This window comes from Ictidomys tridecemlineatus, chromosome 7 (assembly GCF_052094955.1).
Source record: "Ictidomys tridecemlineatus isolate mIctTri1 chromosome 7, mIctTri1.hap1, whole genome shotgun sequence".
Classification (NCBI taxonomy): Eukaryota; Metazoa; Chordata; class Mammalia; order Rodentia; family Sciuridae; genus Ictidomys; species Ictidomys tridecemlineatus.
In genome coordinates this window covers 59639068-59711156 of record NC_135483.1, presented here as the reverse complement: position 1 = coordinate 59711156, position 72089 = coordinate 59639068, and the positions used below count along the sequence as shown (strand labels likewise).

The 72089-nt window shown below is 37.9% G+C and overlaps 1 protein-coding gene and 1 pseudogene across 2 annotated transcripts; one reads left to right on the top strand and one right to left on the bottom strand.

The window, feature by feature from the left end:
- Positions 1 to 37170: 37170 nt before the first annotated feature.
- On the bottom strand, positions 37171 to 70004 carry Tram1 (translocation associated membrane protein 1). 2 transcript variants are annotated; one of them, XM_078017040.1, is made up of 11 exons: positions 69704 to 70004; positions 60502 to 60565; positions 59090 to 59208; positions 58851 to 58967; positions 57261 to 57319; positions 55559 to 55643; positions 48187 to 48257; positions 47982 to 48086; positions 47135 to 47278; positions 46417 to 46577; positions 37171 to 38748 (listed from the first exon to the last, which is right to left on the bottom strand). In XM_078017040.1, exons 1-11 carry the CDS (start codon positions 69824 to 69826, stop codon positions 38675 to 38677), a joined length of 1122 nt encoding a protein of 373 aa, XP_077873166.1. In that variant the 5' UTR covers positions 69827 to 70004; the 3' UTR covers positions 37171 to 38674. The 2 variants fall into 2 exon arrangements, with proteins under 2 accessions (XP_077873166.1, XP_077873164.1); XM_078017038.1 differs by having other exon boundaries at positions 59090 to 59211; positions 69704 to 70003.
- Positions 42735 to 42838, top strand: LOC120883851 (small nucleolar RNA U3; annotated as a pseudogene).
- Positions 70005 to 72089: the final 2085 nt, after the last annotated feature.

The following is a 72089-nucleotide window of genomic DNA, read 5'->3' as shown; positions in this document are numbered from 1 at the left end:
CCTTCTATGATCCTTTCTTCCCAAGTCTCATCCTATAGCATATTTATCAATTAATCAAGTATAGGTCTAATAACTGAGTATGTTTAATCATACATGGAAGAAATAGACATGGAGAATGAAGGAAGAAAAGAACTAGAGTGAGATATCTTCTAAGAGTCTAGAAGAGTAACAACCTCCAAATTGATTCGTGTTCCTTCTGTTTCTCTTCACTCCAGACAGAGGGGGTCTTTCTAAAACATAGTGCTGAGGGCTGGGGTTGTGGCTCAGAGGTAGAGCACTTGCCTTGCATGTGTGGGGCACTGGGTTAGATTGTCAGCACCACAGAAAAATAAATAAAGATATTGTATCCATCTACAACTAAAAAATTTTAAAACAAGCAAAAAAACCCACATAGCACTGATTTAAAAAATTTAATGGTTTTTATTATGCTTGTAGAGTTATGCAATCATCACCGCAATCAATTTTAGAACATTTTCCCATCCCCAAAAGAAACCCATACCCTTTAACTATTACCTCCCAATCTTCCCATCCACCTACCCAGCTCTAAGCAACCACCAAATGTTTTCTGTTTCTACAGAAAACCCTATTCTGAACATTTCATATAAAGGGAATCATATACTCTGTGGTCTTCCATGACTGGCTTCTTTCCAATTAGCATAGTGTTTTCAAAGGTCATACAGCTGTAGTACTCATTCCTTTTTATGGCTAAATAATATTCCACTGTACAATTATACCACATTTACCCATTCTTCAGTCAATGGACGTGTGTTTTTCCCCCTTACCTTTTGGCTAGTATGAATATTGCTGATATAACCATTAATTTATAATTTTATATGCCTTTTTCCCATTTCTCTTTGGTATATATCTAGAAGTGAAATTGCTAGGGCATGTAGTAACTCTATTTAAATTTCTGAGAAATTGCCACACTCTTTTCCAAAATGGCTGCACCACATATTTTTCCACCAGCTGTGTATGAGGATTTTTTAAAATTCTTTTTTAGTTGTAGATGGATACAATATCTTTATTTTATTTGTTTATTTTTTTATGTGGTGCTGAGAATTGAACCCAGTGCCTCATACATGCTAGGTGAGCACTCTACCACTGAGTCACAACCCCAGTCCCTGAGGATTCTAATTTTACATATTCATGTCAACACTTGTTATTATCTGTCTTTTTTTATTATAGTCAAACTAATGGGTATGAAGTGCTATTATGCTTCTGGTTTGCATTTCCCATGTGCCTAATGATGTTGAACATCTTTTCTTTTGCTTATTGGTCATATGTATGCCTTCTTTGGAGATATATCTATCTATTCAGATCCTTGGTCCACTTTTAATTTTTTTTTTTTTTTGCTAATGACTAGAATATTCCATATTCTTTTTTTTCTTGTTATTCTCTTAGATATACATGACAGTAGAATGTATTATACATACATGAAGCGTAACTTATTCTAATTAGGATCCCATTACCGTGGTTGGATGTGAAGTTTCATTGGTGTGTATTCAATACGAACATAGGAAAGTTATGTAGAATATTACATATTCTTGATGCAAGTCCCTTATCAGATATATGATTTGCAAATATTTTTTCCCATCTGTTTTGTCTTTTCACTGTTTTGATGGTAGCCTTTGAAGCACAACATTCTCTAATTCTGAAGAGGTTTAATTTGTCTATGATTTTTTCTTTCTTTGCTTGTGCTTCTGCTGTCGCATCTAAGAAACCATTGCCAAATCCAAGACCAGGAAGATGTGTTTTTATACTTTCAAGACCAGGAAGATGTGTTTTTATAGTTTCAGCTCTTACATTTAAATCTTTGATTCATTTCATGTTAGTTTTTTTCTATGGTATAAGTTAAAGTCCAACTTCATTCTTTTCATGTGGATATCCAATTGCCTCAGCAACATTTGTTTATTTTATTTTTTTTTTAATTTTATTTTTTTTATTTTTTATTTTTTTTATTGGTTGTTCACAACATTACAAAGCTCTTGACATATCATATTTCATACATTAGATTGAAGTGGGTTATGAACTCCCAATTTTACCCCAAATGCAGATTGCAGAATCACGTCGGTTACACATCCACAATTTTACATAATGCCCAATTAGTAATTGTTGTATTCTGCTACCTTTCCTATCCCCTACTATCCCCCCTCCCCTCCCCTCCCATCTTCTCTCTCTACCCTATCTACTGTAATTCATTTCTCTCCTTGTCTATTTTCCCACTCCCCTCAACAACATTTGTTTAAAATATTATTTACTCTATTGAATTGTTTTGGTGCCCTTGTCAAAAAGCAACTAAACATAAATTTGAGGGCTTATTTCTAGATTCTTAATTTTATTTCATTGATCTGTGTGCCAGCACCAAACCATCCCAACTGCTTATGGCTTTGCAGTACAATTTAAAATTGGAAAAGGCGAATCTTCCAGTATTGTTCAAGATTGTTTGGCTATTCTGTGTCTTTTGACTTTTCGTATGAATTTTTGAGTCAGCTTTTCATTTCTATAAAGAATTAAGTTGGAATCCTATTAAGGAATCTGTTGGTTAATTTGGGGAATATTATCATCTTCTTTTTTTTTTTTTTTTGCTACCGTGCAACAAAACTTTATTAACATTTTGGACAGGTTCAGCTATTACTGAAACTGGTAATTTCTAAACTTATATTGGAGCAAATGGCTATGTGCAGCATATGACGATCACTGTGCACCACGAATGCAGACAGAAGAATTAACAGCCACCCCTCAGACGTAGAACCTGGTGCAGGGTGGACTCTTTCTGGATGTTGTAGTCAGAAAGAGTATGGCCATCTTCCAGCTGCTCGCCTGCAAAGAGGAGCCTCTGCAGGTCAGGGGGGATGCCTTCTTTATCCTGGATCCTGGCCTTCACATTCTCAATGGTGTCACTGGGCTCCACCTCCAGGGTGATGGTCTTGCCAGTCAGGGTCTTCACAAAGCTCTGCATTTTGTCCAGGTCCAAAACTCTTCAGGCCAGTACCTGTGATCAAACGTGAAGAGGCTGCCAACCACCAGTCACCGGGATCCAGCTGTAAAGCAACACACCATCACTCCACAAAGCCACTTGGTACTGAACTTTATCATCTTAACAATATTAAGTTTTTCTGTGAACATGCGATGTCTTTCCATTTCCTAGATCTTTTTCAACTTTTTTTTAGAAAATTGTAATTTTCAGAGTAAAAGTTTTTCACTTCCCTTGTTAAATGTATTCCTAAATATTTAATTCTTTTTAATGCTGTTGCAAGTGGAACTTCTTACTTAATGTCATATTTAGATTATTCATTGAAAGCATACAGAACTACAGTTGTTTTTGCATATTAACTTTTTATCCTTTAACCTTGTTAAACTCACTTATTAGTTCCAATAGTTGTGTAGAAGGTATTCCTTTGAATTTTTGGTATAAAAGATTATGTCATCTGCAAACAATGATAGTTTTACTTCTTCCTTTACAATTGGAATGCCTTCTATTTATTTTTCTTGCCTAATTGCCCTGGCTAGAACCTCCACACAATGTGGAATAGAATCAGTGAAAACTGACTTCTTCCTCTTTTTTTATGATCTTAGGAAGATCATCTTTTACCATTAAGTCTAATATTAGCCATGGATTTCTCTACATGGACTTTATCATGTTCAGCAAGTTCTCATTCTTCCTAGTTTGGTGGGGGTTTTTTATCATGAAATTTTCAAAAGATTTTTCTTCACCTTTTTGAGATCATTTTTTTTTAATATTTATTTTTTGTTTGTATGTGGTGCTGAGGACCGAACCTGGGCCACAAGCATGCCAGGCGAGCGTGCTACCGCTTGAGCCACATCCCCAGCCCCTCTTTTTGAGATCATTATGTGGTTATATTTTTATTCATTCATATGGTAACATTACTTGATTTTAAAATGTTAAGCCAAACTTGCATTCCTAGAATAAATCTCACTTGATCATGAAATATAATTCTTTAGTTCTTTTATATGATGCTAGATTTGGTTTGCTAATTCTCCATTGAAGATTTTGTACCTGTTGATAAAGAGGTATTATTCTTTGCCTGCGATGTCTTTGTCTTGCTTTGGTATCTGGGTAATACTGGCCTCACATGATATTTGAAGCGCTCCCTTGCCTTTTGATTTTGGGAAGCATTCATGAAAAATTGGTATTAACAATTCTGAAATATTTGGTAGAATTTGCTCAGTGAAGCCTGCCCTGACTTTTTCACATGCCTGTTCAGAATTCTTCAGGGATTTCTGCGTTAGTCAGCTTTACATTGCTATGACCAAAATACCTGACAAGAACAACTTCTAGGAGGAAAAGTTGATTTGGGGCTCACAGTTTCAAAGGTTCAGTCCATGACTGGCCAACTCCATTGCTCTGGGCCCAAGGTGAAGTGGAACATCATGGCGGAAGGGATGGCAGAGGAAAGATGTCCAGCTTGTGACAGCTGGGCAGCACCAGAAAGAGACAGGAAGAGAGAGGAAGAGGCCGTAAACAGAGTGTAGGCCATGCCCCTAGTCACCTACTTCCTCCAGTCATACTCCAGCTACCTACAGTTACCTCTCAGTAGTCCCATCAAATTATCCATCAAATGGATCAATCCAATGATGAGGTCCTGGCTCCCAAAATCTAATCACTCTGCCTCTGAACATTCCTGCACTGCCAAACGCAAGAGCTCTTCAGGGGACATTAAAGACCTAAACCATAACAATTACCAATTACCTAATGAATTAGATACAACATCCCATACTGTGCATTTATAATAGTATCTCCTACTGTCCCCAAGTTACAACCACTAACCCGTCTGCCACTACTGATAGGCAACTTGTCCACAGGCTATATCCTGTACTTTTCCTCGGGATATGCTTCTCCTGTCTTTGTGTATGAGACTGCTCTCTCTCCCTTAAAACATCTCAAGTCTACCTATATCTCAAAACCCTTTCTTGATACTTCTGTTGAATTAGTTTAGGTTTCCTTTCAGTATTCTTAGCAATTTCATTTAATAGTCATTTTTTTTTAAAAAAAAAAAAACTTTCTATTGTCCTCCATAGCATAGGATTTATCGAAAATCCTTCATAATTGGCTTCTGTAATTAACTGATTTTGAAAAGCACCTTAATGGGAAAAGCCACATTCCAGTTAAATTGGAACCAGTTAGTTACTTTAGCCATGACACATAAGTATCAAATGCTATATGGAATCCACTGTGAATAGAATTTCTCTGTGAGCTCTTTTTCCAATGTCAGAATAATTAAAAAGGATTTTGCTTGAGGACCTCATTATGAATGACTTCTCTGTGTTTCTCCATATTTCTGAGGGAAATTTGTCTTCAAAAAAATTGATTCAGTACTGGGAGAGGTTCTGCATGTCTTTTTGCTGACTTTCCAAGTCTCAAAATAATGATCTTCACAGTGGGGAATAACAACAGAGCTAATAGCAGGGCTACAATGGCAATAGTTTTCTAAACTCAATTTCTTCTTCTAATATTTAAAATAAAGTTTTTTGGCATTTTAAAGATGATACATAATTTTCTAAGAAACCATACTAAGCAAGCAAACTTTGTAAACATAACATCTTAAATGTGTATAACACGGATTTTCAAATGTATGTGAAGATTACATTTTCTTAATATAGCTTTGAAATGTTTATGAGGAAATGAGAATTATATGGAACACGCTCAAAACCTTTTTATGTTTTGCCATATTTTGAGGGGCTTATGACATGAGTGGGTTAGATTTTGCAACAAAGTATGCACTGCACTGACATAGCTCATGCAAATCTCATTCCTAAATTTCATTAAGACAAAACCTTTACTTTAGTGAATGATGAGTCGAGAAGGAAACCAAGATACAGTTATAACAGACACATGCCACCGATCTATACTATCATGTAAATATTGTGACTAGAGCCATAACTTTAGCTGACTTCAACAATATCGCCAGCTTTGCTCCAACATTAGCCATGTTGGTATTGATTCCACTATTACTATGATAGAAAAAATAACAACATCCACTTATTGACACTTACTGTGTACTTGAGACAACACTGGGCACTTATCACCTAGCTCACAACCAACCAGCAAGGACACTATTTATATTAGCAAGGTGTATCAGTTGGCTTGTTATGCTCTGACACCCCAATCCCTGCAAAAACAAAGAACAAACAACAACAACAACAACAAAAACCTGACATGAACAACGTAAGGGTGGAAAGATTTATCTTGGCTTATGGTTTCAGTTCATGGTTGGCTGACTCCATTGCTTTGGGGCTGAGGTGAGGCAATATTTTGGTGGAAGGGTGAAGTCGAAAGCTGCTCAGCCAGGAAGCAGCCAGGAAGCAGAGAGGGGTGGGGGAAGGGGCCAGAGACAAGAGAGAGTTCCCACGGTCATAGTCCCAAAGACCTACTCCTTCAACTAGACAGCACCTCCGCAACCCCACCACCTCCCAGTAGTCCATTCAGCCACCAATGGGTTAATCCACTGATGAGGTCAGAGCCCTCCTGTCCCAATCACTTCCCAGAAGCCCCTCAAGGGAACATTGCAATATTGGGGACCCAGTGTTCAGTGCATGAGTCTTTGGGGAGACATTTCATATCCAAACCACAAGACTAGAATTCAGTTCAATTGTGGGCCACAGAAGCCTAAAAAACCCTGACATCTTAACAAGAGAGAATTTTATTATCGTCCATAAAAGTCTGGAGGTAGGCATCCTAGGGCTAGTTCTCCTCCACAAAATCCTTAGGGACTCAAGCCTTTTCCCTTGTAATTTGGCCACTAGCTGCGGTGTCAAAAGAAAAGAAAGGAATAAGATAAAGAAAGTCTTAGCTCTAGCTGTTTAAGAGGCTGAGGTAGGAGGATCGCTTAAGCCCAGGGAGTTCAAGTCCAGCTCGTCTCTTAAATAAATGTTGTTTTTTTTTTTTTTTTTAAAGAAAGCAAAGGAGATGTATTCATTTTTTTTTAAAGGAAGTTTTCTACTGTATGATAGTTCACTTAGACTTTATGGGAAAGAACTTAGTCCCATAAACACATTTAGGTGGCTGGCCATGTACCTAACTAAAAAATTGGAGCTCTAAAACATGGAGCAAGGATGACAATAAAACACTGGGATAATTAGATTTCTTCTCTACCACAATATTATCAACTCTGTTTTATAAATAAGGAATCTGAGCCTTAGAACTATTAACTTCCCTAAAGTTACCTGGTTGATAAATGAGAAGAGGATTTAAAACCACATCTGTCTATCTGAAATGACAATGTTCTGGGGTAGGAGCAAAGAGGGTGGGAGTAATCACAATTTCTTTTAAAAATGTGTCCTTAAAAATTGCCTCAGTTAGTTTATTGCCATGTAACAAACCATGCCCAACTTGAACAATAATTTATTTAGCCCATCAGATCCTTCATGCATGGCTGATCTTTGCCTGGAGATACACCAGAGGCTGACTGACCTATGACCTCGACTGGGACAATTTGATATTGCTACATATGACCTCTTATCCTCCATCAGACTACCCTTGGGTGTTCTTGTGTCATAGCACAGGTCCAAGAAAGAGAAGAAAAACATAGATGCCTTCTGGAGGCATAGTTTTATAGTTGGCTCGATGTCTTGGTCAAAGTACATTAAAAGGCCAAACTAGACTCTGGGGTGAGGAAACAGACTTTATCTCTCTCTCTTTCTCTCTCTCAGTACTGGGGATCAGACACAGGAGTACTTAACCACTGAGCCACATCATTAGCCCTTCTTATTTTTTTATGTTGAGACAGAGTCTGACTAAATTGCTTAGGGTCTCTCTAAGTTGCTGAAGCTGGCTTTGAACTTGCAATTCTCCCGCCTCAGCCTCCCAAGTCACTGGGATTATAGGTGTGCACCACTGAACCTGGCCAGACTCCATTTCTTGATGAACTGCAAAGTCACCTTGCAAAGATTCATGGGTACAGAGAAACCACTAATTGAGGCATTGAGTACCATGAATCTACCACATTGCTAATAAAAGTTATGATTAGAATTGAAAATGGTAAAGATGAGCTTCAATAAAAGGCTTGAACATACTGTCGTTTTTTAGCCTGCAGTTATGTTCTTCATAGAGAAATCTGTGCTCTACAATAGTTCTGTTCAGCAGTCGTAGACACACGCGTAAATACAGAAAAAGGTCCTTGAGTCTTGCAATATTTTCTTCTGTTAGAAACCAGGATTAAGTCTAAGAAGGGATAGAAGGAGTCTTTGGATAAAGATTTTTCATTGTTCTTTGAAACTGTACTTGTCCTAGGTTGCACTTTTCTTTAAAATGTGTCGTTAAATCTTGACAAAAGGCTGGGGATATAGCTCAGTTGGTAGAGTGCTTACCTTGCATGCACAAGGCCCTGGGTTCAATTCCCAGCACCACTTAAATAAATAAATAAATAAATCTTGATTAAAAAGTGTGTATGTATCTTTGGGTTCTTGAGAAAGAGACTGAAAAAGGAATACAATTTTACATTCTTCATGATTGGTATAGTTTTTTCCTTCACTCACTTAACAAAATGTGCCACGATGCTCCGCCCTGAGACACAGTGAGGAACAAACCGGCTCCTTCTCTCAAGGAGTCTGCTGCTCTGGGTTAGGAACTGGCTTGTGGATTAAACAGTCATACGGATAAATGCATCATGACAAAAGTGGTATAAAAAATCGTGGGATAAGGTGCTCTGATGTTGTTCCTCTCTTAGAAAAAGATGTTCAAGTCAAAATCTGTAGGGCCAGTGGGACCTGAGAGAGGGCAGAGGAGAGAGAGCCTTCCAGGCAGAGAACCCGAAAGGTCCCAAAGTGGTGGGAAGCCCAGCAGTTATGAAGGGCTGAAAGAAAGCCACTGGAGCTGGACACAGAGGGTGAGAGGACGTGGGTTATGAGATGAGACCAAGGGGCTAAAAGCCATTAGATTACATGAGGGCCCTAGGCCTTGAGAGACTCAGTTTTATCCTCAGCACAAAGAGCAGCCATACGAAGTGACATCAGTAGATCTGAGTTTCGAGGGTCCCTTTGGGGTTAGGTCCAAGATGGGATAGGTAAAGGCCAAGGTAGGAGGCTATTTCAGCTCTGATAACTTGAACGCGGATGGTGACAAAGAGGGGGGAAAAGCTGAATTACTCAGGAGATTTTGGTGATTGATAGGCTTATGTACTGTGTTGCCCTGGGAAGTAAAGAAAAAAAATATGTTATATCTAACCTCCCACCCTTCCCAGCAGCCACACCAGCGTGGTCTCGCTCTTGGTACACTTTGGACTTGATGATGGGGCCTGTTTCAGCCAATAGCATAAACAATGATGTCAGCCTGCCATCCCAGGTCTAGGATTTAAGAGACTTTGTCTGTTTCTATTTTTGCTTTTGAGGTTCAGCCATTATCCTGAATGGAACACCCCCAGACTGGCCTGTTAATCTGAGAAGGATGAGAGACATATGGAGTAGATCTATCCTGCAGACATCCAACAAGAAGTAGAGCTAGCTAGGCTACTGGAACCTAAAACACATTTACCTAACTAAACCCAACCTGTATGAGTCAAAATTCAATTAACTTCTAGATACACGAGTGATAAGAAAATGAATATTGTTTTAAATATTGAAATCTGAAATGATTTGTTACACAGCAATAACTGATAGATACAAGAAGAGTTAAAAATTGCTCTTAGGGGCTGGGATGTGGCTCAGTGGTAGAGTGTCTGCCTGGCATGTACAATACCCTGCAAATTTGATTCCCAGCAAAACACACACACACACACACACACACACACACACACACACACACACACACACACACAATTGCTCTTGGCCTTTGAGCCTGCAAAATTGAGTGGATGGTGATATCACTCACTTCAGCTAATCCATTTCTGATCTCTAAATGCCTTTCTTTGCTGGGCATAATTTTCCCAGTCCTTTTCCTGCCACATCTATTATTACTGCCACTTAGTCCCTAGAGTCAAAGGTAAGTAGTCAGCAAAGTAGGAGGAAGGACACAAGGTGGGTGCTGTGGACTTCTGAACTGTGTCCTTTTAGAATTCATATGTTGAAATTCCAACCCCCCTGGGCTGGAGTTGTGGCTCAGTGGTAGAGTGCTTGCCTAGCACAGGTGAGGCACTGAGTTCGATCCTCAGCACCACATAAAAAGTAAATAATAAATTTAATAAATAAAGGTTAAGTTCTTTTAAAAAAGAAAAAGAAGAAAGAAAAAAAAATTCCATCCCTCACTGTGACTTAGAATGGGGCTCAGATCCGAATGGATTAGTGTCCCAATAAAAGGAGGAAGAAACACAACAGAGAGTCTCCCTTTCTCTCCTTGTGGGAGGTGCACAAAGGAGAGGTCAGGTGAGCACACAGTGTAGGTGGCTGCCTATAAGCCAATAAAAATGGCTTCAGAATGAAATCTACCTCACCTCGGTCTTGGGCTTTGCAGCCTCCAGAACTGTAAGAAATACATTTCTGTTGTAAAATGTTTACAGTTGGCTTAAAAGCCATCTGGTGGGGGATGACAAAAGACAGCTCTGTCAGGGAAAAGCCATAGGTTGGTAGCATGTGAGCGTCTTTTAGAATGACAACCTTCAGACAAGTCAGATGCTATTCTGCTCTCATTGGCCTAGTCAAAGTTCACAAAGTGAGGATCAACCTTTTCTAAAGAGTCTGTATTTTAGCATAATACACAATCTTGAAAAAAATTCAAGTTCATAGTAATGTGAGGGGAAAGCACAAACATCGACTACTGTTGAACCCACATATTTCACTGTTCCAATTATGAGGGAGACATTCCTGGGTCAGGACCTCCATCCTTATCCAAAGTCCAGCTTATTTTTTAAAAGAATGAAAAATGTTGAGGTCTCAGGATGCTTTTTCTTTTTCTTTTTCTTTTCTTTTTTTCCCCTGCCAACCCAACTCAGTTCCTTTTAAAAGCTGATTTGCAAAAAGATTCCCAAGATCTCATTATCTGGATTTTGTTTTCCTTCTTCATTGCTAAGGATATGCACTGGGATGGGTATAGAGATAATTCAAGTGAGAGAGAAGAATTTCTTCATCTCTTTTGTGTGTGTGTGTCCAAACGGAGGGCTTGCCTAAAACCATGAAACGGCACACATCAAATCTTACCTGCTGCCTTTTAAAATGAAACCTACTTTCATAACATGGCATAGAATGTTCTCCCCCTCCTTCCTCTCTCTCTCTTCTTTTATTTTTAAAAAAAAATTTTTAAATTTTTAGATGGCACAGCATATTCTTAACATTCTTGCTCCTTACCACCTAAGAATTTCATACCAGTAACTACTGGAAAGTTTGTGTCAAGCTTAAAGAAGGTCTTTGATGAAGTTCTGACTGATTAAATTCCATTTGCACTGTGTGTGTGTGTGTGTGTGTGTGTGTATGTGTGTGTGTACGTGTCACAGACAGAAGACACAGAAAAATACAGAAAGCAGTTGTAGTGACTTATTTCTAGGGCTGAACTGTTGACTGGTTTAATTTTCACTTAACAGTTCTTTGAGACATTTGGCTCCTTTGGCCCCTTAGAATGTGGTCTTTTATAACTTCCTCCCTTTTCCCTGAATGATTTCTGTCCATCATGGGGGAAGGCAGAATTATTCCTAATGGGTTTTTCGATTTGTTCTTCAGACTCCCGGTTTTTAGTAAGCACACAAAAAAACTATTCATGCACATGGCTACCTTACACTAAATGTTCTTTGTTAAGTTAAATTCTACGGGCCGGGCAGCATAAACATTCAAGAAAAAAAAAATCATTGTACAACTGTTCTAAGAATCTGGCGCCAAACATTTCGGTGAGGTTTGTTTAAATAAGAAATGCAGTCAAAGAGGGACGTTTATTCATGGCAATCATGGCCTTGGCCACAGAGGACACATATTTGAGTCTTGGTGGTGGCAGAAGTATGAAGGAGCCTGTCAATGGACCTTCCCTCCGGGGGACGCTCCTACGTGAAGTTTTCTTCACTTTGGAACTTCTTCATATTTTAGGTTTTTTTAAGGATAGTTTTAGCTTTTTCAGACTTTGCGCATGTCAGCACTTGAGCAGAAGGTTGGGAGAAAAGCAGCTGGAAGTGAAAATAATTTGCTTTCGGAACTCAGGCAATTTTCATGTTTTTATATATTAGTCAAAATAAATTTAATAAGAAGAATAATTTTTAAAAGAACTCAGGCAGAGCTTCTGTGAAATCATGCTCTTTGGTGATCTTCCATCGAGTGGATTCTTTTCTTTTTTCTTTAAATTTTCATATTATAGTGGCAAAATTTTTTCCATTCTCTTTTTTTAATTTAAATTTATTTTGATTGATTAATTAATTTTATAGCAGAATGCATTTTGACATATAGTACACAAAACTTCTCATTCCTCTGGCTGTACATGGTTCAGCATCATCAAATGGATTCTTCTTTTCTAGCCATGGCACTCTGTGGCTTTGTCCTCTGAAATGTCTGGATCTGAGGATCGTACTGCACAGAGTTGGGGGGGACAGTCTTTTTTTCTGGGCTGCACCCCCATGGTTTCTGTCCATCATCCTTTTCCTCAACCCAATTGCCCTTTCCCTGACTCTTTCTCCTGCTCAGACCTCTGTGACTCTAACCTTGCTACCAGTTAGGACCCAGGTATTCATTTCATCTTGGGATTTAATATTATGCTTCATATTCTTTACCAAAGCATTCATAGACTCAGAAGATGTTGAGAGCTGACTGAGTTATTTATTCATTCCTTTCTTCATTCATTCATGTGTTCTTCACCTATTTGTGTTTTGTCCTGAGGACCACAAGCAGCTGCCTTTCTAGCTGTGGGGACAGACATTCAGAGATGCAATTAAAACCACTGAAATAAATTCAACAATGGAAGTGCGAGCGGAGTACAGTTGAAGCATAGAGGAAGTCGTTTGTCGGTCTGGGGAGGAGATGCTGGCCATGGCGGGTCACATTGAGAAAGTAGGCATAGGAACAATGTTTCCATCCGAGGGAACACTTGCAAACAGTGGAAGAAGCTGAGGGGCAACTGGAGGCTGAGAATGGTCACAGGGTATACCGTGAGCAGGGAAGCCACTGCTGATGGCTGGAAACGCTGCGACAACATTGAAAAGAACCTTGATTGACACACAAGGAAATTTGGATTTTAAACTGGAGACAAAGGAAAATTATTGAAGATCTTTTTTTTTGTTAGCAAAAGGACTCTGGATCTAAGGGTTACAGATGGGGTGGGAGAAGCAATCGATGAGATTCAAATCAGGGAAAAGAGAGAGAGAGACTAACACGAGTCCAGGCAACAGATGAAGGCCTGAGCCGGGAGAGACTCTGGGCATAAAGGCAGAGATGTCCAGGACTCAGAGACTAAGTGGGGGGTGGGGGGGCGGAGGAGAGGCTTTAAACGCATGAATGGTGTGACTCTGCTTCATGTACAACCAGAGAAGTGCAAAATCCTGCTCCATTTGTGTACAATGACTCAAAAAACTTTCTACTGCCATGTATAACTGATTAGAATGAATAAAAAAAAAATATCAGGTTTCTCTGGCTTCCTTGATTTAGATTTCCTTGATTGGAAATTGGGTTATTAATAGAGTAGGTTAGGAGTGAATGCCATGATAAGTTTTGTGCTCCTCAGGTTTAAATCCATGATAGAGAAGTCTGAGAGGAGAAGGTCCAGGACAGAGTTGTGGGATACTCCGTATGGAAGGACGTCATTGGCAGTTATCTTGCTAGCTGTGACTCAGTCATTTAAAATTCTGTGTTACACCTAAGAGTGCAACTAGAACTGACAACCACAGATCAAGTCCCCACACTGCTCCACCACAGATGGCACCTGAGTTCCAACAGGGTGGAATGATTTTTCCAAGTTTACTGAGGAGGTGAGTGAGGCTCAGGCTCCCAAGACATTTCTTTCTTCTCTTGAACACTTACTTCTCCACCAGATTTGTCTTCGCTATATTTATTTGTTTGTTTGTTTATTTATTTATTTATGTGCTTGGGATTGAATCCAGGGCCTCATACATGCTAAGCACACACACTCCACCCCTGAGCTCCTCCCCTAATTCCATTTGCCTAGATTTTAAAGCCACCAACGGAGATCTTCACTTCCCCCTTGGGTTTGCAACAGGCCATCAGTTATTCTAGTAATTCTGGCTGAGTGGTGGCGTGATGGATTGAGAGAGACGTGTCTCGCAAGTTGTTGACCCTGGTTTCCCAACAGTTCTGTCTCATCAGTAGAGCGAAAATGTATTTTCCCTGGCTCGGCCTTTATCATCCTGCCTAGCAGCTTTTTTTTTTTTTTTTTTTTTTTTTTTTTGCAGAATCTAGTCTTTGGCCTAATGTCTTCATATAGAATCTGGACCATGGAATGGAAAAGTGCCCATATTTTTTTTATAAGAGATGCTGTGTGGGAGAAAAACAGATGCAGGTATCTTCAAGTCGACTTCAAGAATTTGGGGGTGATGCAGAAATGAAAGATAAGATCATTGTGTTTAGGAAAATTTGAACCTCACTGGTTGTGAGAGATCCTACCAGTGAATACCAAGATTCTCTCTCTTTCAAGCACACAGACCTCTTGGAATTAATCACTTTAATGACATTAGTGACTTGCTTTAACCAATGAAATGTTAGCATAGCAATGTGGAATAAATATGTGAAACCTCTCCAATCTTCATGCTTTCTTTCTCTGCCCCAGAAAACCTGAAGCCCTGTCTTGAGATGATGATGCTCATAGTAGAACTTCTGCCAGCCTGGGTCATGGAGCAAGCATGACTAGCAGAGCCCTTCTGCTGCCCAGGTGGACAGTGTAGTGTGAACACAACTCAGCATCAAACCCCTAAACTGTTGCTTTAAGCCACTGAGACTTGAGGATGATTCATTTACTGCAGCATAATTTAGCTTCATCTGAATAATGCACAGGTCAATAAGAAAAATGCACAGGAAGCTGGCAGCCAAGAACATAACCCGTGAGGTGTTGTGAAAGGGGATGGTCTTGGAGGCCTGGAGTCATAGAAGGCAATGCTGGTCCACTGGAATAACAGGACATAGACTCGGGAGAGTTCAGTAGAAAGTTTTAGTAGGAAAATTCATGGTCATGCACTTGGAGTTGAAAAGCGAACATGTTCAAAGGCATGGTGCCAAGCACTCAAAGGCAGTTGGCTGGAAAATTGAAAGTATAGCTTTAGTTGATAGCCAGTTGACCGGGAGGAATTGTCACAACCCTGCAGTTCCGTTGATTGAAAAAAATGCAAGCAGAGAACTGTGGCAAATGAAAAGCATGTCTGTATCATGAGGTAATTGTCACATTGCTCTCTGCACTGACCAGAGCAGCTCTGCAGCAGGGAGCTGGGGTTGCTCCAGGCTCCATAGTTCAATGAGAATTGAGAGAATGTGGAGCAAGTTCAGAGCGGAAAGCGAAATCGTCATTCAGTGATCAGCAAACAAGGGCTAAAGGAGCTGGGATTATAAATACGCTACAGCTTAGAGAGCAGACACTTAAGTCAGGATGACTTAAGAAACGTCAGCATTGGACTTAAACTTCAGAAGAGCCACTGTGTGGAGAATGATGGCTGTTTTTTCTCTGTTGCCAAGGACACAAAAAGAATGGGCTTATTAAAATTAAACAGATGGAAGAATTTCCTGCCCCCTAGGGTTGTTCGACACCAGATAGGATAGGATATTTCTCTCTGAAGTTTTACCAAAAAAAAAAAAAAAAGTGTTCTTTTGAATGTAATGGATTTCCCTGGTCCCTTCTGATGCTCAGGGATGGAAGGTCCTCGGTCTCTTCTGCTATGACCTGGGTAGATGGATAATGCCCAGTTTGGGACCCTCTCTGTGGGCCTGCTAACCTAATGTGCCCTGCACACCTTCTAGCAGGCTACCGGAAGCTACGTCCTTTCCTTCTTCCCAAGGAAGTACATCCTAAAACCAGTTAAGAGCCATGTGATGATAATCAGGAAAATCTCAACTCCTCTTAAAAAAAAGGGGGGGGAAAGAAAGGAAATAGTTTTGAAAATGTCAGTCTTTCAACTATAGTTTGTAAAAATAATGTGTGATATGATCATTCAACATGTAACAAATATTTATTAAGTGAGGCGTGTGTATGTGTGTGAGTGTGTGTTGATGTGTGTATCTACAGCTAGATCAGTGTGCATTTACAATTCCCCGTGATAAATGCTATTGTATGGGAAATGTGACATGCTATGAGGCCGTGGAGAAGGGCAGATTAGCTAGTACTTGGAAAGCATGTCCAAGCTGAGATGCATAGGATGAATACAAGAGAATCAGCCAATAGAAGAGGTGGGAGAACAAGGCAGGGGAGCTGTGTGCGTGCACGTGAAGGCTCGGGGCTGGAAGTACACAGAGGAATTGAGAAATGGAAAGATACCTGAATGTAGTACTGGGGCAGAATGGGAGCGGGTGATAGTAGGAAAGAACGCTGGCATGCAGGAGTCCAGAACTCTTGGGGTCACATCAGTCATGTTAATAAGCTCTTGGATTTCATCCCAGAATATACTGGGACCATGGAACTATTTTCTGGAGTGAAAGGATGTTATCAGGTTTATGTTTCAGAAAGAGGGAACTTGGCATTGAGGGACTTTGGCATTAATCTAGTCTGAATTTGAATCTATGGTCCAAATTAGTTTTAAGATTTTTTTTTTTGGTACTGGGGATTAAACCCAAGGGTGCTTAACCACTGAGCCACATCCCCAGCCCTTTTACATATTTTATTTAGAAGCAGGGTCTTGCTGAATTGCTTATGGTCTCACTAAATTGCTGAAGCTGGCTTTGAACTGGCGATCCTCCTGCCTCACTCTCCTGAGCTGCTGGGATTACAGGTATGTGCCAAAATGCCCGGCTAGTTTTAAGATCTGACAAATTAAGTAATCTTACTTTCTTTATGTGTAAGAGAGAGACAATTATGTCTGTATGGAAAGGTTGCTATGAGGATAGATTTATACATTGTATGGAAAGTGTCTGCAAAGTGTCTGATAGCCTGGAATAGGTGCTCAACAAACATCCGTTCCTTCTCTACAAATTCCTAGTAAATTAGCAAATGGTAAATGCAATTGACATGATACAGAATCAAATACATTTTTTTTCATTTTAGAGTGATTATTAAATGGTAGTTTCTACAATCCTCTTAAAACTATAGAGACCAGACTAGATTTTCCTACGGTCCTTTAATCATCTTTGTGGTTCTTTGCAAAACTCTCTCCAATTTTTCAAAATTCCACTTCAATTGTGGCGACCACAGCTAGATTAGTCACCGTAGAGAACTCATTATAATTAGATCAACACTGTGCAGTCACTTGGGCGGCTGGCTCAGCCATGTAAACCCAGTCAGCCGGTCCCCATCGACAAATAGGTTGTGTTCCAGGAGTTCATTAGTAAGTTGGTTGTTTGGAACACAGAAAGCCTTTCCCCATAGAAACAGAATTATAGATGGTGGCTTGTTTCCCAGGCCAGTGCACAAAAATCTATTTAATGCACATGCAGCTGAATCAGGGCCTGGCAATGATAGTTCCTCAAGCCCTTGACTTGCCCAGGCCCCAGTGGAATATCCAATCCCTCGGAACTCCTAGAATCTTCAAACCTCAGGCAGCCAGCCCTGGGCCCCTCAGGCAGCCAATCCTGGGGCCCCGGGAGGGAAGTGAGAACTAGACTGTCAGTTTTAGAGTGAGAAACATTTGCAGCAGGATTATGAAGGGCACTTGTTTGAAATGCGCTTGATCTGCAGTTGTGCTTGTTATTATATAAGCAAGTAATTAAGAACTATCTTAAGATAAACACATCCACTATTATTATGGGTACTTCACCTAAAACTACATAAATTGTCTTTGAGCCTCACAAAACTCCTTTTAGAAATATCTTCTTCCCAGTCCTCCCGTTTTTAAGGAAACTGAGCTTGGCGCAGGAGCAGGCAGGTAGAAGGTGGAGGACTGGTGTGGTAGTCTTGGTTTTCAGGCTTGCAAAGCTAAATCTTTTTTTTTTTTTTTTTTTTTTTTTTTTACTGCGCAACACCGCCCCCCAGTGGAATGTGCTTTACACATACCCTAGCATCACTAAACCAACCAAGTATATTCTCAGAGGAAAGTAACAAGTTCTTCATTCATCTGTCCAACAAAGAATCTTTGAGTGCTTCCAGTGAGTTAGGCCTGGGGAACACAGAATCAAATTAGACTCGGTGTTCTCCCAGAGTGGCTGGGAAATAGAACAAGTAAGTCAACGATTGAAATCAACAAGACAAGAAAATGATATAAAAAAGAGATTACACAGAAACCAAGAAGATACAGATTTGTGAGACTAGGGTGGTAGAAAACAAGGAAGTTTCCTGGGGGAGGTGAGCTAAGCTGATTTTTTTTTTTTTGGTGGTATTGGGGATCAAACCCAGGGGTTCTCTACAATTGAGCTATATCCCTGCCCCTTTATTTTGAGATGGAATCTTGCTAAGCTGCCCAAGCTGGGCTCAAACTTATGATCCTCCTGCCTCAACCTCCCAAGTCTGGGATTACAGGCATGTACCACTGTGCTCAGCCTGAGCTGAGTTTTGAAGGATGAGTTAGGGTTAGATGTAAAGCTACAATGACAACAGGTCAAAGAGCATCCTGTGCAGAAGGAACAGTAATATTTAAATGCATGGGAACATGAAACACCAAAAAAAAATATAAATAAATAAATAAAAAATGTCAAGCATTTCTTTAGCTCCTCTGCTTTGGTGATAAGTCAGCCTCATGCAAAACAGAGTTGCCAAGCTGACCTTGTGAGATGGGCAAGTGAAAATTATATTTCAGTATAGCTTTAATATGCCTTTCCTTGATAGTGACATTTTTTATATTCTTAATATATTTAAAGTATATATCCACTTTTTTCTTTTTTTGCACTGGTGGGGATTGAACCCAGCACCTTATGCTTGCTAAACACTGAACTCTACCAGTGACCTACATCCCTAGCTTATATCTTTTGATTTTTAAAAAAACATCTTCTAAAGACTTTCTCCAGAGGCTAGGGTTGTGGCTCAGTGGTAGAGTGTTTGCCTAACTCGTACAAGGTGCTGGGTTCAATCTTTAGCACCACATAATTAATAAATAAATAAATAAGTAAATAAATAAAGGTATTGTGTCCAACTACAACTAAAAAAAATAGTAAAAAGACTTTCCCAAGTTCTATGATTATTAAGAAAAAATGAGGTTCTAATTTACCTTTAAATCCTTGCTCCACCCAACATGTATTTCAGGCTACCGCATCCTAAGGAGGCATTTCTCAGCCTGTCTGCAGCATTTGCTCCTCATGGCTAGGAGAACAGGGAGACAGATTTGCTGGAACCCAGGCAGAGATGGGGTTTCTCAAACAGTGAAAGGAGTCTGAAATTGCTGAGGCCACTGCCTGGGCTCCAGCTAACAGCAAAAGGCCCATCGCACTGATCGGATGCAGCAGATAGCAAGGATAGAACCCAGGGGAATGCTCTGGTGTGACCTGTTTGTCCTCTCTGTGTTGAATGGAGACTAGGAGCCACCAGCAGACCTGGTGTTGAGCCAGAAGGTCTTGGGAGCCCTGATGCAGGTTACAGCACAACTTCCACAGGGGAGTGAGCTCAGGAAGAAATAACAAGGCAACACACACAATCCTTACAACAAGATGAAAGAAACACAAACAAAACAAAGCACAGGCTGCAAAGCGCATGAGGAAAACCAAAGGGGCGAGATGATTGAGCTGCTAATAAATCACCAACTCAACCACGGGCAGCCTCCGCACCCACGTCTATGGGGACTCATCACATTCACTACTCTGCAGAGCCCCCAGATGCCCGTTACCTCTTCTGTCCATCCTCCTTGTCCCAGATCTCACCACACTCCCCCATTCTCCTCCACCCCTGAAACCTTCATGTTCAGCCCTTGGACACTAGGAAAATTCCCTACGTCCTCTATCTCTTTCCTCGGTTCTCCAGGGCTTCTGGCTCCAAACAAACATGACGCAGCCTGCTCCCTTTCCCACCTCTCCATCCTGGTGCCACAGAACCTGAAAGCATCCTCTTTCCTCCTCGTTGATGTTTCCAGATCATTCCCCCTCCATCCTCCCTAAACTCACCAGCTTTCATCTCACATCCACCATCTACGATGACTTCTAGGTGCCACCATTGATGGCGCCAGGGTCACTCCCCTCTGGTCTCCACTGTTTTACCTCTCACTGTCAGTCTCTTTAACACCACTCTGGGATTTATTCCTGGTGATGTAGATGCAAACAGTGAAGATCACTTCGATACCCAAGCCTCACAGAGCCTTGAACTCCCCTTGCTACATCTCCTGGACCTCAGCCCTGGTCCTCAGGGGTCATTCTCTAGACCTTATCACTGCTGATCGCTGTAACCCCTCCACCCCGTCCAGAACAGGCACCCCATGCTCTCAGCAGGACCTCCTGTGTGTCAGATGCTCCCGGTTCCCTTTCTCACTTGTGACATTGGAAATCCATGCCTTCTCTCTTAAAAAAATCATCGTTACTAGGAATTTACCAATTATCTTATGTATTTTCACAGAACCAATTTTGGGCTTTTTTTCATCCTTTTACTTTACATGTTTCTGTCTCCTTCTGTTGTAAACACAGAAAGCTGAGGATGTGTATGTCGATGAATGAGTCCATCTAGCCAAACCTAATGACATGGCATCAGGTTGTGTAAAGAAAATACTCATATGTACAGTCTGACAATCTTTGTCTTTAATTATACCATTTCTGTCCACTTCTGTTTAATTAATTAGTGGTACTTAGGGGTTTAAATATACCTTCTTATTAAGTGCATTCTTTCTCCAGCCTGTTCTGTGTTCCTTTGTTTTCTTATTCTTTTTTAGATGGACAAAATTTTTCATTATTCCACCCCACACCATTAGCTTGGGAATTGTATACTTTCAATTATCCTTGTGTGTGTGTGTGTGTGTGGGGGGGGTATTCTAGATGCCTAGATAATTACCCTAATAAGAATAATGTGCCTTTTTGGATTCGCAAAGCTAAGGGCCTTAGAATATTTCTTCTTACTTTTTTTTTTTTTTTTTTAATACCAGAACTTGAACCCAGTGGTGCTTAGTCACTGAGCGAAGGTCAGCCTCCCAGTCCCTCAGCATCCCTATGGAGTGGGCAAATACAATCTTGGGCTCACATTTTGGATCTCTGTACTTCCCTAGATAATAGGCCAATATTGTCCCCCCCCCCACCACCACTACTGAAGAGCATCGTCACTCCTCTTTTTTTTTTTTTTTTTTTTAATTTTAAGACCAGGTTTTGCTGTTGCTCAGGCTGACCTTGAACTTGGGATCCTCCTGGCTCAGCCTCCCAAGTGGCTCGAATTACAGGTATGCAACACCTTGACTGGCCCTAGCCCAGTAATTCTTCATTCTCTAGTCAGCTTTTCTGTGCCTCAGAGTAGGTGAACCTTATATTTTGTTCAGTTCTTCTAGTTGCCCTCAGGGAGATTGTTGATCAAAGATATTTAGTTCTCATTAACTTCTCTTACCAGAAATAGAAGTCTCTGGCATGTTTAATTGCTCATAATCTTTTTCCTCATTATTCTTAATTTTATAATTTTCTTACATAGACTCAGTTCAGGACAAATGTTTAAATTACTTTGTTAATTTGATAATTTTAATTGGCAATGTGATTAGACTTGCATTAAACTTATAAATTAATGTGGTGAGAATTGATAATTTTAGTTTTATATTCAGAAACATCACGGGTCTTTGAATATGTTCACGTATTTTTTCCTCAACGATTGGTGTTATGATTTAAATATTAGGTGTCCCCCAAGAGCTCATGTGTGAGATAATTCAAGAAGGTTTAGAGGTGAAATGATTGGGTGATGAGAGTCTTCACCCAATCAGTGAATTAATCCCCTAATGGGGATTAACTGAGTGGTAACTAAAGGCAGGTGGGATATGACTGGAAGAGAGGGGTGCTGGGACGTGCCTTTGGAATCTGATGAGTGGAGTCTCTGCTTCTTGATCTTCATGTGAGCTACTTCCCTCCACCACACTCTTTCACCGTGATGTTCTGCCTCACCTGAAGCCATGAGGTGTCTATGGACTGAGACCTCTGAAACTGTGCTGTGAGCCCCAAATCAACTTTTCCTTCTCTATTTGTTCTTGTCAAGTTTTTTAGTCACAGCAACGAGAATACTGACTAAAACAGCTAGAGATTGAACCCAGGATCCTGCGCATGCTAAGCACCCACTCTCACTGAGCCCTACCCTCCGTTTAATGTTCACATTTTAAATGTTCTCCTGTATAGTTTTATAATTTTCTTTGTATAGTCCTTATACATTTCATATGTAAATGTTTCTACTTTTATGGTTTTACTATAGTTAGTGGGTTCTTTACTCCATTTCATTTTAAACAGTTTTATAATGTTTTAAAGGAAAGCTATTATTTTTAAGTTAATTTCCTAAGTAGTCATTTTAATTATTCAGTTTCTTTTTCTTTTTTTTTTGATGATAAAAGCATTTTTGGATCATAAAGGGCATGAGAACCCCTCTGAGTATAGTCTTATGGTACCTTTTAATTTTTTCTTTTAGAATTGTGGAGGTTTAAAATATTTTTCCAAACGTGTATTTTTATTAATGTGATTGCAAGTTAAATATATTTCATAAATTTTTAATTTTATTAATTTTAACCAGATAATGTGACCTTCTCAATTACTACTATTTTGATTTCTTTCTTTTAGTTTTGATTTGCTTTTTGGTATTGGGAATTGAACACAGGGGCATTTTGCCACCAAGCTACATCCTTAGCCCTCTTTATTTTTTCACTGGAGATGGAGGTCTTGCCAAGTTGCTGAGGGCCTTGCTAAATTGCTGAGGCTGCCCTCGAACTTGTGATCCTCCTGCCTCTGCCTCCGGAGTCGCTGGGATTATAGGTGTGCATCATCATGCCTCACTTTTTTAGATTTTTTTCCTCACTAATATCTGGTGATTTTTCAAAAAAGTGTTCTTTGGACATTTATAAAGAAAATATATGGGCTCACATTTTTATGACCTTTCTTATTTGCAGGGGGTTGGGGGGTATGGGGGATTGAACTCAAGGACATTTGACCACTGAGCCACATCCCCAGCTCTATTTTGTATTTTATTTAAAAAGAGGGTCTCACTGAGTTGCTTAGCTTTTTTTGCTGAGGCTGGCTTTGATTTTGTGGTCATCCTGCCTCAGCTTCCCAAGCTGCTGGGATTACAGGCATGTGCCAATATACCTGGCTCCTTTCTTATTTTTGCCTAGTTGATCTGGCATAGATTTTGTGAAGGGACTGTTATCACATTACAGGTCAATTATATAATTACATCTTCATTTTTATCTCTAAGATTTTTGCTTAAGTATTTCTAAACTGCATTATTTGATGAATAACTGTTTGATATCACAAATTCTCTGTAGATTATATGTATTAGAAATATTCATAAAAATATTGACGCCTGAGGCACTTCTGGATGCTACGGCCTAAACATGGATGTGCGCTCGAGGAACTTCCAGATCCGGGCACCTAAACATGGACATGCACCTTTGAAACTTCTGGATCCGGATCCGGGGGCCTAAACATGGATGTCTGAGGAACTTCTGGATCCGGGGGCCTAAACATGGATGTGCGCCTGAGGAACTTCCGGTTGCTACAGCCTAAACATGGAGGACTGAGGAACTTCCAGATCCGGGGGCTTAAACATGAATGTGTGCCTGAGGCGCTTCCAGATCCGAGGGCCTAAACATGGACCCCTGAGGCACTTCTGGATCCGAGGGACAAAGATGGACGTGCACCTGAGGAACTTCCGTATCTGGCGGCCTAAACTTGGATGTGTGCCTCAGGAACTTCCGGATCCGGGGGCCTAAATATGGATGCCTGAGGCACTTCCGGATTTGGGGGCCTAAACATGGACACTTGAGGCACTTCCGGATCTGAGGGCCTAAACATGGACGCATCTCTGGAACTTCTGGGGCCTTGTGCCTATAAAGGGCAGTGCGTGACTCTCAGAAGGGACGTGGTCCATGAAGAGGAGCGGAGCATGGGGCCTGTTGGGGGCAGACTGAGCTGTCGCACCCTGAACTTGAATGTATCGGCGGCCTCACTTCCTGGCTTTCCCCTGGGTGTCACTTCCTCCCCTTCCAGATGGTGCCGGGGAGGAAGTGAGACCAGGCGCAGGGGCCGGGCTACCGTCTTTCTCCTCGCTTAGCCAAGCGCCCGGCCTGGCTGGGGATGGGGACGTCTTATGACACTAGCTGCCTCCTGCATCCCTGCCCCAGGACCTCAGGGACCACAGGCAGGGACAGTCATTGATTCTCCCCTGGCCGCTGACCCTCAGTCACTGACCCGGAGTCTGCCCAGGGGGAGCTCTGTCTCCCAGAGGGTCAGGGGGCCCCTATGACCTGCTGCTCCTTACCCACCATCATCCTGGGCGAGCACAGGTCAGGACACTAGAAGCTATTGAGAGTGACATCTCCTAGATGGGCAGCTGGGACTTTGCCTCTATCCCCAGGCCTCAGACATGGGATGATCCCTCCCAGAGACGGAAATAACCCCACACTGCCCAAGACTTGTTTTTGAAATTTTGGATTCTGAAATTTTCCTACTGCCACCTTCTTTGTGAAGCCAGTTTTTCAACAGAGAAAATATTCCCGGGGGAAAAAAATACCAACATGGAGTCAATCAAACCAAGCTGACACATCGGGTCCTCCAAGAGAAATCTGGATTGGAGGGAGAACAGCCATTCTCAACTGGCGAAATAGTGAAGTTCCCTTGTCCTTATTTTGTGTAAGCAAAATAAATAATCTGATGTTAACTCATCAAAAAAATATACATAATCTTTGTCCTATTGTATGAAGTGTGAGTTGTTGGAAAAAAATAATAAAATAAGACAGTTGGAATGGTCTCTGTTACATGAGTGTTCAATAAATGATAGCCTGTATGTAATTCTCTTTTTTTCTCTCCTTTTATGCTAGTTGTGCTCTGTGTACACAGCAAGTCACCTCACCAAATTTTGTTTTTTAAAAGTGTGTTTTTGTCAAAAATAATATACATTCAGTAAAAGTACACAAATCATAAGTGTATTGCTTCATGAATTTTCACAAAGTAAAGAAAAGCTGAGGAATCAGCATTCAGGTCAAGAACATTCCAGAAACTCTCCTCTTTCCTCCTTCTAGTTACTGTCCTTGCCTTGGGCAGCCACTTCTAACAGCCTGGGTTAGCTTTCTATGATGCTCGATTCTGGATGAATGGACTTGCAGAGTGCGTGCGCCTTGGTGTTTACCTTCTTTTGTGCAACAACATGTTTATGGGATTCACCTGTCTCGGTGTAGCTGCACTTTGCTCATTCTTACTGATGAGTAACATTAATCATTGATGGTCTTTTAGAGATTGTCTAGTTTAAGCTGGTCTCAAATAGTGCAGCTACACTCTTGGGCATGCATTTTGGTGAACTGATTTATGCATTTTTGTTGGGCATATACCTTGAGGTGGAATTGCTGGGTTACAGGATCTGCATATTTTTAGTTTTAGAAGACATTATTAAACAATTTTACAAAGTGGCTGTACCCATGACACTTCCACAAACTTTGCCTTTTAATAAGAATTTTAAATTGTCATAATTCTTATGACTACTGTCATATTATTTTGTAGTTCTGGTTTTTGGTTTCCTTGATGTTTTTAAAGTTCAATTCTGTTTTCAGTATAAACAGAACTGTTTTCTCTTGTATTTTGCAATAAATTGGAGAGTAGAAAATCTGTTTTTTATTTTACTAATAGTTACTATAAAGCAATTCACAACCATTTTCATAAATCTATTTAATGATCAAAAATGACAATAAAATACTTTGACTCACTTTTTTTTTTTTTTTTTTTTTTGGTGCTTAGGGATTGAACCCAGGGCCTTGTGCAGGCAAGGTAAGCACTTTACCAACTGAGATATATCCTCAGCCCTTGACTCACTTCTTATGAAATGCAAAGACTGTGGTGCTTTTACTTTTGTTCCTTTCACTGCCTCTTGTCTTCATTAAAACTAATATTGGGTCTTAAATCCTCTCATCCCAAATTTAGCCTTATCAGAGAGGGCTAACTTGTAATGCTTGATATTGGCCCAAATTAAATTGATCACATGGTATGATGCCATTGACCTTGCATATGCTGTCGTTAAGAAAAGCTAAATGAAACTGCGATTGCCATCATTGCTTTACTGGGACCTCTGAGTAAAACATTGCTCTCAGATCTCAGAATTAGAAATGCTCTCCATGAGGATGTGGTTTATTTTCCAACTTTTATAACCTCAACTTTTAGGACATTTAGAATATAATTTATCTATGTTGTTTCTATCTTTGAAATTAGTCTTGAACCTTTTGGGGAAGGAAATAAAATATGAATCCATGTGACCAGGCACAGGTGTCTCCCATATCCATGGCAATTGTCTTTAGGGAAAGAAGTGAGTTGAGAAGGGTGGAAATAATATTTTTTCTTTGCTCATCTTAGTATTATTTGGATCATTTGAGTATGAAGTTGTACATTCTTTGTATAATTTAAAAAAAACAAATAGGTATATGTTTAAAATAAAAATAAAGGAGAGTATATTTAAAAAGCATGACAGCACTTCTGATGGACTGATAATCTGAATGGACCATTGGGAGATGATGGAGACAGGAAAGCGGGGTGGTGGGGGACCAGGTTGGAGGAAGTACATCATTTGGGACATGCCCTGGAAGGAAGGGTGTTTCTTGTGCCTGGTTGCTTCTCCTCCTCCTCCTCCTGCCCCTCCTCCTCCTCCTCCTCTTCCTTCTCCTCCTCCTTCTCCTTCTCTTTCTCTTTTCCTCCTCCTCCTTCTCCTCCTCCTCCTATTTTTCCTCCTCCTCTTCTTCTTCCTTTTTAGATATACATGACAGTAGAGTGTATTTAGACATATTGTACATACCTGGAGCATAACTTTATTCTAATTAGGATCCCATTCTTGTGGTTGTACATGATGTGGAGTTTCACTGGTGGTGTGCTCACATATGAACATAGGAAAGTTCTGTCCCATTCATTCTGTTGTCTTTTCTATTCCCCTCTGCCCACTTCACCCTCACCCTGCCGCACCCCACCCTTTCATTCTCCACTTCTTGCTGCAAATGGTCAGATAGTGACGAGTGTCAGGTTGTTGTAGGAAATTAACAGAGGAAGTTTATGAAAGACTTGGGGGACCATCATATATCTCTCCTAGATACCCTTTTATTATTAATGAGAAATATGTCATTGTACAAGCAACTGCCCACTTTTAGCAAGAATTAGGGTTGGTCGTTAATCTTTTCCTTTTTCACTGTCCTTCATCCCTTTCTGCTTCCTACTTTTTTGAGCCATAATCCTGTCTCTCTTCTGCTAGAATATATTTCCCAATATAGGCTGTGATTACACCCCAGGTAATGAAGCTTTGTCTTCAAAATGAATTGTTAAATCAAATCCTGCACACTAATGGAGGAATTATTCGACAAGCTTCTGCCAATAGCAAATATTCCATAATCATACCACAAGACACATTTCTCAGAAAATCCAACAAAGGAGACAGGAAGGAGCAGGCAAAGCATATCTTTGTTTTCCTTTCTTCTCTTTTCTTTCTTTCTTCTTTTTCCTATTGCCCAATGCTCAATTTTCCTAAAAGAAAGGGCAAGATTCTAGAGGTTGGGTCTCTGCTTATTTGATTCTCTCTTTTTTTTGGGGGGGGCATTCCTTTCCCCCTTTTATCTTCTCTCTTAGGGCTTGTGTTCACTTAGTAGATAAATAATAATTTTATGAAATGACATTGCAACGGCATCACCAAACATGCAAGTCGTACTTTCTAAAACAGGTTATAACAAGATTCTAAAACACAATTGTAATTCTCAGAGGATTTAGTATAGTGTGGTCTTCCCTGTAGATATCACAACTCACTGTATTTGAAGAGATTTAAGACTTTTGCAAAGGAACTGTTGAACACTAAGTACTAGGTTTGCAGGGATAGTCACAAAGGTGATGGGTAATGTAAAAATAGAATCCTCAATTCAAAACCTTAACATGGGCCACCCCCCAAGCCCGCTTCCCCCAAAGTTGCCCTCTTTTCTCTGAGAAAGTGCTATTTTTTGGATGCAGTTTGAGTTTGTCCTCTAAAGGCTTGTGTGCTAGAGGGTGGTCCCCAGTGTGGCAATGCAGGAAGTTGGTAGAACTTGAAAGAGGTACAATCTAGCACAAGATAATTAGGTCATGAGGACACACCTTCAGAAAGAATGAATGGAGTTCTCATGGGATCCTGGTTAATTCCTATAAGAGTAGGTGGTTATAAAAAAGTGTAAGTATGGTCCTTGAGCCTCTGGGTTCTTGTCTTGCCATGTGATCTTTCTCTATTGTACACATGGCAATGTCCACTAAGAACACCTTAGTTGAAATCACCTATGGGTGCAGAAGGGTGGCTCCATGAGTGTTCCTTGGAATATTCTATAAGCAACTGTTTCAATGAAGAATCCCACTTGGGGATTATGAAATGTCCCTGGCAAAAACTAGGTCAACTGCATACCTTGCATCTCTTAATCACGGCAGGAGGAATTAGGCAGATAAGCATAGTGACTTTGTAAGGCTAGATGCCTACGCCAAACACATAATTTTATTTAATTGAAGACACCATGGTAGTCATTTGGGGATTCATGACTATGTAAACTCCTAAAGTTAGAAGAAGCAGATATGACACTTGGGTCTGGAGACATCTCAGGCAACACTGGGCTGGTTCTCTGTGCTTCCATATGCCAGGTTTACCATGTGGTGGATTTCAAGCGAAATCAAGCCTCTGATTTGAAAAGTAAAAAGGAAATGATCTGGTTTATCACCTGACTCTCAAGGGGAGTGGACTGACTTTCCAAATCCTCCTAATCTGTGCTTCCTGCTTGTAGAAATTGGGAAAGCTGTCAAGAATCTGGGCAAGAAGAAAGCAGTATGAAGATGAAAACTCAGAAAACTTGGATTGGAACCACCATTTAACCCAGCTATCCCACTCCTCAGTCTTTACCCAAAGGACTTAAGATCAGTATACTATAGTGACACAACCACATCAATGTTTATAGCAGCTCAATTCACAATAGCTAAACTGTAGAAGCAACCTAGATGCCCATCAATAGATGAATGAATAAAAAAAATGTGGTAAAGGCTGAGAATATAGTTCAGTTAGTAGAGTCTTGTCTCACATGCACAAGGTCCTGGGTTCAATCCCCAGCACCACCAAAAAAGAAAAAAGAAAGAAACTGTGGTATATATACACAATGGAATATCACTCAGCATTAAAAGAGAACAAAATTATGGCATTTAAAGGTAAATGGATGGAGTTGGAGAATAACACACTAAGTGAAATAAGCCAATCCCAAAAAACCAAAGGCCAAATGTTTTCTCTGATTAGTGGATGCTAATTCATAATGGGGGGTGAGGGGAGGACATAGGAAGAATGGAGAAACTTTGGATTGGGCAAAGGGGAGGCTGGAAAGGGGAAAGGGCATGGGGCAGGAAAGATGGTGGAATGAGACTGACATCATTACCCTAGATACATATATGATTGCATGAATGGTGCGACTCTGTATCATGTACAACCAGAGAATTGAAATGTTGTGCTCTCTTTATGTACAATGAATTGAAATGCATTCTGCTGTCATGTACAACTAAGTAGAACAAATTAAAAAAAAAAAAAAATCTGAGCAAGAAGTCTGGTTTTGAATAACAAAGTCTGCAGCATGGCACCAGGCTCACTTATGACTTGTGGTATTTCTAGGCTGGTGTCTGGTTAGGGCCTTCTTGCTGTGTCATTCATTCCATGACAGAAGGGCAAATGGGGGAGAAAGAGAGGGAGGTCTGGAATTCATCTTTTTCCTGTGATATCAGCTTTAGTCCATATATGGGGTAGGGCCTCCATAGTAGTTCAGTTACCTCTTACAGATTTCACCTCCTAGCCAGGTGCTGCAGCGTATACCTGTAATACCAGTTAACTTGAGAGGTTGAGGAGGAGGAGGATTGCAAATTTGAGGCCAACCTGGATAACTTAGTGAAACCTTGCCTCAAAATAAAATAATAAGGGTTAGGAATGCATTTAGGTGGTAGAGTATTTGCCTGGCATGTGCTAGATCTTGGGTTCAATCCCTAGTACCACCTATTAAAAAAAAAGAAAAAAAAAATCAACCAACCAAACATACAAACAAGAAATCCAGCTAACAAAAATCCAACCAAACAACAACAAAATATATCGGTTCTTTGTATTGTTACAATGGCAATTACAGTTCAATGTAATTTCAGGAGGGGGAAAGCATTCAAACCATAGCAATTAGATTTTTTAAAAAATCTTATTTTGCATAGCATTTAGAAAAATAAGATTGGAAGGCCATTCTTATTTCAGAGTTGCTTGAGCATAAGGGGAATACATTTTATTTTATTTTTTGGTACCAGGGATTGAACTCAGAGGCACTTGACCCCTGAGCCACACCCCCAGCCCTATTTTGTATTTTATTTAGAGACAGGGTCTCATTGAGTTGCTTAGCACCTCGCTGTGGCTGAGGCTGGCTTTGAACTCGCGATCCTCCTTTCTCAGCCTCCTAAGCCACTGGGATTACAGGTGTGTGCCACTGTGCCGGGCCCAATGGAGGGGGGGGGATATATTTTAGAATCATTAAAATTCAGTATTATTTTTGTTTGATCTGAATGTGTGAATCTACCTCCTCCCGTTTCTTGTGATGAAATCCTTCCAGATGCTGAAGTTATGAAGTGGGATCTTGGGGAAGAGCTTGGGTCATGAGGGCTCTTGGGATGGGATCAGTACCCTCATTAAAGCCACCAAAGGGAGTCTGAGGTTGTAGCTCAGTAGAGCGCTTGCCTAGCACATGTGAGGCACCGGGTTTGATTCTCAGCATCACAAAATAAGGTATTTTTTTAAGAAGTCACAGTTCTTTAAAAATATAAACAAAAACAAAAACAAAACACCCAAGGGAGCAGCTTGCTCTTTCCGCCATGTGGGGACACAGCAAGGCAACATCTATAAGGAACCACGTCCTCAAGAGATACTGGATCTGCCTTGATTTTGGACTTCCTACTCTCCAGAAGTATAAGAAAAAATTTCTGTTGTTTATAAGGCACCCAGTTTGTAATACTTTGAAATAGTGACCAAGACCTAAACAATTAGATTAAGATCATGTCTTATGGGAAAAAAAAAATGTGGTGGATATTTTGGACACTCTGAAATACGGGAGGTTGATTCTATCAAATATACTGTTGCTGTGATTAAAATATCTGACAGGAACAACTTAAAGGAGGACAGATTTATTTTGTCTCATGGTTTCAGTCCATGGTTAGCCAACTCCATTGCTTTGGGCCTGAGGTGAAGCAGAACATCATGGTGGACACATGACCCAGCTATACCACTGAGTATTTCTCTTAAAGAATTAAAGTCATCAAACTATAGTGATAAATCCATACCATGTTTATAGCAGCACAATTCAATGGATGAATGAATAAAGAAAATGTGGTCTTTATACACATAGAGTTTTATTTAGCCATAATGAAAAAATGAAATTATGTCATTTGCAGGAAAATGGATGGAACTTGAGACCATTATATTAAGTGAAATAAGTAAAACACAGTCAAAGGTCATATGTTTTTTTCTCATATGTGGAAGCTAGAGAGGAAAAAGAAATGTGGAGGGGGAGATTCCATGAAAATCAAAGGGAGATTAGTAGAGGAAAGGGACTGGGGGTGGGGGGTGGGGCTGGGGTGGGTAGAGCTGGGGAGTGATATTGGCCCAATTATATTGTTAGAATATGTATATGTATGAATATGTAATAACAAATCCCATTATTATGTTCAACTATAATGCACCATTAAAAAAAATAAAAAAAGAACATCATGGTGGAAATGGATGGCAGAGGAAAGCTGCTGAGTCCACAGCAGTTAGGAAGGTAGAGAGAGCCAGAGACAGAGGCTGAGAACAAGAACTATCCTTCCAGGATGTGTTCCTCCTGTCTGCCCACTGTGAGCTACTTCTTCCTAGGTCTCAATTCCCAAGTTTCCACCATCTCCCACTAATACTAACAAATTATTAATCTATCATGAGATCAGAGGATCCAATCACATCCCCAAAGCCCCACCCCTTAACACTTCTGTATTAGGGACCAAGTCTTCAACACATGAACCCTTGGGGGACAATCCAGATCCAAACTGTAACAACTAGGGTATAAAAGTGCAAATATTCTGGGCTGGGGATGTGGCTCAAGCGGTAGCGCGCTCTCCTGGCATGCGTGCGGCCCGGGTTCGATCCTCAGCACCACATACCAACAAAGCTGTTGTGTCCGTCAACTAAAAAACAAATATTAAAAAAAAAAATTCACTCTCTCTTTAAAAAAAAAAAAGTGCAAATATTCTTTCATCAAGTCTTTTCCTTCAGATGGAAATGTGTATGCAGGGAGGGCTGGAGATAAAGTGTACTAATGTAAACCATCCTGTCAGGAACAGACATTTGCAGAGCTAATGGTAAGTCAGAGCATTTCAGGGTAGAAATCCATTAAAACTAAACCATGAAATGAGAATAACTAAGTTTAAAGTCTTATGCAATTGATAACTTCAGTTTTTTTTTTTTTTTTTTTTTTAGCAGAGTGGAAATACCAAGAAGAAAGTTGTTTCTAGTGCTTTTAAAGCCAAACCTTCAGATCAGTGAGTGAATTTCTGAACCTGCTTTCAACTTGGTTTTCAACATGGGCCATTTTACCCCACTGAGTCATTGTAACGTACAAGTTTTCTCTTTGGAATTCTGAATCTCAAAATGAAATGTAAGAACATCATTTTAGATGGAAGTGCAGATTTTGTATAAGAAACAGCTGTAGTAATCAATTAAAAAAAAATCAGGCCCAAAGTAGAGAATTTGTGACATTAGGCAAGGGAAAAGAAACAAATGTCAAAGGCAGCTGGGTTAATGAGTACAGCGAGTACAGCTGCTCTTACCTCGGGAGACCAGAGCGCTGACATGGATGGAGCATCAGTGGAAAATGAGGGGAGTGATTGCAGCCGCCCCTTACAAGCACTTATTCTACAGGAATCTATAATGGGTATGATTGGCATCGCCTGCTAAACAAGAGATGCTGGACTGTAATTAGAACGTAGGCGCTCATCAAAACACAGTAAAACAAGAACAGTGATGACTTAAACCTGAAGCTATTCCACAAGATGACTTTGCTTTTTAAATTTTTTATTCTGTTTAAATACTCGTTAAAGAAGGAAAAAAACCCAAGGGAAAAAATCCCAGAGGCCATTTGAAATTAAGATGCTATATAATAGCTGAAATGAGCCTGAGATTTCTATATAATAGCCAATATTTAGATATGTGTTCTATAAATATCAGTGGAAAATCACTACAGAATGTTTCTCACTTCAGAAATGTAATCCCCCCCCATCATTCTCATTTTTTTGAACCAGTGTTTCTGCATATACCCACCATATTAACAAAGAAATTACTTTTAGGTTTGAACTGTGCTTTTTATTCACTGCGAATGACTGATGAATATAGGCACAGATGTCTTCTTTGAAGATGAAGTTGAACCCAGCCCTGTGTATTTTGAGTTTTCTGAAGCTTTCCACATAGGATATAGGTAAATCACCAATCATTCTGACATATTCTTGTTAGCCCTTCAGGCCTTAATCCTATGAATTTGTATCCACTCTTTAGAAACTGCACTTGATTTTTCATTTTTCTTATAATACTTAGTATAGAAAGATATTTTGCCTTTTAAGTTACAAATAACCTGTGTCTTATTATTTATTTGTAGTGAATCCACAGCAAGAAATAGAAAAGGACTACTAGTGCATGAGCTCACTAGGACCTAAATTAGTTTGGTTAAGTTTCATTTTTGAAAACTTCAATTCTAATTGTTCTCATAAAGAACTTTATTGTAGTTTCTCACATTTGATAAAGAAAAAAATGGTTAATCGAGCAAGCAGACTAGAGAGTAAGAACCTTAGTTTCCAGATTCTGTTCTTGAACGTGACTCACACTTATGTGTGTATCCCACACATCACAAGCAGGCCTTCCACTTGCACAAGTGTAATTTCTAGGGCATTTTTTGAGATCAGTTCAAATTTCTTGATAAATATTATCATGTAATGTTCTCATTTACTAGGAGTTTGATTCTTCCCACTAGAAAATATGACAACTCCAAGCAGCTAAAAATTCTCTAGAAGTTATAAACATCATCTAAATGGAAATGTGGCTTCATTAGTCATACCTGATTTAAAAATGATTTTTAGAAAGTATACGTGGCATTTACTTTTATGATTATCATGTCACATAAAAGATGCAGAACACATTTGGATGTTAGGTTTATGAACTTTTGTGCTGGTTAAGCATGCTTGCTGTCTTCCAATGATTAACTTTGCTGGCTGTAATGTTGGCTTGAACATTTCATGGGTTTTGATCTGCTCACCTGTTCAAAGGTGGCAACCACAGAACCCTGACCTTGCACTGCAAATTATGAATGAATGCTCAACAAAGTTGTGAAACTTCAACCACACAGGAGAAGTAGTAACTACTGACAATTTCTGTTGTGTCTGTCACAACCACCGGATGAGCAGACAGCTAACATTTGATAGATACCAGGCATGGGGCTATGCATGCCTGATGTACACCGTCACAGTTCCCAGTATTACCTTGTGGGGTAGGAGATGTTACAGATGCTCTTTAACTCATAGTAAGCCCATTTTAAGTTGAAAATATGGAAATATGTAAAAGGTACATTTCACACACCTACCACATATCATAGCTTGCTTTCCTTCAATAAGCCCAGAACACAAGACGACAGTTTATCACTGAGTGGTACACAAAATGGTTGTATGGGTAGGTTTTGGAACCATTGTGAAGTTAAAAATCCTAAATTAGAGAATAGATTATTTTATCTCAGGAAACTATAGCATAGATACTTTTTTTTTTTGCTGTTATATATATATATGTATTTTTTTTTCTGGTTTTCTTTTTTTTTTTTTAATAGCATAGATACTTACATAGAGCTGACTAGTAAAGTCTGGATTTGAATTTTGGTTAGCTTGTATTATCACTGTTTAATTATCAACAATCGCTTAAATCAATGAGGTTATTTAGCATTTGGTTGAAATTTTGGATCTTCAAAATAGTATTTTTTTCTTCAGGCAACTTAAAGTCAAAATACTAATAGATATAAATGAGATGGTCATGGATCTAAGGCTCTTACTATTTAAGTATTTTGCTTGTTTTCAGGATACCCAAAATGTTTTTTTTCCCCAATCCTGAACAAATACATTAATGATCTTTTCCTAAATAGTTACGCTAGACAAATTGGCTTAGACTTTTCCAATAGCTATTGAGAAAAGTTTTCAATGTGTGTCATATACCTAGTACAACTTTTTGTACAGCAATTCACAGTTAAACACAAAACAGGTTAGTCATTGTAACACTCTATTGTCTTTATTGTCTGAATAAAACGGAACTGAACCAAGCAGGTGTGTTGGCTTCTGAGTGGCTAAACACTTTAAAAAATATATTTTAGTTGTTGATAGACCTTTATTTATTTATATGCAGTGCTGAGAATCAAAAACAGTACCTCACACATGCCAGGCAAGTATGCCACTGCTGAACCCTAGCCCCATCCTGGATAAACACTAATTTTTAAGAAAATATTGTCACCAGACTAATAGCACTAACATTATGAGCTTGTCTTCTTGCTTCTTATTTTATTTTAGTGGAATAAGCAGCATATCCAAGACTTTTCTCAAGCACCACAGACTGCAAACCCACTCACTTTCCTCAGGTCCGAGTGTCCAGTTTAAATTCTTCTTGCTAATGTCTACTTTGAAATTTCCAAACCTGTCTTGAAGTTCTGCCTTTTTTTTTTTTTTTTGGTAAAAACATTTGTTTAAGCATTACCTCCTAGAATTTTCTCCCAGGTTACATTTATTTATTTTTGACATTTCTAACTTCATTTGCCAAATTGAATTTCCTTTTGGTATTCTAATTGCTGGATATTTTTCAGAAATGTGACTGAGATCCAACTAAAATTTAAATATGTAAGTTAATCATACATACATATTTGAAGTTACAATACTACCACTCTAAAATCAAATTTTTTTGTGCACTACAAACATATAAGTTAGCAAATATGCAAGACTTCCAGGTTAGAGTCACTCATTTAAAGAAGCAAACAGGTGATCAGTTTAATTAATTTTACTTAAATCTTGGGTTGAGGCCATGGCTCAGTGGCAGCATGATTGCCTGGCACATGTGAGACACTGGGTTTGATCCTCAGCACCACATACAAAAATAAGCAAACAAAATAAAGTCATGCTGTTTGCTATCTAAAACTACAAAAAAACATTAAATAAAAAAAAGAATCTTTTTTTTCATATGTAGACCATTAGCAGAAATAGTTTGCACTGAAAACATAATGGAGATACAGGGTTGGGGATTGGGCTATTGTTAATCGTATCTTTGCAACAAAATATTTCTCTACCTTTTCTTCACTGACATCAGCTTTGCTCTAGGAATAGTTTTGAACTTAAGGGGTTTGCAAGATTGTCTAATTTTTTAAAAATGTGGTTAAGATCTTTGATGGTCATATTCTAAAATGGAGACAAGAAAGCATTTTAGAAGAAAAGAATTCCAGAAAGCAACTATTTCAAAGTTAGAGTCTAAGAGAAGACAGCAACTGCTCTGGCTTGTGGTACTGTGTTTCCTATCAAGGCTTTGAAGTTCAACCTGAGTCCAGGTGAGTGGTGGTCTCTGTGCAGGATCTGGAAGCCAGTAAGGAAAGACTTTCCTCAGGGGATATGGGGGGGGGGGCAGGGCTTACAATTATACTTGTGTGCATGTGTGTCTCACAAAGTCTAACTGCATACTCAGGGCTTATCTTTTTCTGAAGCCATATTCTATGCTGTAGAAAATAAGTGCTGTTATTAGTTCAATAAAAAGAAAATTCCACAAATGAAGGAAACATTGCTTATTTCCACAGCTAACATTCCTGGGGTACCAGAAAGCATATTTATGTATTAAGACTTAAACAATCCCATAGTAAAGAAATTATCCCCAAATTTATTTGGTTATAAACCACTTTCCCCCTCCAAGTAGCCCTCATAAATATTCTATGAAATAATAATCTTTTTCTAATGGTAAATTTTAATGAGGTTGTATACTAAAGTAGCATATATACAAAATAAAGGAATTGTCCAGGAAGCAGCTTGTGAAAGTAAAAATTTTTATTTTGATTGATTTCTCAATGGATAGTTCAATATAATGCCAGTCTTTAATGGCAAAAATTTGGTTCCGCTGAAACTCCATAATGCTACAGAGAGCTACTACTTTTTTCCAGGAAGTAGGTAAACAGCTGGAAAGAGAAAGCACAACTTTCTAGCAGCATGGCAACTTAAACCACAGACCTGAGAAGTCTGCAACTTTTACACCAAAATGGCACAAACATTTATTAGCTGGTGACAGAAGTGAGAAGTGGGGACAAGATGAAGACACCAAAAAGGGCACTATATGTAAAGACAAACAAACAATCAGATAGATCTATAAGGATTTTAAAGGATAATTATAGAAAAGGGAACCAAATATTTTACTCAAATGCTTTTTAGAGCCTTTCTGTAGAGATACAAATATATATATATATATTTATCCAAAAATATGTTTTATACAGATAAATGTTTCTCAATTAAAGATGGGACCAAAGCTATAGTTATAACATAAAGCACTGTCTTTTGTAAAACTATTTATCCACCTGAATTTTCAATTTCTTTATAGTTAGTGCATTAGTTTTCCAAATATAATTACCTGACATCTTTTTATAGATATAAATCAAGTAGGCATTATTTTTTAAAAGGGTTTGCAGGTTAAACAGTATTTTTCTAAGATGCTGTGCATATGAAACTTATGACAAGCCCCATTAAGAATCATTATTAATAAACATATCAAAAGGGCTATATAAGCTGGATTTTCTTCTTCATAGTAAATATTTTTTTGTGTTGAAAATGCACAAGAAAAATTTTACCTCACAAGTACTTTTATGTTAATATTTTGATCCTATATGGCAATAAATCTCCACATGTTGTAACCATTAGTATGTATTTTTTTTTTTAAATGGGGATGTAACACTAATAGCCACTACTTATAAAATAAAGCACACAATTATTTTGGTGATTTTACAAATTGTTTTTTCCAGGTGTAAAGGCTACAAAAATTCCTAAAAATTAGAGAACACTGAAAACATATTAAAAGTTTGACATCTGACTTTATAGTATTTCATTTACCCTGAAAGATAACTTAAAAAAATACGACCTTGTTGGAATAGGTCACCTTGCTATTATTATAAAAAATTGGTGACAGCAAGAAATTGTTTCACTGATATGTAGGATTTTTGTAAATATTTTTCTCCCCAAATTATTAGAAAAATGTTCAAAGATTAAAAAAAAACAAAAAACAAAAAAACACCAAAATGAAACAAATGGTGGTCCCTAAACTATTTTGAAGGCAGGTAGCTTAGTCTAAGCTAAAATATTTTTAAAATATTTTCATTCAGTAATCATCCTCCCCTCAAATGCCCTTTTTAAAAAAATGCATGAAACAGTACAATAGCAAGAATCAAAGCACAAACTGTATTTTCAAGAACAGAAAAATTTCTAGTGCTGAAAGATATAGTAAAAAGCAGATTTCTTTGGGGACATTGATCAATTAGTTTATAATTCATTATGAAGATTTCTCTTTTCTATTACGGGGAGAGTCTGCTCCATTGGATGTTACTGTTCCATTTACACCATTTTCTGAAAAGAAAAAAAAGAATCAGTGTTAATCTCTTTTGTAAGTTGATACAAATAATATTTTTTATACATAAAGATACCTTCAGGAAAGAACATTTAAAATCCAATATATACTTAGGTGAAACAAACTAGTGCTTAATCTTTCCAGAATTTAACCAGTGATAAAACCTGGTAACATGTTGAACAAAATAAAATGAAAGCAGTAAATAAAAAGAAGTAACTATTATGGAAGCAGAAAAAAAGTGGTGGGATAGAAAATGATTTACAAGAATTTAAAAATAGTACTCAAGACCAGTAGTTTTGGTAGAAATAAAGAAACTTTTCGTATTAGAGAGCAAAGTCCTTGGACATATATAAAACATACAAAAAAGTGGTTTAGGATAACTGTTATATTGAAAAGGATATCATGGGCTTTTTATTCCTGAAGCTATGATGGATTAACTGATGTTTGACAAAATTTCCTTTTAAAAATACCCAAAAAAGTTGATATAAAAAGGTTCTGGAAAAACAAAACAAACAAAAACCTAAGGCAGATAGGATTTGATGTACCAAGATTCTGGAAAGAAAGAAAATGAAGTGAGGTGACTCTGCATTAACAGCTATTTCTCCTGGATCACCTGTACAGCACAGTACAGAAACAGGTTGGAAGCTGAGTTCAGGAATACCAAGGAGCCAAGATTCAGCAGAAATCCTGGTGAAAGAAAACTAAGAACCAGTATCCCAGATGTATCTCTCCCTCAAGGCACTTTCAACATTAAACTGTGTATCCACCAAAGACAGAAATCACAGAGAAAGTAACTATTAAGAAACTTACAAAGTTAAACAGAATTAGAAATCTCATATTGATAGCAAGACAAAAAGTTAATTTCAGGGCCTACTGGGGAAGAAAAACCATATACATACATAGTATACAAATGTCCTAAAAATGAGGGCAAAATGGTAATACATCAGCTTTGGTAAAATAGAGTGATCCACCTAAATGCAATCCCAAGCTTCTATACATTTTTACACAAAACATATAGAGTCCTACCAGACCCACTAGAAAACAAGACCAAGTAACTAAAAATCAAGAGGAAAAAAGTCATAGATCCCAACTTAAAAAAAAAATTTAAAGTCTTTAAAGAGTCATCAGAAAACTAAAGTTTTTAATCTTAGAAATGGAAAAAAAACAGTAAATAAAAGCATAAATTTAATGAACAAATTTAGTAGACTGGGCACAACAGAGAGATCAATGAACTGGAAAAAATGCTCAGATTGACAAGAGAGTGGATAGGGAAAAAAATGGAAAATGCACAAGTATGAGAAGATATAAGGGATAGGAGAAAAGGATTTAACTCATGTATAATGAAAACCCAGAGAAGAGAAGAGAAAGATAGTAGAGCAATATCTGAATAGTGGCCAAGAAATGAAACCATGCCAAGATTTAGAAAGCTCTACCTAACACAGAAAAGGACAAAGAAAAACAAAAGAAAATATCTCAAGGTGTTATAATTATGTGCTATGGTATCATTAGTACACTCTTAGTGTACCTGCTAAAAGGCAAAAACAGTAATGATCAAACTGGATGGAAAAAATGAAATCTGATAACATGCTGCATACAAAAGTCACAAATTTTACAAAAAGACAAAAGGCTGGGCCAGGGTTATGGCTCAGCCGTGGGTTTGATTCTTAGCACCACCTTTAAATTAAAAAACAACAACAACAACAAAAAACAACAACAACAAAAAAGGCTTGAAAGAAAAAATATAAGAAGATAGGTCATGATAATATTTTACCAAAAGAAAAATATTTTACCAAAGAAAATTTACAGTTACAGTAAATTCGGACAAACTATAACTTTGATAATGGAAAAAAAAGAACATGTTCAACAGGAAGATAAAACAGTATTAAATTCTGATTTACCTAATGATATGGCTTTGAATATGTAGTTCAGTGAGGTTTTGCCTTACAAAGAGAAATGGTCAATGTTACAATTCATAGTGTGAGATTTAAAAAAAAAATTTTTTTAGTTGTAACTGAGCAGAATACCTTTATTTTATCTATTTATTTTTATGTGGTGCTGAGGATTGAACCCAGTGCCTCCCACATGCTAGGCGAGTGCTCAACTACTGAGTCACAACCCCAGTCCCATAGTGTGAGATTTTTAACATAAGTTTTATAATAAGTAGCAGACAGGACAAGCAGAATTCCCCAAATTACATCAGTAAAGATTTAAAAAAAAAAAAATGATTGAACAAAATGAACAAATTCGACCTGACACCAAACAAATGAAGACTGTACAACCTTTTGAAGTCCAAAAGAAACATTTACCAAAATTGGATACAGGCTCAACTATAATGAAAGTATCAACAAATTTTACAGGATTGAAATCAATTGGATGATGTTTAATCACAGTGGAATTAAGTTAGAAATATAGCAAAAAGTAAAAAAAAACAAAAAAAAAACCAAATATTTGTAAATCAAACAGTGCACTTGTATATAATTAATGTTTCAAAGAAGAAACCATAATTGGAATTATATTTATTCTGAATGAAAATGAAGATATACCAAGACTTGTAAAATATGTCCAATGTAGTGCCAAGAGGGAAAGTCTGCTAATTAAATATAATTCACAAGGAATGAAAATCAATGATTCACTTCAAAAAGGTAAAACAAACAACAAAAAAGCATATAAAAATCCAAAGAAAGTGGAATAAGAACAGAAATCAGGGATACAGAAAAGATATAACTAAGAAAATCAATAATAAAAAAGGTAGCTGGGGTTATGGCTCAGTGGTGGAGCACTTCCCTGGCATATGTGAGGCAATGAGTTCGATCCTCAGCACCACATATAAATAAATAAATAAAATAAAGGTATCGTGTCCATCTACAACTAAAAAAACCAAAACAAAACAAAAATTGACTTTTTTGTTGTTGTTTTTGGTGATATGGGGGATTGAACCTAGAGCACTGCCGGTGCCAGGCAGTTGCCCTACCACTAAGAAACACCCCTGCACTCAAATGTTAGTTTTGACTGATGGAAGAAGAAAAAAAAAAAGGCAGAAATTAACTAACATAGGAAATGAAAATAGAAATCACTGCTGCTGTATGGAGATTCCTTGGAAAATGGGAATGGAACCACCATTTGACCCAGCTATCCGTCTCCTTGGTCTATAACCAAAGGACTTAAAAACCAAATGCCGAATGTTTTCTCTGATATAAGGAGGTGGATTCATAGTGGGTTAGGGAGAGGGAGCATGGGAGGAATAGATGAACTCTAGATAGGGCAGAGGGGTGGGAGGAGAAGGGAGGGGGCATGGGGTTAGAAATGATGGTGGTATGTGATGAAAATCATTATCCAAAGTACATGTATGAAGATACGAATTGGTGTAAATATACTTTGTATACAACCAGAAATATGGAAAATTATGCTCTATATTATAATGTATAAATAAAAAAATGAAAAAAAGAAATCACTGCTGCTATACAGGCATTCATAACAAGAAGATGATATGTAATTTTATGCCAATAAATTTTCAAACTTATACAATAGACAAATTCCTTGAAAAACCCAATTTGCCAAAAGAGAAAGTAACAAGTAGAAAACCTGAATGATCTTATTATCTTTTAAAGAATCTGAATGTTAACTTCCCTTAAACAACTTAACTGATGAATTCTTCCAAATATTTTTTTAAAAATGCCAATACTGCATAAAGGACAAATCTGCCAAATGCTTTTTAAAAGGCCAGCATAAGTGATAGCAAAACCTAACAACGATATCACACAAAAAAAAAAAATGCTGATTACACACAAATCTTTTACATTAACGCAGATGCAAAAATCCTAACAAAAATTTAAAAACCAGCTCAGCAAAAGTGATATACTATTATCATCAACCTGGGTGTAAGCCTGGAATACAAAATTAGTTTTATACTTTAAAATCAATGTAATTCACTGCATTAAGAGAATGAGGAGAAACTTTTATGTGTGGTTATTTAAATAGTATAGAAAAGACTATACTTTCAGGGGTCATTTCTATAGTTTGTTACTATATAGCTGCAGAAAAAGTATTTGCAAATGTTTTCTCTGATATAAGGAGTCTGGGGGCTGGGGATGTGGCTTAAGTGGTAGCACGCTGGCCTGGCATGCGCAAGGCACTGGGTTCGATCCTCAGTACCACATAAAAATAATAAATAAAGATATTGTGTCCACCTAAAACAAAAAAATAAATATTTTAAAAATAAATAAATAAAAAAAATAAGGAGGCTAATTCGTAATGGGGTTGGGGAGTACATGGGTGGATTAGATAAACTCTAGTTAGAGCAAGGGTGAGGGAGTGGAAAGGAGGGGGCATAAGGGTAGGAAAGGAAGTGGAATGAGATGGACATCATTATTCTAAGTATATGTATGAAGACATGTGTACAACTAGAAATATAAAAAACTGTGCTCTGTATGTATAATATGAATTGTAATGCATTCTGCTGTCATACACAACAAATTAGAATTAAAAAAAAATTCCACATCCAACCATGACAAAAACTCTTAGTAAATGAAGCACAGAAGAGAACTTTTATAATAGAATAAAGGCATCACAAACTATTTGTGTGTGTGTGTGTGTGGAGGGGTTGGGCATTAAAACCAGGATCTTGTGCATGCTCTACCACTGAGCTATATCTCCAGCCTCTCCAATACATTCTTTTTTTTAAAAAATATTTTTTAGTTGTTGATGGACCTTCATTTATTTATTTGTATGTGGTGCTGAGAATCGAACCTAGTGCCTCATGCATGCCAGGCAAGCACGCTACCACTGAGCCACAATCCCAGCCTTCCAATACATTCTTAATTGTGAGATATTGAAAGCTCTCTATCTTATAAGATGAACAAGTCAAAGTCTCATTATGGTTGCCCTAATATTATATCTATATTATGGTGGTCCTAGCTAGTATAATACAAGAAGGAAAAGGCATAATATTTACATATGAGATCACTGTGTATTTGTATATTGATAAATTTTAGAGCAAATCAACTAGGAAGTATCTCAATACAAGAAGAGTATTTAAAAAATAATCAATGACCTTTCTAACAATTAAAGCATCTCTTTAAAAATAGCATATCTATTAGCTTGAAAAATAAAATCAATGAGGATAAATCTGATAAAATATGAGATTTTTATGCAAAAACCTACAAACTACTTCCTTCAAGAACTCTTCCAAAAAATAGGAATACTTTCCAAATCATTTTATGAGAACAAGATTAATCTTATAATAAAACCAGACGAAGATGTTGCAGGGAGGATGTATGTGTGTGTGTGTGTGTGTGTGTGTGTTGGGAGAAAGGGAACTAAAACCACACAAGTATATTTTAAAAATACAGACACAGGGCTGGAGTTGTGGCTTAGCAGTAGAGCGCTTGTCTAGCACATGCGAAGCCCTGGGTTCGATCCTCAGCACCACATAAATATAAAATAAAGGTATTGCATCCATCTACAACTAAAATAAAATATTTAAAAAAAAAAAAAAAGGAATACAGACATAAAAATCTTCAACAAAATACTAGCAAACCAACTCTGGTAACTACAAAACCAAAAAGGGCTATACACCATAATCACATGGGATTTTATCCTGGGAATGCATTTTTGCTTTATCATTTGAAAAGCAATAACTGTAATCTAAAATATCAATAGAATACGGGACAAAACCGATATAATCATCACAAAAGACACAGAAAAAAAGCAACAGATAAAATTGAATATTCTTTCATGATTGAAAACATAAACAAGGCTACAGGTATAGTTCAGTAACAGAATGCTAGCTAGCATACACTTGGCCCTAGGCTTGATCCCTAATGCTGAAAAAACAAACCCACAAACAAATGAGGAATAGAAGAGAACTTCCTCATCCTGATAAAACCCATAGCTGATACCGTACCTGATGGTGAAAGTCTAGATAGCTTTTTAAGAATAAGGAATCCACACATATCAAAACACTATGAGAATAATAAGTTCAGCAAGGTTGCAGGGATACCAGATCAATACATTAAAAAATTACATTTGTATGTACTGGCAATGAAAAATCTGAAAATGAAATTAAGAAGATGATTCTATTTTATAATGGCATCAAAAAGGACATTAGGAATTAATTTAATGAAAAAGGTATAGGACTTATAGATTGATAACTATAAAATTTAACTGAAAAATTCAAGACTTAAGTAAATGAAAAACAAAATTTATGTTCATATTCCCCAAGGCAATCTACAGTTTAAAGGTAATCCACATCAAAACTCCATCTGGCTTTTTGCAGAAAAGAGTTGATCCTAAAAATTTATATGGATATTCAAGAGACTCAGAGTAAACAAAACATAAAAAAGAACAAAACTGGAGGACTCATGTTTACTGATTTCAAAACTTACAAAAGCTGCAGTAACCAAGACAAATGTGGTACTGGCATGAGAATAGACATACATATAAATGCAACAGAATTCAGAGTCCAGAAGTAAACTCTTTTTTTTCCCCCCAGAAGTAAACTCTTACTACATGATTTTTGACAACAGTATTGAGAAGATTCAATAGGGAAAGGTTAGTCTTTTCAATATATGGTACAGACAAAACAGGTTATCAACCTAGTAAACTACATAAAATGGCACAGTCACTTTGGAGACAGTCTGGTGGCAGTTCCCACCAAATGCTGAACATAGTTACCATGACCCAGCAATTCCAGTATAAACCCAAGAAAATGAAAACAAGTGTACAAAAACTTGTTCATTAATGTTCATATTATTAATAGCTAAAAAGTGGAAACAACCCAAATGTCCATCAGCTGATTAACAGCTAAACAAAATATGGTATTTTCGTATAGTAGAATAGTTGGCATACAAGCTACAAAACAGAGGAATCTCAAAATTATTATGCAAAGTAAAGAAAGCCAGTCACAAAGATTACATATTGTATGGCTCCACTAATTTATAAGCAGTGTCTAGAAAAAGCCAATCCATAAAGAAAGTTAGTTCTTGGTTACCATGGCAAGAGGAATGAGGAAATGCAGAGTGACTGCTAACGGGCATGTGGTTTCTTTTTTGGGGTGATAAAAATGTTCTGGAATTAAGACAGTGGTTCAAACAACTTTGTGAATATGCTTAAAAAAGGATAACCTTTATGATGTGGAATTATAACCCCAATAAGGCTATTATTAAAAAATATTACTAAGAGAAACTAAAAATAATCTAAATTAATGAAGGTATATATTATGTTCATGGCCAGAAATACTCAATTATTCCTAAATTGACTTACAGATTCTATATAATTTCAATCCAATATCTCAGCGAGTTTGTGTGTGTGTGTGTGTGTGTGTGAACTGATCATGTGCAAATGGCTAAGAATTGCTGGGACAACTTGGAGGACACAAAACATCAGATATCAAGACTTACAATGAGCAAACTGAGTTGATATATTTAAAAAACTGAAACTCTGTTACAATTCCAAGTATTTTGAGGGACATAACTGACTCACCCAAGGAATTACTCAACTGTGGAACAGCAGAACATTACTTTGTCTCTGGTTTTGTTAGAGAAGGATAAAGTGTGTGTGTGTGTGTGTTTTCTTAAGTAAGATTTGAAAATAAGCAAGACCCCATAGCAATTTTTTTTTTTACATGTTTCTTACTCCCATGGTTTTTTCATTGCATACTAAATACAAACCTGTTCCTTTTCTAGAAGATCTGCCTTTAGTCACTGTTGGTTTCTTTCTTACAGGTGGTGCCTGAAAAGTAGAGTGTTCCCTCCACCTCCGAAGCTGAAAATTAATGAACTTCCACATCATGAATGCTTGGGTAATGCAAATGGATGCCAGAACAGCGATTCTGAAAAATATTAAGAAATAAACAAGAAATTAGAGTGTATGAAAATAATGACACTGAATAAGAGTATTCTACACTAATGATTTACTAAAATTTTCACTATCAACAGGATTATGTTATTATAAAGAAGTTATTCCATTAAAATTTTTATCCTAGAAACTACATAAGGCTTTAGAACTTCAACTTAAAAATAAAATTGCAGTCAGGCGGGTGTGGTGGCGCATGCCTGTAATCCCAGAAGCTCAGGATGATCGAAAGTTCAAAGCCAGCCTCAGCAATGGCAAAGTGCTAAGCAATTCAGTGAGACCCTGTCGCTTACTAAAATAGAGAATAGGGCTGGGGATGTGGCTCAGTGGTTGACTGCCCCTGAATTCAAACCCCGGTACTCAAAAAGAAAGAAAGAAAGAAAACTGCAACAGGTATGAAATCAAATCAAATGCGTATTTTCTCCAGTCCCTGCATTAATCCTCTAATTTTTTGAGTGATTCACTTCATAGAGAAACTATATAGAGAAACATATTATATAATAGAACAAACTAAAAATGTTAAATTGACTATACCTAACAGCCAACACGTTGAAGTTTCCTGTACTGAAATCCAGTTTTTGATTCTCTGCTCTTGCAAGGCCAAAACCAACAGTGAGTACTGAAAGAATTAAAGTCAGAAGTCTTCCCAAAACAAAAAGAACTGCCCACAGAGAAAATCTGTAAGAAAAATATCAAGAATATTAAAACAGCATTTCTTATTATTTTGCAAAAACGACTTCTTAGTTAAGGTCTACAAAATGCAATATAACACACACTCCTGGGGACACATACTAGCCAATTTTAAGGTTCTAAGAATTCTAGTAATGAAACCTGCTTAATTTTTTGTTTAGCTTTTTTTTTTTTTTTTAGTATAAGCACTATTAATATTCCTCATTACTGCTGATATAAAGAACAATTTTGAAAAATGCTGAACAAAACCAAACAAAAAGCTGTGCTGTAAAGATTAGGGTGCCAATTCTCATTCAGAGTCCAGTTTCCCTTTAAGACTTTACACCCCTTAGAAGTTATACTTCTCACTCTATTATCTACTCTTTCATTCTCTTCTGAAAGTTTACTTTTTTTCTCCACTCCATTTCCAAAAAGGAAAAACATACAATAAACAAAGCAGAATTTATAACAGGAAAGTTAACCCCAAACCTTGAAAATTCCAAGTCTCAATACAATATCGAATCAGACTCCATTTTAGCAATTAAAATGTGGAGGAGTCTCAGTATTGATAAATAGTTTCATTTTATTTAAAGTTGCTATTAACAGCTTAAAAAGTAAATATTATATAATTGTCAAGGACATGAACATTGGCAATGGAGGCACTGACTTTAAATACTTGCTATACAAGAAAGAGAATGGTTAAATAACTTACCCTTTCTGATACTTTTCATCACTAAAATAAAACAAGCGGGAAATGTGGAAAAGAAATTCAACAAAATAATGTAGCACCAGAAGAACGAGTCCCAGATGATTCAAGCTGTTGAAAGAAACATTTAAATGGAAAAGATAATCAATTAAGACCAATTAGCATACTATCTGCCAGTCTACTCAAACACCCAAGCAAAATCCCAACTCACTTCAAAAGATAAGCTCCAGCAATGTGAAAGAGGTAAAGACCAATGTAGACAAGTTGACGAGGAATATCTTCCTGAAAATAGAAAAATACAATATAGGTTAAAACAAAGCATGCTGAAACACTTCTATTCTTTAAGAGCAGTGTGGTAGAGTGAAAAATGTACTATAATAGGAGACCTGAAGGCTAATCTGACCCCTACCTCACCCCATCTCTCATTCCCAGTTAGCTATATGGCTTTACCAAGTCATTTAACCTTTGTTAGCTTTAGCTCTCATCTCTAAAATGTGAATGCTTGAATTTGCTTCAATCAGATGAACTAAAAATAATCCCTTTTGGGGTTAAGATTTATTTTCCTTTTAAAATAAACATTTATTAAATGACATAACATTAATAATAAATTATATGGTGGAAATCAAATGTCCTTCTAATATTAAAAGGATGATGTTTATTAGCAGTGAGGTACTTTTGCATACTTAAGATAATCACACTTTTAAATTTGTGCTTTAATCTTTTCATTGTCACATATAATTGTTAAAATTGAAGGTTAAAATTTGCCTCCTCATTTTTGATACCACCTAGTTGTATTTTTTTCTCCTCAACAACTCTGTAAGATCAAGCATCTAGAGTTTACATTTGCTTTTTTTTTCTTCCATAGTTCTTAGCTGACTCTGTATCACTGTTATCTCAGAAATAGTGTTTTTAAAAAGCGTTAAGTCCACCCAGCTACTCAGGAGACTGAAGTGTGAATATCATAAGTTGGAAGCCAGCATAAGAAAATTAGTGAAAACCTGGGAATGAAGCACTTATCTAGCATGTGCAAGGAGGCCCTGGGTTCAATCCTCAGTACAGGGGTAGTGGGTGGGCTGGGGAGGGTGGTCAAGATTTCCTACTACTGAACTGCAAAATCAATTTAGGAGTTAAGTTACATCTTTTTTTTTTTTTTTTTTTAAATATTCTTTCTTTGTTAGTTGTTGGTAGACCTTTATTTATTTATACGTGGTGCTGAGAATTGAACCCAGTGCCTCATACATGCCAAGCAAGTGTGCTACCACTGAGCCCCAGCCCTAGCCCCAGCCTCATATCAACATCTTTTAAAATATAAAATAAAACAAAATTTAAAAAGCTAGAATGTACAGAATGTTGTACTATGATTAAGATTTTGTACACACATACCCTGAATTATAACAAAAAATATTGTTTTTCATCTTGAGGTATAGTTAAAATGAGCAATGAGCTCAACAGCAATGACTTCAATAAGTGCTTGTTGATTAATAAAACAACTCTACCTCATTTTTATTCTTGGTTTTAGCTGTTTTCCTTATATACATAAGGTTTATGTACATTAGCCCGGTTAGTACTACTTACTTTTTTTTTGTGTGTGTGTGTGGTGCTGGGAGTTGAATCCAGTGCCATATCCATGGAAGGCAAGCAAGCACTCAACTAACTGAGCTATATCCCCAGCCCAGTAATACTTACTACAATAGCTACTAATTAAAATTATTAATATAATTGATATTGGGTACTGAACTGTGTTTTTCTGGAACCTCACTAAACCATCTTCTGGTCCTATATTTCTATTTCTATTTCTCCCCTTATATTTCAGTAGAAGGTATTTCATTTCTCCCCTTATATTTCAGTAGAAGGTATTTCATCAAATATTCTGAGAAACAGTGGAAATTTTACAAGTCCAGTTTTGAAACCAAACACTATTCTTTGGTAAGAATGGCACAAAGATCAATTGTTAAAATGGCAGATCATAGGGCTAGAGATGTAGCTCAGTGGCAGAGCATTTGTCTAACATGTTTCAGGTCTTGGTTCCATTCCTAGCACCAGAATTAAAAAGAGAGAGAGAGAGAGAGAGAGAGAGAGACACACACATAAGACAGTCTGACTAGTATTGCATATAGTACTGTTTTTTAGGATGAAAATTCCTAAGACAAGATATCAAGTTTACAGTTCTTCCAACTGGAGAGAAAAGTATCTTTGAAAATATGCAATCTTAAGATCCTCTCCACATAATTTTCATACTTTCCTTGAAATAGTTCTCCTTATAAAAGGAAAGAGAGAGGGGAAAAGGGAATGGAGATAACATGCTAAGATCAACCACAGGGGACCTCCTTCTTCTCCTGTTGTAATTTCAGAATAACTCACTTGTAGAATAATCAATGGTAATTTGATATATTAGGAATATAAAGCTTATACTACATATATACATCGATTTTTCCCAATGTGTAGTGTTTATCCTTGGTATGGTTGGTACAAAATTATTTTAAATAGTATACAATGAAGCAGTTTTATTTAACTTTATAATTTTAAATAAAGTATTTAAGTTATTAATTCTAATATACCTAAATAATTAAAATGAAGTAAGTACTATTGTACAGAATAAGAATAGAGTCACAAATACGAATTAGTAGTATTTGAATATGGTAAAACAGGACAGTGGCATGTAAATGACTAAATAAGGGATTCACTGCCATATTCCTTCAGATCAATGCTTCAAATTTCTGACAATAGATCAAGGAAACCCTCCATACTTATAAGGGAAGTTTTTAAACTGCTGATTGAACTCATTTCATTACATAAAAGCTTGTGTAAGTCAATGCAAAAAACGAATTTGCTGGAAATACTGCTTTATAGAATAAGTTAAGAGGATTTAAAAAAAATTAATGTTAAAGAAATCCAAGTAAGTTTCAAAAATACATTCTAGTCATGTAGCAGAGAAGAACCTAAGCTATATTTTTTCCTCTCAAACAAATCTGAAAACCCTACTATAAACCACAAACAATGTTTCAAGAAGCCATTCCATTTCTCTGCTATTTTGTTTTTAAACCTCAACCTCATTAGGGGGGTCAGCTTGTGCCTGGACTAGCTAATAAAAAACCCCATAGAGCTGCTGCTTCTGTTTTTATTTTTTTTTTCTGTTGTAGTACTAGGGATTAAACCCAGGAGTTCTCTACCACTAAGTCACACCCCCAGTGCTTTTTAATATTTTATTTAGATAAGGTCTTACTAAGTTGCTTTGGGCCTTGTTCAATTGCTGAGGCTGGCTTTGAACTTGTGATCCTCCTGCCTCAGCCTCCCAAGCTGCTGGGATTATAGGTATGAGCCACCATGCCTGGTTCTCAAGACCTTTTTGAACTTTATTTTGAGACAGAGTTTTGCTAAATTTCCCAGGCTAGCCTTGAACTTGTGATCCTCCTGCCTCAGTCTCCCAGTGGCTGGGATTACAGGCTTGCATCACCACCCCTGGCTTCATAAAACTTCTTTTCCAAATTCAGATTCAACTTTGCATCTTAACCCTGCCTTTCTGGTAGTCAGTCAACTAACTCAGTCAATAATGACACAGGGCAAAATGCTGTCCCAGTTTTCACCCTCATCACCATCAAATGCCTATCTTAAAACAGTATCTACAGCTTTCAAAAAGACAAATGTATCAAGAACCTCTTTTCTAAGTAACAGTCCCTTGTTTTTAAAGCAATGCTTGTATACCTAAAGCCTACCATAGGGGGGAAAAATGGGTAAGAAAATGGGTTAGTTCTGCCAATTACTGTGTAATTTTGAGCAAGTTAATCTCTGAATAAAAGATAAAAACCATAATAATACAAAACCCCAAAAATAAACATGAGTGACAGAAATGAGTATAATACCACAAGTAGTGGTGGGGACTATGGAACACTAGGGAACACACACTCTGGTTAAAGGCAACCTCCAATGATTAAGAAACCACAGTGGAGGAGGTATAACATAATTTTTAAGCTGATGAATTTTACTTAAAAAATGGCTGTTTTTAGTGTCACAGTCCAAGTTCAAACTCCTCCAACATCCCCCAATCTCCATGGGGTATGTCCCTATTGGTGTGGTGCTCACACATCTGAGACTGACAAAGCCCTTGCATAGCACCATGGTCTCTGGGTCTTACTTGTTTTATATGAGGTGGGGAAGGGGAGTGAACTGAGGAGGCTGGGTAAATCTTGGCCCTCTTGAGGGAATTCTCAAAATCGTTCACTGGTTACATTACAGATTTCAATCAGGGAGTCAAGCAAGCTGTTCAAGGATGGCTCATCACTGCTCTAGAAACTACAGTCTAGATGAATAAAAAGTGGCTGAGAAAGTCAATTTGGTTCTCAACACCTTTTCATACGTTGTACTATAATTTTTTTATATAAATTAACTTGTTCTACCAGGAACCACAATGAAGTTTTGCTTGTTTATTTAAGATGAATAAATAGATTCATTTTAGTTGTTATTACAACTCTTTTTACTAAAACAGATAACTGTATTTTAGTAAACTTTTTTTTTTAGAAGAAAATACATTTCGTGACAATGCTACATTTAAAAAACAAACTTTAATACAAACTATCACATATATACTAAGGCAGATTTCCCCCCCAAGTCCCAGACGGTACAATATTATTCTTAAAAATGTAAAAAGCTCTCATATTATGGGAATCCATATTGACTATCTCGAGCAACAAATAAATAATTGAGTAAGGCACACAAGTTTGAAAAACTTTGGCCAATAATATTTAAAAATGCTAACTGAGGTCTAATAGGAACCTGTAAAGACATAAACTTGATGGACTCTAGAAAATCTTTGTTAAATGATTAAAAAAGTGGCTGCAGTAGTGGAAGGCAATATTAACACTGAAGTTGCATGGGAAAAAGTGCAAAGAAAACTTTCATGAAGTAGGAGTGAGAAAAAAAACAGTTATTTCTATTATATATATATATATATATATATATATATGTGTGTGTGTGTGTGTGTGTGTGTGTGCGCATAAATAAAAATCAATGTAAAACTGAATATTAGAAATAAAACTTATGGCTATTTCATGACCTCCCTAAAGGGTCACAGATTCAAATTGGCTAAGAAACTAAGAAGTATTTATTTATTTATTTTTGGGGAGACAGGGTATCACTGTATTGCCCAGACTAACCTTGTACTCATGGGTTCATGTGATCCTCCTGCCCCAGCTTCCTGAATAGCTGGGGCTACAGGTGCATGCCTCCTTGCCAATCTAAGAAATGACATTTTGAATCTTCTCATAGGCAAAATGGAGAATCGTTCATTCTCTTATTGAAAGGTACACAGTATATGTGCTTTAAATTTCTTCTTACAAGAAATTAAGTTATTTGTGACTAAAACACCTCTTAAACTGCTAAACAGTATTCCTTTCTTCATTTATCTGTAGGACTGGTCAAAACAATCACTGTACTAGTTTCTTCCAGTAAAGAGTTCTTCTAAAAATAATTTTCATAGACTAAATTTTAAGAAACTGTTTAACACATTTGCAGCTGTTACTTTCAAATTATGTTAATTACTTGAAACAAGTTACTTTCAACTGTCACATGTAGGTGTTAAAAATAGTTTCAGTTAAGTTCTAAGTTATGCAAATTATCCCATAAAAATTAGATTGCATTTCTGGAGAAATGCCATCTGGCAGGAACTGATAAGAGCTTCAGGAACTAAAATGAACAATTACTTTAAAATGTCCCTCTTACCAGGGTCGGTGAACATGATATAGACATGGATTAATAACAAAATCCAGAGGTATTATGTTCATGGGTATACAAGTACCTAAAGAAAGCTTAAAATATTTGAACCATGGTACAAAAGGACTTTCAATAATCATAGAAATGTTACTTATCTCCCTTATCCAAAAAGATAAATCCTGGCTACACATAGCTAAAGGATAGAAGAAATATGGCCAGAATAACTAAGAAAGTGAATTGTTTTTATTTAACTATAATTAATTTGAATGTAGCTAGTGGCTACCTTTTTGGACAGTACAGCTCTACGACACCTATGATTAACATTAGGAGCTTACTAAATATGGAAGAGCTACTGGAAGCTGTGGGCCTGATAATTTTATCTTAAGACAGTTAAAAGTCAAACATTTAAAATAATTAAGGATCTTCTTCCTAATCCTTACAATTAAGTTAACTGGAAAAACATTCTACTTTTTAAGAAACCAACATCAAAAGAACTGGTGTGCCACAGTATAGGGCTCTAATGTGCTGTTTTCTAATTCTGTTGTCTAATTCAATGACAAAACAAAGGCCTATATCATGAATCAACTATTTGCAGTACATATAAAAATAAGTGTAGCTTTTGGAAGGGCAAAGACAAACTGGTCACTGGACAGGCTGTCACATTTCTACTTAGAAAGGTATTTCTGAAAGTAAGACGATCCCCTCTCTAACTTAAAAAACATTTTAAGTGTAGAAAACTATAAATATATATACAACTGGCAGAGAATGAATCTCCATATATTCACAACTCATTTTTGATAGTTATTTCCAAATGACCAAACTTGTTTCATTACATCATATCACTTACCCTCATCTGATACTATTTTGAAATAAATTCCATACAGCCTATCATATTATGGCGTTTTTTTAATCACTTCCCGGGAAAAAAAAGAGAACAAAGGTGTTTGATTAATTTATCAGAGGAAAGGAATTCCACGAAAAAGAACTGATGTGCCATGATTATAAAATTAGAGTTACTAGTGTGAATGAAGCATAGAGAGCAAAAGGAAGAAAGACCAGGGAAGAAATGGTATAGATGGGAGAAATCCTTAGAACAAAGGTACGCGGCTTTACTTTAGTTTAAAGCAATAAGGAGCTAGCATAGGTTTCAGAGGAGAAAGAGTTAAGTGAAAGGAATAAAGTTGTTTTTTGGGGTGTGTGACACTATGAAAGCCTGACTTTAGAAGTACTGAGGGTAGAACTAGAAGGGAGGAAAATACAGTGTTTCAGCAGGTTCAAACAAATATCTTTCCCACATGCTAAAAAAGGAATGTTCCACCCATTTCAGGAAAGGCTTCCCTGGTGAATATTTAACCATAGTTTACTCTGTTTTTCAATGCTGAATTTTTCTTTGGGACTTGCTCAGGGACTACTCTGGAAGTAGAGTTTGGAGAAAGCATAAAACTAGGGAGCTAACTGTGATAGTAGAAAAGCTCCGTTTGAAATATGCACAACACAGGACTGTTAGTTGTGGAATAATCAGACTAATCCTTTTTGTCTCAAATAATTGCTAAGAATATCAATAAGATGAAACTAATATTATATTTTAAGAATTTAAATTCTAATTAAATTTACATCACCACTGATACAATTTTTAAAATGAGCAATTAGCATGTCAAAGGTAAATGGTTCCCCTCTGAGTTAAAACAATGATTAAAGTCTTTTTCAAGAAATATTTAAGAATTTCAGTCTGTGTGGAAAGGGGAAAGGTGGGAGAATGATAGGAGAAGAGTTGAGGGAGGGCAAAGAAGAAAGAAAGTATTTAATTTTAGAAAGACTTTTCAAAAAAAGAAAAAAAATGACAAGACAATTTTTAAAACTACAAAATACCAGCTTACTTTTTTGGTTTTCTGGAAGTAGAGTTCAGGGAAAGCATGAAACCAGTAAGCCAACTGTGATATGTAGAAAAACTTCATTTGAAATCTGTACAACACAAGAAAGCAAAAAGCATCTTTTAAAGCATAATATTTTTTTAAAATAAAGTAAACAAATACTGGAAATCAGGATATACTACGCAGATATCTTTGTGTTATTTCAGAAAATGTTCTGTGTATCTTTAAACAACTCTTCAGCAGCTGCTTTCCCCTATTTTCCTGGGATATTCCCACTGGTCAGTCCCCCTGGATTAAGCAACAGGCAAAGACTAACTATGCAAGCCAATCCAGAGGAGCCACAGCTCTTTGTCCATGAGTTAATTAATACTGACTAGTAGGTCATGTTATCTACTGAAAACACAAGGAACACGATCAACCCTTAGATCTATAAGATTTCATCAAAATGGGAACAAGATGGGCAAAAAGACCAACACAAAAGTGACGGCACACAGATACCAATCACCTGAAACTGGGATAATCCCAATTTCAAATACTCAAGTTTTTCTCCTTGGGGAAACATGGTAATTCTACCTGGTTGGAAACATGAAGACACACTCAAATAAATGAAGGCAGAGCCAGAGTTAAAGAGTAGAATAAGACACAGGAGTGTTCCCCAGGAGATACATCCTAATTAGTCTAGAATCAATAGTTCTTCTCTTTACATTATATCCCCCTAGCCCTTCTAAGTCCTCTTTATTCTCTCTCCCTTTGCCCTCTCTTCCAGAATTCTAAAATAGAGAATATAGAGCCAATCTGAAGTAGTTTCTCAGGGGGAAATATAGTCCCATTCTGTAAAAGTTCACTGAATTAATATAATTGTTAAAAATCAGAGCATGACCTAGTAAAAGGGTATTATTGCTGGACTTCAAACAAAGATATGCATGGTCATACTATTTCGTCTTTCTCTTTTCTCCAGTTCTCAAATCACAGTGTACTTAGGGAATACTGTCGAGGTGACAAGCATCTATAATTTACCCAGCAAAATAAGGATATTAAATAAAAACAGGAGATAATTTCTACTATAATCTGGTACATAGTCTTGGTAGGTATGGGCCCAATACAAGATTTACATAAATGGAATGATTATAGATCAAGACTAAAATACATAAAATATAAGCCAAAATGATAAACTCAGGAATGCAAAATACCAAAATAGGCTAATGTAGCCAGGAACATTAACATGGATGTACTAGAATAAGAATTAAAGAATGAGCATTTAGCTAAACATCTTTGTAACCACTGAGCTCCTGGAAACACTATAAAAAATTGGGGTCTAGAAATATAAAAAAGAAAGAATCCCTAAACTCAAGAAGTTTATAGCAGAAGAGAAGGAAGGAAGGAATGACAAGAGACTGGAGAGCGGGGAGCAAAAGCATGGAGAGAATGGATCCATGAAGAAGAGAAAGAATCGGGAAGAAAGGAAAAAGAAGAGTGTACCAAATTAAGATTACCATTAAAACCAGATGTCTCAAGCTAAGGAAGATATTTAAAAGATTATACAAATGAAAAGATTTCATAGGAACTTTTCTCTTAAGGTAGTGGGACTGCCAAGACGCTTTCACATATTTTATAATTTTGCCTGAAGTTTTAAAGAGAATAATGAGTTCTGCTTATTCATGTTATGATCATGTTCTTTAATTTTAAAAAGCCTTTAAAAACGACTTACGTCATAAGGTTGTGGGGATAAGCCCTCCACAAGATCGTTGGATCTGAGATGTAGTTTTCCTAAGAAAGAAGACAGGGAAATTAGCCTGTGAGTATTATGCAAACATTTATAGTTCTCTATATCCAAAAAGCTCACTCAAGTCAAGCTTTATTTATTTATTGGGTACAGGGGATTGAACTCAGGGGCACTCAACCACGGAGCCACATCTCCAACCCTATTTTGTATTTTATTTAGAAAGAAGGTCTCAGTGAGTTGCTGAGAGCCTCACTGTCGCTGAGGCTCACTTTGAACTTGCAATATTCCTGCCTCAGCCTCCCGAGACAGTGAGATTATAGACGTCTGCCCTGGCATGCTTTTCAGCTTAGTTATTTTCAGTACAATTTTCACTTTGCAAAAGTAGGCAATTAAAATCAGTATGACTTATACAAATAAGGTGTAATTTCTCACCTTCAAAAATCTTTCAATCCAGTAGAGTAAAAAAAATTCATGTATGCACACTAACATAAGCAATAAATAACAAAATGGTGTGAGGCATAGGTATAACAGTCATGGAAGGAAAGAATTTTACTTTGGGTAATCAAAGAAGGAGCTTAGGAAAAGATGTAGTTCTTGATAGGAGACAAGAGGACCACAATGCTGCCAAATTTTATGATATTATATCCATAAGATACTACCCAAATCTTTTTCTTAGATAACTAGATGTACTGAGAATTATTACATATGTCAAAACGAAACAATTCCCCCAATCTTAAGTGACTTACCTTTCATGAAAATATTTCCCCATAGAATTGTAACTCTTAGTTTTTTAAAGAATTTAAAAGATAGATTTTAAACTGAAATTTACATATATCAATAAAGTATTATTAAAAACAGCAGAGTAAAAGACAGTGAGCACTGGCTTGAAAAGTTGAGTTTTATCTCTAACATTTAAGTGTTATATCCTAGAAAATTCACATTGCCTGTTACTCATCTCTAATACGGTGATGAAAAAGAAATCATGTGCTCAACAAACTCAGAAGTATTATAAACCATGGAGTAGTAGTAGTTGAATAAAAGGGATTGCCATTTCTGATTACTAAAGTTGATATTATCTTCTCTTTCCTCATTAGAGTAATACAACTAAAGGTTTTGAATGTCTTATTTGAGAACTACACATTTTAAATTGTTTGGGAAACAACTGGACTGTTTTTAAAGGTGGAAATGACCGGAAATATTTCAGTTCATGTAATCTAAAAAGATTATCACTGACATGCTTTTTGCTAATACACAGCTATCTACAAATGACTATATAGAAATAACATCCACAGTGACTAAAATGTGTTGGGCTTTCTGAAATAGCAAACGGCTTAGAATTTTTTCTGTATAAAAACTAGCCGAGAGAGATTTATCACTGAAACTTTAGTTACAGCCATCAAAGACCAAAAAAACAGGGAAGGGAAGGCCACATTCAATAACTGATATTATCCCAGGGCTAGAGATCATGGTTGATAAAGTTATGCTTGGCTATTTGTGTGTAATAATTTACACAAGTTCATTAGCAGAGTTCTTAATCTTGGTGAGAAAGGAGAACACTGAGAAGATCATACTTACAGAGACTAGAATGAATGTGCCCCAAACACAAGCAAAAAAGTAGAATGCACTAAGCTGACCAGATTCATTAAACTTGCTGTGTTTCGTTTTGGAGAAGTGCATTCGCCTGTTAATTTTCTAAAAATAAAAACAGGTATTAGTAATTAAGAATAAATTGTAAAACATACTTAATATATGACTATCATAATATGGAGAGCTAGTGCTTTACAAAGTATAGATTTCTAAGATTGTATACTTACATCCAACACATACTCTTGAATTATGGCATGAATAATTATCGCCACTAGCATGTAGAAGAAAACTGTAGCCAAATCTTTGATACCATAGTAATAAAGGGATGCTGATTCAGTAGCTTGTTCTTCTGAAGGCCAAAAAGGACATACATACACAAAAATATACATGAGATTATAAAACAGCACCAAGTACAACATAGTTATGGAAACAAACAAAAGAACACTAACCTAATTGATAAAAAAGTTCTACAGAAATATCATAGATAATTTGCTCTTGGACATCATGAGTCTTAAGGGGCAATGAAAACTGAGGAGGAAACTATCTAGAAACCCCAAACTTCAGAAATTACTTACAGAGACTTGACACATGTTAGTTACAGCCATCAAAGACCAAAAAAACAGGGAAGGGAAGGCCACATTCAATAACTGACATTATCCCAGGGCTAGAGATCATGGTTGATAAAATTATGCTTGGCTATTTATGTGTTTTTTCAACAACTTTCAAAACTTCTGTTTTTTCAAAAATTTTCAAAACTTCTACTTCTACTTTCAAACTGGACAATACCACCATGATTCTAAAGGAAAAATGGATTTGATTTAGTTTTGACCTGTAAGCAGTAGACACAGATGCAACCACTACTTAACATTGTTTTTAATCCTTGCAACTGCTTTAATTTTTCAAAACAAATCTAAATCACATACTTGTGAACTGCTGACACTTGTTCTCAAGACTTCCTAAATATGTTCATATTTTATTAACCAAATAGTCCATCCCTCATGCTAGTTATATTACTGTACTTAACTGCAATCAACTTCCCATAACAACTTGACTTTCACATAGCACAGTTTAGAAATAAAACTTTTTGAAAAAAAAAAACACTTAGTTTGGATGCAATTACCTGGTAACTCCTAATCTACTGACATTTTCTCTAATCAAAATGATTGCTAGCGGTAGAGCACAATAAAAGATGGAAATAAGTTTAAAGGAATTGTTATTCCGGGTCCAAAATATGACTCATGTCAAAAAACCTAAACCTGAACATGTGCTTGTAGAAGTCCTGACTAAACAATTATTTAAAGTTATATTTAAAATATCTATTCTTAGAATTTTCTTATGAAAATATCTGAGGGCAGAGATGGCAATACAAAAAGTTTGTTGATGGAATTTCAAACTCATTCACAAAAATATATATAATAAACATTAAACACGTAAAACTAATTTTCATATAACGTATAGGATGGAGTCAACCCAAAACATCAGTTCTTGTATCATAAATTCTCAAATAACGTTCAGTCTAATCATGGAAGAGATTATGAAAATAAGTGGAGAATCTAGTGTTTATGAGTACTCCAAGTATGTTCAACTGAGCTTCTAGGATATTCATAACAAAAACTACTTCATAACAAAAACTACATACCTGTTGCGGGGAGGGTAACATTGTACTGAAGAGTAACAAAAATGATAGATGCTTTTGCTGTTATCTAGAAAGAAAAAAAAAACAATTAAATAAATTTGTGATCCTCCTCCAAATAAGCAGATTAGGGGAAAAATATTATAAATTCTGTTTTCCCAAATCCAAGAACCAAGGGCACCCAAGTTCTGCTGGCACCATGCTAGGCAAACACAATGGGAATTCCTGATCACCAGAGTTGAGCCTGTGAGTTATGGTAATCCACCAAAGTATTCTGTAATTTAGATGAACTTGTGTAATTCATCTCTATAAGATTTTAAAAGCAATAACCTCTGCAGTTTCTGTAAATAATGATTTCACAAATAATGATTCTCTACTGTAGACCTATATGATGAACACAAAGTTCCTATTAAGAAAATTTTAAGTGAAAATTAATAAAAGGAAGTACAGCATGAGAAAAATGGATCACACACAGGATCTACGTGTTAATCTCCCAAACACCTGGCACAGTTAAGTAGTCAATAAATGTTTAATTGACTTGACTGCTGCTAAAAGTAAAGTGGTCAGAACAGAAAGGAACGTTTATAGGCACCAGGTACAAGAAAGGATAAAATCCAGAAGGAATGAAATATAAAATAATCCCTGATAACAAGGTGTTTAGCTGTATCGGAGGACAAATAAGCAAATGGTTATAATGCTGTACAATCAGAACCTCTACAGCATTCGCTGTGGGCACTCTGGGTAAGTGATGAATTTGTTTTTTTCCCTGGGGTAGGGAGCAAAGCCTATTCTGGAAAGACTCCTCAGAGGATGTAATACTGGGACTGTGCCTTGTTGGAAAACAGAAGTTCCCTAGGCTCACAAGGCGGGGTGAAGAGGCCAATACAGGTAGAAGAAACAAGGTAAGGGCAGGAGTAAATACAAGGCCAGGCATAGCACATATGTCACAAAGAGGTAGCAAAAAAGTCTAGAAACATTAATGGAGTACTAGAAAGTACCTTGCTTGTTGAACTAAGTATTTTAGATTTTATTTTTAGCATGACTGTAAATAGAGAGGGGGATGTTAATTTATGCCTGTTAGAAAGACTGCTGGCTCTGGCCTGCTAAGTGGTCTCTCAAGCCCCCTCATATCCACTCCCCACGGCACTAGAATGATCTTCTAATCATGTTACCCTGTTTCCCACTGTACCTGTAAAAATCCTTCACTGGATTCCTATCTTTTTAGGATAATGTGGTCTACACAATTCCCCATTGTTTGACTCCTCTCCACAGCCTCATCCCAAACCATTTCTTCCCAATCCCTGGCCCCCTGTAGTTCCTCCTTCTACAGGGTCCTTGAACAAACCTTCCCCTAGATCTCAGTTCAATTATATCTTTTCTAAGAGGACTTCCCTGTCTTTCTAGAGCAGGGCATTCCTCTGTCAGATTATCTCAGAGAACTGTGTGTCTTTCCTTTGAAATACACAATCTGGTATGATTAGTATGTCTCATCCATTACAAAAATAAGCTCTTAGGAGCTTATTTTTTTCTGCTTGCCACTGTATGTTTAGAGACCTAGCAGGGGGCCTGGCACATATCAGGCAACTGATCAATATTATTAAATAAATATCAAATAAAATACCAGTTAGAGTAAGCATGGAAGCCAAATAAAAGACAAGGACATGTGCAAGAGGCCACATGAAGGTAAGGCCTGGCAGTGGAGACAGGAGAGCACATGAAGGTAAGGCAATGGTAGTGGACACAGGAGGCACTCATGAGCAGAATAATTCTTGGACAGCAAGAGAAAAAGCGTCAAGGATTATTTATTGATAATTACTTATTAATGAAAACTAGGTGAAAAATACTACTACTATAAAAATGTGTGGAATACAGGAACTGCAGGTTTTGGGCAAAAGAGAACAAATTGAGTTTGGACAAACTGGGATTTGTGATACATGGGTGGAAAAAGCAGCAGGCACCTAAAGCCTCGTCTAGAACTTAGCAGGTAAAGATTTGAGAGTTTTTATTTACAAACAGAAGTTAAGGCTGTGGAAGTACACAAGTCACACATGGAAAGTGTACAGTATTTGTAAAGAAGTAGGACAACATCAGACCTGTAGAGACAGCAAACAAAAAGCCAAAATGTATCTCTCTGCTATGGTTGTTTGCATAAGTGTACCCCCAAAGTCCCCTGTGCTAAAGGCTCGGACCCCAGGATGTGGCACTATTAAGAAGTGATAGAACCTTCAAGAGGGGGAGCCTAGTGGGAGGGCTACTGGTCACTGGGGGTATGGTCTCAAAGGAGACTATGGGATTCTGGGGTCTCTCCTCCCACCACTGCCATGAGGTGCATGGCTTTTGCTCTATCATGCTTTCCCTGATACGATGTGCTATCTTACCATAGGCCAAAAGCAATGGGGCCAACCAGCCACAAACTGAAACCTCCAAAACTGTGAGCCAAATTAAGCCTTTTATAAATTGATAATTTCAGGTACTTGTTACTATAAGGTTACCTAGTAGAGAAACAAAGAGAATGAAGAGAGCCTGACATTTCAAAAACCAAGGGAGAAACATTTTAAAAACGTGTAGTTTTAAGTCAGTTTCAAAAGAGATGTGGCAGAGAGAATGCAACAGATTAAATATCTTTATTTTGTTTATTTTTAAAAATGTCGTGCTGAGGATCAAATTCAGTGCCTCACATGTGCTAGGCAAGCGCTCTGCTGATGAGCCAGCCTGTAATACTGTTTATAGGATGGGAGAGACAAAGCTTGTGCAATGAGTAACAGGGCAGGTGCTACAAAAAAGGGAGAAATTAAAACACTGAACAAAGAAAAGGGAAACTGACTAAAGCAATGTGGTAGAGAATGACACTGTAAGGATGAGTACACTTGAAAATCCTCTTAGCCTGAGAACAAGATAGTACAGGCTGAGTCTTCCTTATTCCAAATGTTTAGAATCAGAAGTATTTCAGATTTCAACTTTTTAGAATTTTGGAATATCTGTTAATACACAATGAGGTATCTTGGGGATAGACTCAAAGTTCTGGATTTTAGCTCAATATAGATTTTGTATTAGGTATGCTTAACCTGCAATGGACAAGAGAGATAAGATAGGTAAGTTCAAAAGGCAGGAAACTGAAGAAATCTATACCTAATAAACTCACGTTGTTTTTTTCCCCTCGTATGTGGGGAAAACAATGTCACACACGTTAAACGCAATGGGGACCTGTGTGATGAATATTTACATTGTACCTATATGGCTGGGAAAAAGTAAAAAGATAAAAGGATGTTATTTATGTTATGAGGTTAGAAGCCTGATTCATAATATATTTATCAGCATGCAATGTATGGCTTTTCTTGGTAACCCTAAGCAATCTGAATTGAGGCACAGAAGAAGCAGAAATAGCAGTCTCCCTTATCCTGGTTTCACTTCCTGTGGTTTTAACTACCCATAGTGATGAATGAGCAGCCTGAAGCTATTAAATGGAAAACTTCAGGAATATAAGTTTTAAATTGTATAAATGTTCCACACAGGGGGACGAAATCTTATGCTGTCTCCTACCTATCCAGCCCAGGACATTAATCACTCACCGTGGTCCAGCATATCCACACTAGATGTGAAACTGGCTATCTTGGTATCCAATCAACTGCTGAGGGAGCGCTTGTGTTCAATAACCCCTTGCATTGTAGCTTAAGGCCTGCATCATTCCCCTCACTTCACCTCATCATGTATCCTCTATCATCAACTGAAGAAATATAAGTACAGTATAATAGGACATTTTGAGAAAGAGACCATATTCACATAGCTTTCTTTTTCCTTTTTTGGGTAGTACTGGGGATTGAACCCAGTTATGCTTTACCACTAAGCTACATCCCCATCCCCTTTTCAGTTTTTACTATGAGAGGGTTTTGCTAAGTAGTTGAGGCTGGCCTCCTACTTGCAATCCTCCTGCCTCCCCTCCCAAGTAGCTGGGATTACAGGCATATGCCATCATTCTCCATTCATATAGCTTTTATTGCAGAATACTGTTATAATTGTTCTACTTTATTATTAGTTGTTATTAATCTTTTACTGTGCCTAATATTTTAAGCTTGATCACAGATATGTATAGGAAAAAATAGTATCTATAGGGTTTGGCACTATCTGTGGTTCTGGATATCCAGTAGGGTTTTAGAACATATCCCAGTGGCTGAAGAATGGGGGTTACTATAGGTGAATAAAGGCAATACAAGAGAAAAGCAAAACAGCAAGGGGGCAAATATACTGGAGAAAATGAAAGTAGCCAAGGTACCACAATAGTCTGGACTAGGTAAAGAAATGCCCTATGAGTAGCAGAATGAAAAGGTGAACAAGAAGTAGGTTGTGGCTGAACTCTAGTATCCTGGAATTCAGGATCTGGAAATGAATCAGATTTGTGGGATAAAAAAGTCCAGATAGGATATTACCACCAGAGTGAGTTACTGAAGTAAGGTAGATAGGAAGAGTGCTTGAACAGAAAAGGCTAGTAAAGCTACTGTGTTCAAAGTTGGGCCATCTACAAGGAATCATTACGGGAGAACGATAGTATGGGTTTTCAGTGTAACACAACTTTCATGTGATTTTTCCCCCCAGTCCTGGAGAGTGAACCCAGGGCCTCGACATACTAGTCTTTTTTTTTTTTTTTTTTTTTGAGATAGGTTCTCACTAAATTGCCCAGGCTGACTTTGAATTTGGGATCCTCCAGTCTCAGGCTCCAGAGTAGCTAGGATTACAGGTTGAGCCACCACACTCAGTTCATGTGATTGTAAAAACAATCATAAATTTTATTTTATTTTATTTTTTTAAGGAAGTTTTTTTGTTGTTGTTTATTTTTATGTGGTGCCAGGGATCGAACCCAGTGCCTCACGCATGCTAGGCAAGTACTCTACCACTGAGCCACAACCCCGGCTTTAAAAAATAAAGTTGATTGATAACTGAATCAGTTTTTATATCTTTGGACTTCACACAAACAGTCCTCCTGCCTCCATTCCTGTTTCTTGTGTCTAATATGAGGTCACCATTATCACAGCTAAGAAAACTCTGTGTTAAAGAGTCCTTTACAAACAAAACTTTTCAAAGATAAAGTTAGTATGAAATTCTAAAAGCAACAAAAATTAAGATTATCCTTTTATGCTAGGCTTTCAAATAAATTAAAACCTAGCCTCCAGCTGGTTTAACATGAGATATTAAACAGAATAAGAGGAGGACAAACACAAACTACATACCCTAAGAAGTTTGAAAAATTAAACCAGAAATCATTCTCCTAATCATCTGCAGGTCTCCTAAGCTTCATACCTTGACCAGTGTTGGAATTAAAACAAACTAAATTCATTTAGAATGTAAATATGCTATAGAAATAATACTGCACAAAAAAATAAATAAATAAAAACAAGAGTTTACGACAGTTTGGGACATTTATACCATTGCTTCCATTTATGAGAAAAAATGAGATTTACTTATATCTTAATCAATCCTATGCTACATGCAAAGTCAAGAATATCATAATAGCTTTAATTAAGTAGTTGCCAGTTTTCTTCTTATACAGAGATGTTAAGTATTTTACAATTGTTAAAGAAAGGTATGATTACAACATGGTCTTGATTCCTGAAAGGTGAAGTTGATTTCTGAATATCAAATTCTGTTTCTCTACCAACTTATATAAAACTACGTTCTTAAAAAGAGAGAGGTGGACATGGTGCCACAATGCTGGTAAACCCAGAAAGTGAGGATGTTGAGGCAGGAGGACCACAAGTTCAAGGCCAGCCTAGGCAACTTAGGAACCCTGCCTCAAAATGAAATAAAAAAAGCTGGAGATGTAGGTCAGTGGTAGAGCACCCCTGGGTTCAATCCCCAGTACTGCAAAAGGAAGAAAGGAGGGAAGGAAAGAAAATGCTGGAATTAATACAAACCGTGCTTAAAAATCAAACAAACCTCCGAAAACTGTTCCAAGATCATTGTAATTCTAAGTGCCCCCCTCAAACCTGTAAGGCACAAAAAAATCTATAAATTCTTGAACATCTATGTGGAAAGTCTGCCCCTTCTTAGGAAGAAATATTTCTCTTGTGAGCTCCTAACTCTTCACTCCTCCTTCACATTACTTTCAGAAAGCTTCCCAAGTATCCTTACATGAATGTTTAATTTTTTAACTCAAATGTGAAGCATTAATTAATCTGTATTATGTATACAGATAGATTGTAAAAAAAAATCCATGATTTCAAAATTTATAATTTTTGTTTTTTAGAAAGAATTCTTTATTTTATTTATTTAGGTGGTGCTGAGGATAGAACTCAGTGCCCCACTCATACCAGCCTAAGCAACTTAGGAACCCTAAGTTCTAAGGCAAGCGCTCTTCCACTGAGCCACAACCCCATCCCCTCAAAATTCACAATTTTTGATAACAAAGTTTATAGAAATGAAACATTTATATTTGTCCCAAACAGATTTCTTTTCAGTACATAGAATCTCTTCTCCCCTATAAAAATGCTATCATCTATTCGCCAACTTTGACAGCTACCCTCTTGTAAGTCAAACACTGCAGTAGGCGATATATGTATTAGCTAATTTTAATTCTGAGTAACCCAACAAATCCCACTTTATAGATAAGGAAACAAGTTCTGAGATGGCATAACTTGAACATGGATCCCTTAGCTTCAGAATCCATGCTTTTACAGTGTATCTACACTGCTTTTTCATTTGGGCTGGTAATAAATAAAGTACGTTATTTCTTTGCTGATTTCACTGTAAATCCTGATACTTCCTCAATATACTTATGTGAAAGACTTAATGATTCTGCAAAAATATCAACTTTTCTATTATTTCAGCACAAGTGCTATAATTTTATAATTATGTTAACTTTGAAGTTCAATGGCAATTATTTTAGAAGTCAATTAGCAAAATTTACCTAGTTAATACTTTCCCATATGTAGACAGTGTGCTTTCAAATTTTATAACTTTAACATGTAGTAAAATAGACGACTTGTACAAATTTCCCTCTTCTGTATACCATTTTAACAGTCCTTTCTGAAGTGGCTTTAAAAACTTCTATTTAGATGTGGGTTTGCTTTTACAGTGCTGGTGACTGAACCCAAGGCCCTATGCAAGCTGGGCAAGCACTCTTATCACTGAGCTACATCCCCAGCCCTACTTAGTATTTTTGTTGTGTTTATTTAGATGATTAACACAAAGGTGAAAAATCCACTCACTGTTAAAAAATCATTAACATGAGGGCCAGGTATGGGTAGTGAACTTCCCTAGAAAATGGGATGAAAAAAACGTGAAGTAGGTCACATAAAAGCAAAGCCACAGTGTCCAAATTTCTGATTTATGTTCTTTTCATTAAAGCATTTGAAATAAGCCTTACAGGTCATAATACTTCTAAGTCGTTTTTAAGTCTGAAATTCTTACCATGTGGAAATGGGTTATGGCAAGTTATGCAAAACTGGTGAGTATAATGCAAATATGAAAGCAATACTTTTAATATCAAAACAGAAAGTATATAAAAATATCAAATTCATAGAGTACAAATGTTTAGCATTGTATTTTGTGTGTTGCTGGTGATCAATACTCTACCACTGAGCTATATACCTAATCCTGTTTTTAAAATACCACACACTTATGATCCTTTATAAAGTGTCTGATGTCTTCACATCATATTACTTGATCATTTAATCGCTGTGAGAAGGCTAGCACAGGTAATTTTTATTTCCTTATAAAGAGCAGAAAAACCAAGTCTAAGACTTGGGTCACTTAGTAAGCTTGACATATGGCATCTACAGTTGCTACCTCCTGAGTAGTGGCTTCAACCATACACTACTCTATCAGAAAAGCCCACTGGAGAAGATAAAACAAAAATACATGTTAAGTTATTTAATGACATTTTTAAAAACCCCAAATGGGCTTCATTTAAAAATGTATTCATCTTTTGGTTGCTAGCAGTCTTTCACTCCATTAGCTTTTCTCAAGGATTCTTAATTTCACTCATCCTTTTAGAGCACTATTCTAGGTGATGGAAATAGATTAGTTAAAAAACAAAACAAAACTAAAATTAGCAAGGCTGAGTGTAGTGGCACATGTCTGTAATCCCAGCTACTGGGGAGGCTGAGACAGGAGGAAGGCGAGTTTGAGGCCATCCTGGGCAGTATGGTGTAATCCTTTCGCAAATTAAAAAGGGTTGGGGATGCAGCGCAAGGGTAAAGCGCTTACGCAGCATATCTCAGGTCCTGAGTTCAATCCCCAGTACTACCGGTAAAAAAAAAAGAATATCTGTTTGTACTAAGGTTATATGCCAGGGGAAGAGGAGACAACACAATAAATAAAATAATCAGAGTATATGATGAGACCCACGCCACGAGCCATGGGAGTGGAGAGGCGGGGAATGGGCGTGTGTGCTGGGAAGTGCGGAAAAAAACCCGTAGGATGTTACACGTTCACCTTGCAAAGTTTATTACCCACATTCAACAGCTGTTAAGTAAGTCATCAAAATACGAGATACGTGGGAAGAGAATTTACACACTCCTGACATTCTCAGTCTCTTCTGCCTCAAGAAACCGTACCACTCGACTCCACCGCACAGCTGCTCAGAACCTCGATTTCTGTATCAGACCTCGTTTCTTTAGCAAGGCAAAAGCCAGCGCCAGGGTAAAAAGTTCGCTAACTGGTGATCAGACTCGAAGCCACCGGTGTGCCGGTCCCCTGCGATCGCCGCCCTCCAAGCCGGCAGCAGACGTCCGACCCCGTCGGTTTCTTGCTAGCCTCCACCTCTGTCCTACTAGGGACCCCGTCACTTGGGGCCTGTGGCCCGGGGGCCGGCGCGCTGCCCGGCCTGCGCAGGACTTTCGGGCGGCCGCGGCGGGCCGCCCCCAAGTCCGCCCACCTCCGGAGCCAGCTCGGCAGCTCAGGGGCCGCCCCCGCCCGCCGTCGGCCCCTCGGCGGCTGCCACGTAACCCTTCGCGGGAACCAGGAACTGCGCGGCCGGCGGGAGGGGGCGGCGCGGCGGCCCCCACGCCCTGAGGGCGGCGGCGAGGCCCAAGGGGGCTCCCCTTCGCCGCGCCGGCCAGGGGCGAGTGCGGCCAGAGTCGCGGGGCAGGCGGGGGACAGGCCCGCACCTCCCCGGGTCCAAGACCCCAGAGTCCCGGGTGCACGACCGGGGTCTGGCAGCTGGGGCCCGGGCTGGGGGCGGCAGCGCGGGCGGTTGGGACGCAGGCGGGCTCACCTCGAACATGAGCCCCAGCAGGAAGACCATCGCCACACAGGAGACGATGTCCGCGTGATTCTGCAGGATGAATTCATGGCTCAGGACCGGGGGACTCTTGGTGCTCTTCTTGCGAATCGCCATGGTGGAGCCGCCGCCCGTGCCTGCAGGTGCTCCGCCCCGGCTCCGCTCTCTCCAGCTGCTCACCGACCAGCCGCCGCCGCCTCCCCCTGGCTGCTCCTCACAGCCCCGCCGCAGCCGCTCGCTGGGGCTTCACTTCCCATCCCACAGCCAGTACGCAGCCGCCGGGGCCGCCCGGAAAAAAAAAAAAAAAAAAGTGAGCCCGCACCCGGCGCGAGCATGCGCACCAGGGAGACGGTGCTAACTCGAGCGGCGGCCGCCCCTGCCAGCCCACGGCGCCACCTGGGGACCGGAGGCCGCGGAACGCCGCGGGCTGGTGTGCTGCGAACCAAGCGGTGCACTTCTGCTGGGCGCCTGGCCGAGGGTTGGGAGTCGTTTGAAGCGCGAGCTTCCTGAGCCCGAATAACAGACTGAGGCTGTGGCCGGGACGCTCGCGCCATGGTGTGTAGGGTGGCAGGCGTGCTTCCCAGTTCTGGCCGTCCTGGTCTCGGTACTAGTGCCGTCTTGAAACACTGATGGTCAGTTGTGCAGGCGACTGCCACCGTCCAGAAAAATCTGAAAATAGGGCTATGACCTGAACACACAAAGGGTATAACACATTTTCTAGTTTCATCTGCATTAAAAATTAACCTCAGAGTTAGTTTAAACACTTCCGTGGACTTTTCCCTACTTCCCTCCATTCCCCACTGAGCCTCAAACTGCTGATGGGATCGATTTGCATTTACGTGTCTTTTATCGTTAACAATTCTAAGTACTCTGGCGAGAGTGTGCAAAAGGTGGGTGGATCAGACATGTTCTCTTCTTTCATCATTCTGCGCAAGCCAGGAGTCCTTTATATTATTTTCCCTGAAGAATTGCATCACTGTTCACCCATTTGCCAAATCTAGAAACCAAAACCATCCTAGATTGAGCCCTTTCAGCATTCCTCCACGTCCACTGGGGCATCAAACCCAGGCAATTCTAATCCTCTTTCTCCTCCCCACTGCCAACGTCGCTAGGGGGACTTATTTCTTGCCTACATCTAGGTAGAATTATGTAGTGGTTTAAGACCGCAAGTCGCTGGGTGCAGTGGCACACTGCGGTGATCCCAGCGGCTCGTGAGGCTGAGACAGGAGGACTGCAGGTTGAAAGCTAGCCTTAGAAACTTAGCTAGGCTCAGGGCAACTCAGCAGACGCTGTCTCTAAAGAAAATATAAAAATGGAGATGTGGCTCAGTGGTTAAACGCCTCTGGGTTCAAGCACCTGTACCAACCCCCCCCCCAAAAAACCCCACAAAAACAGCCAACCAAACAACAACAACAAAGTGAGTCATTGAATCAGTGATCAACTGTATGATCTCACGTTACTAAATACGTGAGACTCAATTTCCTCACGTATGTGTGTATTTTATTTTTTTAATGTATTGGGTGTTGATGCACTAGGAACTGGGATTACAGGTCAGCCTTGTCACACCTGGCTCCAAATTAACCTGTTCTTTCGAATAGGTTAAGTTTCATTCCAGTAGCAGGAGAGACACTTTAAACAAGATTTTGAAAGTGAAACATGTGAAATTGAGTTGAGGTCTCAGGAGAATAATAAAGGAAGGGGAATAGAGGGAGTATGAGAAAGTTACATTTGCTTAAAGACCTGAAGATGGGCTGGGATTGTGGCTCAGTGGTAGAGCTCTCACCTAGCACTAGGTTCAATCCTCAGCACCACATAAAAATAAATAAAATAAAGGTATTGTGTCCAACTACAATCGAAAAATAAATATTAAAAAAAAGACCTGAAGAAGGTAAGGGACCAAAAACCACGTGGCACCATATATAAAATGGAAATAATTGTGGTACTCTAGCAATTAAATGAGATGATTCAAGGAAAGTCCTTAACAGAGCTAGGGCTCTGTAGATTTAGTTAGCTATTATTTTCCTCCTTTCTGCAATCATGAGTTTCATTTCCTTCCAAATCACCTAATTTTTATACCAGAATGATGTTTCTAACAGACCCAACAATGATCAGTTTTTTCCCTTTTGCTTTACGGAAAATTAGCATGACTAAATAACTATGATTGCCCCACATACTCACACAGGGTGCCTGTCTCCCTGGGCCTCTCATCTCTCTTTGTATGGGCATTACTCACTACTGACACTATGGTTGAATATGACATACTCCCCTGTTAGGCTCTCCCCTGTGTTTGTCTGCTGCTGCCTCTGTCTGGAATTTTTTCTCTTCCTCTCATGTACCCAGCAAACTTCTTCAAGTCTCTGATTCCTTCACTGAGTCTATG

Bases quoted from the DNA above. Each gene is read 5' to 3' on its own strand.
- Tram1 (XM_078017038.1), bottom strand. From the start codon at position 69,826: ATGGCGATTCGCAAGAAGAGCACCAAGAGTCCCCCGGTCCTGAGCCAT. The intron at 48,258-55,558 runs GTAAGCTGGTAT...TTCTATTTTCAG, and splicing joins ACTTCCAGAAAACCAAAAAA to GAAGATATTCCTCGTCAACT. The intron at 38,749-46,416 runs GTTTGTATTTAG...TTTTCTTTTCAG, and splicing joins ATCTTCTAGAAAAGGAACAG to AAAATGGTGTAAATGGAACA.